At 40.5% G+C, this 54,857-nt stretch overlaps 1 protein-coding gene across 1 annotated transcript; it reads right to left on the reverse strand.

Annotated features, from left to right (window-relative positions):
- Positions 1-16,835: 16,835 nt before the first annotated feature.
- On the reverse strand, positions 16,836-29,544 carry LOC307263455 (uncharacterized protein; the record flags this gene model as incomplete). Its single annotated transcript, XM_080044602.1, has 17 exons — positions 16,836-16,844; positions 18,149-18,348; positions 18,447-18,584; positions 20,963-21,286; positions 21,615-21,908; positions 22,055-22,348; positions 22,495-22,788; positions 22,935-23,228; positions 23,375-23,668; positions 25,520-25,813; positions 25,960-26,253; positions 26,400-26,693; positions 26,840-27,133; positions 28,107-28,421; positions 28,822-29,136; positions 29,223-29,258; positions 29,502-29,544. The coding sequence occupies 17 exons, from the start codon at positions 29,542-29,544 to the stop codon at positions 16,836-16,838; spliced, it is 4,026 nt and encodes a 1,341-aa protein (XP_079900728.1).
- Positions 29,545-54,857: the final 25,313 nt, after the last annotated feature.

Consider the following 54,857-nt stretch of genomic DNA (forward strand, 5'->3'; position numbering starts at 1 on the left):
GGGGCCAGTGTGTGGTGATTGCCAGTGTGAAGGCTTCCTCCTGGGTATGGTGACCCTGCAAAAATGACCCCAATCAAGATCAAACTGAAGTGGGCGGAATTAAATGCTGCTACACACTAAGTAAAAATCCATCTTTAGAACATCGTATGGATGCTGAACCCAAAATATAAACTTATCTATGGTACTTTTATTTTTAACAATATTCTAACCTTTTGTTTAACAGTTGAAAGAAGGGGATGACGTGCAGTAAACAGCCATGGGTTGGATTCGAACCCAGATCTGCTGTGACAAGGACTGAGCCTATGTGGTACACGCTCTATCCACTATGCCACGCAGCACCCCATACACATCTACAGTATGTTCCTATACAGTGCTAGCTTTTTAGACATTCCAGTGAAGGATGCCTAGGGGGAATTGCCTTCTATATGGGACCTGGCACCTGGATCATTACACTGAATTGTTCTTGACGTATAGGTTGGTGCCAGGGGTAATCAGAATCTTTCTTTACATCGACCGAGACAACCCATCTGTTCACAAGTGAGGTAACCTAAAAGCGGGAAACATAAAATGACGCGTGTGATGCAGTTTAGATTGTGTTATGTGAGAAACGTCTTAAGGCTGCAGTGGGAAGGTCATCCAGTGGCAGGAGGAAGAAGAGTGGAGGCCTGGCAGAGCGATGAAGAGCGTCTGTAAGCGTCCCGCAGAGGCTGAGCCACTTGATAGAGACACACCATTAAAGTGACATACAGTCATTAGCCAGCTCAGCTCTTTCCTGCCAGCCCAATATGTGGCCGTAGCAGTAAGCATTCAGCTTGCGTTAATAGGGTAATTCCCATTCAGCTGGGATAGCGCCGGCATGAGCGATGTGTCACATCTATAGTCGGCTAGTGTAGCAGCCGTGCAATAATTTCTCCACTCACTCCCGCATTAAATGACACTCGATCTTTGCCAAGAACGTGCTCCCACTCCTCCATTTTCCTCCCGGGCCCTAAATCACACCTTCCTGTCTCCATTACATACCTAAACAGCTCTCTAAATCACTTCTCCCCTCAACATTCTTTTTATCCTCTACTTCTCTGATCCTCCTTTTCTGCATTTGTCATAAACACATTCCTAACTTTTCTCTCTTCATTGCAGGTTCAAAAACAGGTCCCGTGTTTGACAATGATGGCTCCATGACACTGTGAAGGATTTGATGGCAACGTATTGTAAGAGATCGGATCGGAGGCATCTTTCAAGTCTTTCAAGTGGCTTGATGCAGAAAATATCAATTCGATTGAATTTTTTATTTATCTTAAGGTGTAGGAGACTAGAAACCAGAAATAAATTCTTCTTTCTTTAGTTTATCAAAAAAGTTCAAATTCAATACAACCCAATCATAGGGACGCCAATTTAACTGGATGTGAAGGGTATAGGAAAAAATTGTAATCTGCTGAGTAGCTGTGAAATAAAAATCAAAAACGTATATTGGAAGGCAGGGTTTATGCCGGATGGCGATAGAAGAGCCCAGAACATGTGGGTCAGACGATCAAGCTGTTGAACGATCACAAACAAGTTCAGCACAGCAGTAACACAAATGTACGCAAGATGAGCAAGAATTTAAACATACGGTATAATCCAGGCTAAAAGAAACAAGAGCAGGAAGAAATGCCGACAACTAGGTGAAAAGGTTTATCAATATCACTACCTCTTAAGCAGATCTGACTACAATAACAAGTTGTGTATTCTATTCAATGAATGTATTGTGTATAGATGTATTATGGCATTTAAGACAATTTAGTATTTTTCCTTCAGCTGCAACCCCAGAAGTGTTTAAATAAAGAACAAATATAAAAACAGAATTCAACGTGTCAAGTATGCTTACCTTCAAATCATATAATATCTATAAGTACAAGTCCTTAGTGCTTTAATCGGTTTGGATTTGATGCAAGGGGGTAATATACTTATCACACAATGTGCAAATGATTGGTGGATCGGGAATCTCTGTTGTTAACGGGTGGAATATTCTATTGAAAGTGTTACTACTCCGCTAATTGAACATTGCCCTCCTATAATATTGTTGGACTCATGATGGACATTCTAAAATAAATATTCAGAAGTCCTCCTTATCAAAGATTTCAGTGTTGTATACTAGTCACGGCTGATGTAGCCTCAAGCCGCTATAGCCAAGTGAGGTGCACAAACGTTTAGTTAATGGACGCAGACTCTAGGAACTGGAGGACATTCATCACTACACAGAGCTCCCTCTGGAGACACACGTACCCTAACGTTATGGAATTGCAATGCTAAATTGTTTGAATTTCCTTTTAATTGTGTGTAAAACAAAGCCACTGTTGCAGCTGTTCCCTAAATGTCTAATTTCAATGAGCCAATTTGGGGTTGTCTCACTAGTATGAGCTGCTTTACGAAACTGTTCTTTTTCAACTGCTGCATTTGGATCTAGCTAAAAGCATTTGGATCTAGCTAAAGGCATTTGGATCTAGCTAAAGGCATGTGTTTTCTATAGTTCTGGAGGAGAGTGTCAGTAAATGAGGCGAGTGTACCTTGTTGACACATTCCTGCGTACCAACTGCCGGTCTAACAGCCTTGTTTAGCAATTTATAAATGTGTATAAAAGCGCCCATCCACCTTAGTTTGTGTGTGTGTCTGATCTCTGTGGGTTGGCATAAACTCGCCCTGATCATCCAATCTTTTAATACCCCCCTCCCAACTATTCATCCCCACCTTCTCGTCCTCCTCCACTTAATGTTTTGGGTTTTCAGCTGCTCTGGACAGAAAGCCCTTTTAGAATGTGTGTGTGTGTGTGTGTGTGTGTGTGTGTGTGTGTGTGTGTGTGTGTGTGTGTGTGTGTGTGTGTGTGTGTGTGTGTGTGTGTGTGTGTGTGTGTGTGTGTATGTGTATGCGTTTTTGTGTACGGGGGTTTGTGTGTATGTGCATGCGTGTGTAAAACGGTCCTTCTGCGTCCATTTTGGGAGGCGAGGTTCGTCAGAGCGTGAAGGCTAGCTGTCGGCCCGTATTACATTCGGTTGTTGGGCAATCTGTGTGTGTGTGTGTGTGTGTGTGTGCGTGTGTGTGTGTGTGTGTGTGTGTATGTTACAGCCCCAGTGCCGTAAAGCTAAATGAAGGAATCTCTGTCTTTTCCTACTTTATATCTTTCTTTCTTTATATAGCACCTTTAAAAACAGTGGTTTACAAAGTGCTTTACATACAATACATAGGAGCAAGTGCAAATCAAATAAATACATATCAATCAAAAAACACATATACAATTAGAAAGATACACATACTCATATATACACACAATAAACCAAACGAGATCAATAAGTGTAAAAAAGACATTGAGGAAGAGAACAAAAAGAGTAAAAGAATGGAAAGACTAAAAAGACAGCATCAAGTAAAAGCAAGTCTATAAAAAATGTGTTTTAAGAAGTGATTTTGCCATTGCTGCCTCTTAATCACCTTCAAAACATGCACATGCCCCGTCTCTGTCTCATGGGCTGTCTGTTTTGCACAAGATGCATGTTTTTCACACACACACGCACAAAACACACACACACACACACACACACACACACACACACACACGCACACACACACCCACACACCCACACACACAAAACACACACACACACACACACACACCCACACACACACACACACACACGCACACACGCACAAAACACACTTCGCTGCCATCCTTGCACCTCAAATTTCTTCCTGTGTTTCTTCCGCTGAACTGAAACACAATCGACATTTGGTAACCTTTATTGGCAGCCTCCTGCTCTGTACATGTCAAATAAAAGCACCACCATGTTACCAAAACCTAAATGTAGGCCTATACCTCAAATCCTCTCAGCACATGGCCGTGTATTTGGGTGTCTGCGTGTAATAGAGGTCCAGCAGCAGATATCGGTCAGTGAGCATTACGCTCCTTCACATGCCACTAGTGCACTCACAGTTCACGCAGGATGAACTCCAGGTCAATCTCCTCACAGCACAAATATAACGAAAAAGCATCAGTGGTGGAAGAGGTACTCAAATCTTTTACGTAAAGAATACTCTTTTACAACAAAAGGCCATGGAAAAGCATTAGCACTGAAACTTTATTGATTTGTTGTCATTGTAACAATTTACAATAAGGGTCACAAAAAGTAGGTACTGAGAGAATGTGATTCAAGCACCATTGATGAGTTGCTGTAAACAGACTGGGAGATACTGTATTACTGAAGCATTAGGTAACAGTAGGTTAATGAGTAGGTACTGATTCACTAACAGTACATTAATGGTCAAGTAAGCATTTGTACTTGAAGGTACACAAACTGCTTCAGTAATGGTAAGTTAATGGTCAAGTAAGCATTTGTTAATGAGTATGAGGCATTACTTTATTTGAAGGACATAAACTGCTTCAGTAACGCTAAAGAGATCCTATTATACTACTTTTCTGGTCTTCATTTATTGTTAAAAACTGCTATAGAGCAACCTGACACGAATCACATCACAAAAAACTATGTAGATTTTCGGGACACTCTTCCTCTTACCCTAGCGAGCACAGCAGTCTCTCTCTACACACTGCTTTGAGCTTCTCCACCCCTCCCCCCCCCCCTGCTGCAAACCCCACTCCGTTGTGATTGGTTACCTTCCTTCCAGCAGCGGGAAATTTTAAGGAAGGTGGGGGCATGCAGCCGGAGCTTGCCTGAGCGGCAGCATTACCATATATGGAAACATGACAGAAACGACCCCAGCGTGACAGACACAACCCGGAAATTTGAACAAGTTCGGCTCGACCGGCTGCCATAGTTTTTAGTGTTCTGCATAGCCACCCCATACGGTCAGCAGGGAATACGTCGAAATGCATGTACGTAATTACTTGATACTCTAGTATGGTTAAACATGACTATAAATCATTATAACAATGTTTATAGGTCATAAAAGTCGAAAAGTATCATAGGTCCTCTTTAAGTAATGGTTATCAACAATAATCATCAGTCAATGAGTAACATCTCAATAAAGATTGATCCAGTGTGCGACCCAAGCCAGGTTTAAACAGCGACTGAAACCAAGGATGTCAAACTTAAGGCATACCCTGCAGCAGCGGATAGATCTTCAGCATTACAGTGCTACAGAATATACCTTGAGTGTGAATGTATATGTTGTGAATATCATTAAAAAAATAATATGATCCTCCCATGTCCGGCCTGACATTGTATTAACTAATTGTGAAATCTAAGGAGAAAGAAGCTACCTTATCAACTCAACTCATAATTACCTAACCATTACCTAATGCTTCATTAATACAGTAACTCCTGGTCTGTTTACAGTAACTAATCAACAGTGCTTGAATCACATTATCTCAGTATTTAAAGACCTAATTCCCCGGTGGGAATAAGAAGGTGTATGGAACTCTGAGATCCTATGTAGTATAAATATGCAAACATTTTTGAAATCGGTTCATCCTAGCCTGAGAAAAAGCAGAAAGAGTGTTTTATGGTCACACTGTCTAACCCCTTCATTTTACTAGTGTGACATCACACTAGTAAAAATGAAGGGTTAAGATTGACAGGACAGCTGGGCCAAGGGAAGACTGAGGGAAGAAAAACCTCATTCATTATATTATAATAGCGATTTTATAATGATAGAACGCCGGTTCCGTATGGGTGAAGTATTCCTTTAACTAACCATTCTTTCCTCATTCATTCCCCAGTAACTACTCACTTTTTGTCACCCTTATTGTAAAGTGTTACTGTTGTCATTTCAATGTTATGGTCGGTAAAGATAGAGCAAATTGAACTGACTTGCCGTCTTGTAAGTCTTATCTTAACCTATAATAATAAAGCATTATTGCACATTTTGTTTTATTGATCTGCGTAATTTGCCAACTAGGAACTTCAAGATATCAAATTAATATAATGGATTCAAACTCAATACAATAATATATGATCATATTTGGGTCTGGAAAGGAGTGGAAGAATAGTCGCATACAATAGAAATACTTGAGTAGAGAGCATTATTACCCCAGCATTGTACTCCAGTACAGTACTCAGCTAAATGTAGTACTTACCAACACTGGCCAGCAAAACTCCCAAGAAAAGCGATTATGAATGCAGACACAGCTGCTGCATATTCATAGCATTACTTCCTGGTACAACTGTGTAAACTGCCTGTTCTGACCAAGTGGACTTCTCTAGAGCAGTTTATTTGTATGTTAAGTTCAGCCAAACCAAACCATGGCAAATAATAATTTAACCATTACCACAGTAAAAACATTTTGTATTTTTTTATAACTGATCCAGCCAAATGTGTGAGTCAGGGTCATTTTGTTTTTATTTGACAAAAGCAGCCATTTTTCAGTGAACAAACAAACAAAACCGAGGTTACATTTCAACATGTATTAATTATTACATTTAGGCCTATAGTAGAGAAACAGCTTGAGGCAACATGTTTTCCTATGATCTGTGCACTGTTTGCGTCACTTCTGTAGAAATGGAGAGGCATGAAAGCGTCTGAGCGCGATGACAAGTGCAGTGGAAGTTGAAAGCAGGTTGGATGTGTGGGGCTCAGAGGACGAGAGGGTGAATCGAGACAAACCGCAGGCTTCTGGCTGAGTTGCCACAGGGCTGCGGTGGCAGTGTTCTCACACCATTCACTTCCTCAGCCTTCTCACGCGATGAGCCTCAGCGAGTTGTCAGTGTCGCTTCAGTTACGCGCTTACCTCTTCCTTAAAAGGTTCGATTGTATTGTGTTTCTCCTTCCCGTACACAGGCAGATCATCATTTCTAGCTTGTTTGGGACAGGCAAGATTTGATCTGTGTATAGTAAGAGATCAAAAGCAGGAATACATTGACATTAAAGAAGCATGCTTTTACTTGAAGCTAATCTCTGGAAATCACAACAGCACTCAGGACTAAATATGCAGGTGAATTAAACACAATAAACACATATGGGGTTAATACAGCCACTGCAGCCAAAAACATCCTGTAATTGGAGGACTATGTGGCAGAGTGGAAGGGCTCTTTTATAAAAACCTGTTCTGCAATGGCATCTATTGGCTGCTAGTGGGTACTGCAACAGGTCTGCAGATTTGGAGTAAATATGTTCTTCCCAAAATATATCTATGAATTAACAATCTTAAATGTTTTGTAAACCAAAATTACATTGTGAACCACTCAAGACAAAATTATAAAATTTATTATACATTATATTATATCTAATTATATTATAATTAATTTAATTATAAATGGTTCAGGTTAAATAAAAAAGAAGAAGTAGGACTACTTAACTAAATGACAATGTAGTCCTCTATGTGTACTTAAACATTAAGCAATACACAGCTTATGGACTAACTGTTAAACACCTTGATTTCCGATTGGAGTGACAGCCGAAAGCCGTTTCTAAACAATTCTACACGTGGAACCTTAATTATATTTTCTTTATGGCAATCAGGGCAGCTGGCTACAGATCAATGGCTCACCAGTGCTTTCCCTTTCCAGACACATTCCCACACATTTGTTTAGCTTTCTTTATTTTACGCACACCTCACCACATCCACTCATCTACACCACTGACTGCCACTTATTGTATTTTTGTAGTTACAGTATGTGTTTCTAATGATTTTTTCTTCTTATTGTAACAGGGAGATATTCCATCAGAATAGCTAAAATAAAACCAAGCTCACCTGAAAAAGCGAAGCTGAAATGAGCGTCATCTCCCAATGAAGCCTCAAGTCATTCCACTAACACAGTTCAGCCAAGGATGACTAATTCAGGGACTGCATAGCCTCTCTTACGCCCTGTTCACACTATGGGCCGGTTTCACAGACAGGGCCTAGATTAAGCCAGGAGTAGGCCTTATTGTGGATTTGTTAAACTGGGACGTTTAAGTCACTTTCATGGATATGGCTTAAGTTTGGTTTAGTTAGGCCCAATCTAGATCCACCCCCTATCCCTATCCACTATCCCTCCGTTTGCGCGTTCGCGGGCCCGCCATCAGGGGCGGTTCTACAGGAGGGCAAGGGGGGGCAGCGGCCCCCCCACTGAAGAGCCTTGCCCCCCAGCTGCCCCCCTAACTTTTGCATTCTCAAAAATGTACTTGTAAGAAAAAACCGCCACTATGTCAACAAGCCACTCAAATAATTGAAACAAACAATAAATTGAACAAAAGTAGATAATTTTGAATCTAATCTTATGCCCTGCCCCTCAAATACTTAGCCACGGCCCTGCATCATATGCGCATATCGGCGATCACACAGTTTGTCACACACAGCGAGTCAGTGCGCTGCTGTGCCATGCAGCCCGGCGAAGAGTAACTGACCTGCGCCGAGCATCTGAAGGTGAAGTCAGTTTACCCTTGTGAATTTTAAACACACCCATTTAACTTAAAGTTAAATTGTAATGAAGGTAATGCAATGTAAAAGTAGCTAATTCATCAATAAGAGCACACCCATTAATCGTTGGCCAAAAGGGAAATCACTCGCTTGTGACTTGTAGGATCATATTGCCCTTTTATTAATAGGCCTATTGTAGTACAGGCAAGAGCTTGATACAAATATTTAAAAAATAAACTTGCATGTTCGGATCCATACAATTTAACAGTGGGTCGCCGTTTCGAGAGAGAGAGAGTTGCCGTTTCTGAGGCACAGTGCTAGCTAGGAGATCGATAATTTGTTTGAATAGCCAAACATAGCCTACTAAAAACTCTCACATATCACAGCAAACGAGCTGCACAAATTAAACCAGGTTACATAATCATATGTTAAAGACATGAATAAATAAGTGAAGGAAAAGAGGGAAAAGAAGAAATAAATGTGAGGGATGAAGAGGTGGTTTTATATTCAGACAGAGGGACAGAGGCAGGTAGTGATCAGCAGGCAGATGAAAGGTAGACAGAGGGTCTGACTGCAGTCCCAGCCTAAACTACTGTAGCCTATTGTTATTCTCCTTCCATATCAATTCCACTAGACTAGAATGATATGTCATGTCACTCAAAATAATATGTTTCAATGATTGCCTGTTTTCTGTTGTAGCAATGTGTTGTATAGGGTAAGCTATGTAGGCTTAAGATATAGGCTACAAATGTCTTATTTTATCAGAAATTATGATCAATATAATATATATGGGGATTCCCGCTACCGTCCTGCCATGCCCCCCTGCCAAGACCTGTTGCCCCCCCTTCGCCACCCCCCCAATTTTCCAGATCCTCCACTGCCCGCCATATTGAGTGTCGTCCCAAACCATCGAGCCTCGAGTGTGAGTGGGTTATTTGATTGTTACATAACCATGTACCTCTCAAAAGCTTATTTGCTGACCCTAACCCCGAGCCAAATAGTGTGGCCTATTTCAGTATAGGCTATATTAATATTTTGTTAGTTGGACTATTTAAATATTACTTAAGAATGTTACTAAAACCAGTAAACAAATGGTTATGTACAGTTCATACGGAAAGTATTCACAGCTCTTCACATTTTCAACATTTATTAATCATGCAGACAACAGTTCAGTGCTTTTTATTAACAGCCATAGGCACATGAATACGTGTCTCTTCTGAGTTTTCATTTATCAGTGCACTAAAGAGACGGAGGTTAGAGTTTTCAAAAGATAATTTTTTGGCATTTTTATGCTCTTTATTGATAGTGTAGAGACAAAGTTGAAATGGGGCAGAGAGGGGAGTGACATGCAGAGAACGACCGCGGGCTGGAATCGAACCCGGGTCCGCTGCTGGCCGAGGTCCATGGGGGGGACGCCCTACCAACTGAGCTAAGGACGCCCTCGGAGGTTAGAGTTTTGAATGTAATACCCAGTTGACAACTCGTGGTTTTGGGTCTAAATTAAAGGGACGAACGGTTTTATAAATAACGTTAGGCTTTAGGCTTTAGGTGGAGGTTTACAAAATCTAAAAATAATCATAAAAGCAGAAAAGGGGGGGGGGGGGGGGAAGAAAAATCAGAAACAATCTTTGTATATCTTGTTTGTTGTCTTATTAGGGGGAGGAACTGTTGCGGGCACATGTATTATCCATTCCCTGTGTTTATAATCTTTTGTTTACTAGAGCTGAATGTTGACATGTTGTAGCTAAGTTTATGAGTGCTATGTTAGTACCTACACTTCCCAGCACCTTAGCGTGAGGATGTGACGTCATGACGGAAATGCGAGGGACTGTTTGAAATTGGACAGCAGCCGTGCAGTTCGAGAGCCGAAATGTTTCACAGACTTGCCGACAAACACACTAAGAGGATCTGTGCTTGACAAGCTTACCCCACCTTTAAATATCTATCACTGGGGTTAATAAACTCATAGGCCTATTTTAATGTTTCCATCGAACTCCCATGAAAATTAAGCAGAAAAAAAGAGCTGCAGCTTAGCAACTGTTGCTAGGCTGCAGCTTTTTTTGTTTTTTGTGTCACTGATTTGAGGGGTGGAGCCTCTGGAACAGAATCCTGTGATCTCTGAGCTGGCTGGTTTGAGGGGCGGAGCTTCAGGTACATTATTCCTTTAATTTCTTTAATTTTCCTTTGATCTCAGGTTGTGATGATGTCACCTGTGTATTCGACTTTCAATTCTAGGGAATTCCTTTGGTCAAAACATTCTTGGTCTTCTTTGCAGCCGGTCGCATACTAACCAAACAGTTTGTGAAAACTAAAAAAAACAAGGAGTTTAGAAAAGAAAAACCAAAACGCATCAAACAAAATGGATCAAAATACGGAAGTTGTCCCCATAATTGGAGGAGGCGTACCAGTTCTGACAGAGGAGCTGCCACAGTTTACAGTGGAAGGGGTTCGTCCACTCATACAAAACTTTTTTGATCATATGACAGAGGTACAGTGGACCCTTTTAAGGTCAGGTACCCCTGAGGAGGCCACTAAGATATTGTTGGCCGACCTGCTGTTAGATGTTATAGCAGCAGTTGTAAAAGAACTTGTGATGGCTCTCAGGGGCATCAATGTTATTGTGTCTGAGGAGTTTGTAGTTACTAATCTGGGACACACACTCCCTCAGTGCTTCGCTGAGATTCTCGAAGTAACGGACCATGTCGTGAGTGACAGCTCAAAGCGGCTCACGGACATGATGGGTCAGGAGATAGCAGATAGTGTAAACTCTGCCATCTCCAGCAGTCTGGGCAGGGCAGAGCCTATTATTAGTCAGCGTGTCACTCCCCCACGCAAACTCAACGCCATGGTCAATAATGCCTGTAAAATGGTACAGGCATTCGGAGGGAAGCTGAAGGTGTTGTGCTCTCCGCGACCACTGAGACAGAGGAACAGTGAAGAGAAGCAGGAATTGGTATTCACTGATGACTGCTCTCAGTCAACAGTCGGAAGTGTAAGAACGCTGATCCCGGATAAGGTTTCCTCACACGAAAGCTTGGTGACAACAACAAAGGCTGTCCAGGAGCTGATTAGAAAGGAGGTCAATGACATGATGGAACCTCTTTTGGATGATGTTTCGGACTCTGACTATGAGCTGCTGCACAAAGAAACCTCCATGGAGATTGATTTTGCAGCAGATGACATTGCTCAGGTCATAATTGAAAAGAGTTCAAAAGATGCAAGTCCAGAATCAGAATCCACACTGAAGGGCAAACCAGCCATGAAAGGTGTTGGATGCAAGGTGAGGAACTTCCTTGCAAAGCGCTTTGCCAAAGCTACTATCTATCACATAGTGACAAAGCTTAAAACTAGATTCAACCTTGACCCAAAAGTTGAAAGTACAAAGTCAATGAAGTCACTAATAGATAGTGTTAACTCTCTGCTTATGACAGAGGAGGGTGAACAAGAGAGTGGAAAGGAGGTTCATGTCTTCCGTAAATTTAAGAATGTTTCCAGCGATAAAATGCTGGTATTTACTCAAGGACTCTCAGATCTCCTCTACAGTCACATTACGGATGGGATGACACCGGAGATCATCTCAGAAACAATTAGTAGAAGGGCAACCTGCAGGAGTGTGTCTGTTTCTCCATCACATGACGACATGTATGCGAAAATAAAGACCAAAGTGTGGGGTTTTGTGGCACTGATGGGGTGGTGGGTTAATACCCAGGTCCTCCGCCACAGTAGAAGGGTGACACTGGTCTTAATGGAGGCTGGGCCACCAGCACAGACGCTGGAGGTCACCGCCGTGGAGGTGAGTGACCCATTGCCAACGGAAGTTGTTATAGATGAAAAGGCGCAGATAGATGGAAACCTGCAGATAGATGGAAACGCACGGATAGATATAAACACACAGATAGATATAAACACACAGATAGATGTTAACGAACAGATAGATGTTAACGAACAGATAGATGTTAACGAACAGATAGATGTTAACGAACAGATAGATGTTAACGAACAGATAGATGGAAAACAACAGATAGATGGAAACCAACAGATAGATGGAAATGAACAGATAGATGTTAACCCGCAGGAAGAAAAACGTAAGATGTTTGTCAGGGTTTTTGTTGAGAAACTGGTTTCACGTACACTCAGCGAGGCTAAAATTAGCTGGACAATTGGTAACATAGAGGTCATCATCCAGCGTATCTTTGAAAACACATGGGCAGAAGTTGAGGGAACAGATTTTAACACCTCCATAAAAACATTTAAGAAACTAGACAAGGTAATTATGAAGGACCTGTGCAAAAAGTGGGGCTGTGCAGAGATGGTTCTGGTGTCAATGTATCTAGGGGAACCAGAACTTGAAAAATGCATTGCCTCATTTTTCGGGTATTACTTGATTGTACCACCAACAAAGCATGGCCTCATCCGCAGGTTCCTTTCAGCTACTCTCAGAGTCATGTCAAAGCCCTTTACTAGAAATAGGTATTAGGTGAAATGTAGCATTCATCTTGAAGGAAAATGTTTTATTTTTTTCTTTCAAAATGAATACAATACAGATGTCAAGTCCTGCCTCAAGTCCAAGTCATCTATCTTCTCCTCTGTTGTTACCATAATGTTTGGCAGGACTTGGGTTCATAAGGCCACCTCAGTGTGACATCATAGGGTTATCTCCGGGTGCTCCGGTTTCCCGAAAACCACACAGCAGTTTGACACTAGCTATTGGTTTCATTAATAAGAACTTGTAACATTTTTCATCTCATCTCATGTCATCTTCATCTGACTTGAGTTGCAGGGGGACACCATCAAAATAATGATTGTGCAATCTTTAGATTCTCCTCCTTTGTGGGCAAAATCATCTAAATGCCCTTTACTGCAGCTTTAAAATGTAGAATTAAGTATTAGGTGAAATGTAGCATTCATTTTGGGGGAAATGTTTTGATAATCAATTTTCCTTTTGTTCAGAATGAATACAATGCAGAGATCAAGTCCTGCCTCTATCTAATCTATTTTCTCATCTGCTGGCTTCTGCCATCATAGGGTTTTACTCCGGGTGCTCCGGTTTCCTAAAACCACACAGCAATTAGACACTAGCTATTGGTTTCATTAATAATAATTTGTAACATCTATCATCTCATTTCATTGTCAGGCAGGACTTGGGTTCGGGTGTGGGGCACGGGGTGACATATTATAGCAATAAGAACCGAACTATTAGGTATCATTAAAAAAAAAAGCTTCAATAACAACAACAGTTCAATAAAAATATTAAAATTCAAATTTCTGCCTATATCTCTTGTCTATATCTCACTTTCACTTGAATTTCACTTCTGTTTAAAACACAAAGAGTGTGTTATTTTGCAGCATATTATTTCTTGTGAAATCCAATTGCATCATCAACACAATCATTCTTCGTTACAATCATGAACCAAAATTCTTAGTACTTAATACTTAGTAGATGCAGTGTTATTTGAAGGATTGGGCACTGAGAACCAGTTCCAAATCAGAACTTGTAAAATAATTCCGATTCCAACTCGATCATTTTTGAGGAATGTTCATTTCAGTTTGCTTACTAGTTCCTACGCATGCGTGCAAGGACGTCCCTACAACATGCATCAACATTATGGCTTGTCTACAGTCTGTGTCCATATGTCTTGATATGAGCTAACGGTTTGCATGTTCATCCAACAGCAGTGTTGCCAACGACTAAGACCTAATTAGTCAAAGGCAACAAGTGATAAATCGAGCTACTCTTTTTATGGTCAGTTAGTGAATGATTGTGTTGACAAACATATCACGTGCAGCTTTCAATTGACGATAACCTGAAGTGAAACTAAAATTATAATAGATTGAATTTTATAATTGTGAGGAGGATGTGTAACACTGAGCCTTTCTAAACTGTGTATAACAGAGGCCATCACTTTTGCAGTTTCCAACTTTATTTGATTGGCAGTGAAGCAAACTCATGGACAAGCCTTCCATTGGTAGACAGACATTAACAAATCTCTGATTGGTTAAAATACTCTCCCAGAGCATGATGGGAAAACAAACATGACCTTTAGTATCGAAGCTAATAACATTATTTCATTGATAATGGATTAAATATGACAAAAACTATCAATATTTGATCTTTGAGTATGGACTTCTTCTACAAAGACACCGAAAAGTTGCAGACTGAATAGAAAAGCTTCAGTAAGGGCTACAATCCCAGCTTTCAATGGCGGTTTAAGGAGAAAATATTTTAATAACCAATAAAATCCCCAATAAACTACAGAGATTCCTCTGGTAGACCACACACTGGTTCTCAGCTGGAGCTACCATGGCCACATAGGCAGTAGCACAGCACGTTAGATTTTGAAAAAATTAATTAGGTGTTTTTGGCCCACATTTACAGTTCCCTAGAACTGTGGGGCTCATGTACCACAAAAAACAACACAGACAAATGTCTAGGCAAATATGAATAATATGCTTATTAGTGTCCTAGAAATCTTGCCAAACAGGATTTAGACAAGTTAAATACAATACACAAGGATTTTCATGGTGCTGGGGAATCCACCACTGACCTAAGCATGAAAATAGTTAAAGGTAGAATAGCAGGTGGAGTGGCCATCCTTTGGAACCGTAGATATGACCCAATGGTGAAAGTAATGAGATTAAATGTTGATTGGGCCATAGGGTTAGAAGTATACTTTAATGGCAAGAGGATTACCATTTTAAATATATATACACCCTGTGAATCATATAAGGCTGAAGATTAATTTTTTAACAGACTTTTATCCACTCCTTCATTGAGGACAATGATTATTCTTGTGTGTATGTCTATGGGGATTTTAATGCTGATTTATCAGATATCAATTCTCTTTTTGCAAAACATCTGGTACATTTTTGTAATGACAATAATCTTATCATATCTAGTAAAGTATTCTTACCTGATAATAGTTTTACCTATGTAAGTGAGGCATGGCACACAACCTCCTGGCTTGACCACTGTCTATGCACAGCAGATGCTCATGCCTCTCTAGAAAATATGGAGATTTGCTATGGTCTGGCTACCTCTGACCACATTCCTATAGCTATGTTGTTAAATGTTGACACTGTGCCCCTCCTGGTGAATACTGGGAATTCGGGCAACTCAGTGAAACTAAACTGGGCTAATCTATCTAAAGAGGACATTGATAGATATACTGGCTTAACTGACAGCTTACTAAATCATGTTGTATTGCAGAGGGATGCCATTATGTGTCTAAACATGAACTGTGCTGACACACAGCATGCTGCTGACATATGTGATTTATATGATAACATTACAAAAGTTTTAAATACCTCTGCTAGGTCTTTCTGCAGTCTTAAGAAGGTGGTTAACATCAAACCTGGGTGGAAGGAGTATGTGTCTGAACACCATGCTGCAGCAAGGGAAGCCTTTAAACTTTGGACTGATACAGGAAGGCCTAGACAGGGTGATGTGTTTGAGTGTAAAAAACAAGCTAATGCCAGATATAAATATGCTCTTCGTCATATTAAGACAAAAGAGAATACTATTAGAGCGGACTTGCTTGCTAGGAATCTACAAAAGAACAACTATGTTGACTTTTGGAAAGCAATCAAAGTGATGAATAACCATAAAACGTCTTTACCACATGACATTGAAGGTATCTGTGGTTCAGATAACATTGCAAAATTATGGCGTGAGCATTATATCAAGCTGTTCAACAGTGTCAAGAGTAATGTTGTTGCTGTGAACAATGTTGATATGGACACTAATGTTACAGTAAGCCCAGCAGAGGTGGCACATGCTATTGAGACGCTTGATAACAACAAAACATGTGGTATTGCTGCAGAGCATCTTAAGCATGCCAGCTATAAGCTCTCTCCACTGTTAGCGTGGTTTGTGTTTCACTGCTATCATGGTGCATGGTGTTCTCCCTGACTCCATCTTGTCTGTTTTGCTGGTTCCTGTGCTTAAGGAGAAGGCTGGCAAATTAAACAGCATGGACAATTATAGGCCAATTGCCCTTGTCAGTACCCTGTCTAAGGTGCTGGAAAAAATGTTTTAAATAGGATGGAAATGTATGTATTAACTACTGACAATCAATTTGGATTCAAGAGAAAACATAGTACTGATTTATGCATTTATGCTCTAAAGGAGATTGTCGCTAAATATCAACGCCAAAACACCTCTGTGTTTCTCTGTTTCATTGATGCCTCTAAGGCATTCGATAGAATCAACCATGCAAAACTATTTGGAAAACTACTTATAAGAGATGTTCCTAAATATATTGTTAGAATTCGAATGTATCGGTATGCTCAGGAAACATTCCAAGTCAAATGGGATAATGCTGTTTCTGATCCTTTTCATGTGGCGAATGGGGTCCGTCAAGGAGGAATCTTATCTCCTATTCTTTTTAATGTATATATTGATGACCTTTCAAGACAGCTAAATTAATGTACAACAGGATGTATTGTGGGAGATCAAGTTGTGAATCATCTCATGTATGCTGATGACCTGGTTTTACTTTGTCCATATTCTGCTGGGCTACAAGAGCTGTTGAGGATATGCACACAATATGGAAGATAATTTGACAATACAGCATCAACTATAATGCCAAAAAGAGTAAGGTCGTTGTTGTGAGATCTAGAGAGGACAAACAATCCTCTTTTCCTGCTTTCCACCTCTCAGATGGTCTCTTGGAAATATCCAGGGAATTAAAATATCTAGGACATGTCTTCTCAGATGATCTCATGGATGACAGTGACATACGTCGTCAATGGTGTAAAATCTATGCACAGGCCAACATGATGATGAGGAAATTTTCCAGGTGTTCCACAGATGTTAAGTGTGCTCTGTTTAGGGCTTATGTCACGCCGCTGTATACAGCTCATCTCTGGTCCTCTTACAGAGTGAGAAGTATGCATAGGCTTAGAGTGGCATATAATGATGCCATGAGGTTGTTGCTCTGTGTTCCTAGGTGGCACAGTGCTAGCCAGTTATTTGTGTCCTCTAATGTACCTACATGTCAGGCACTGTTACGAAAGTTAATGTTCAATTTCATGTGTCGATTGGATGTATTAGAAAATAGCATCATTATAGCCTTAACCAACCCTATGATGGGCTATAGGTTCACATCCAGGCTTCGAAAGCATTGGCATGATAGCTTGCACCTATTTTAGTACAGTGTTTTATTGAGTAATGTATTTTAATGTGTTTTATGTGTGTGTGTATGTTGAATGTGAGTGGACCATCTGAGTCCTTAATAAAGATTATTATTTATTGCAATATGCGACTACAATTACTCATCTAGAAATAATTTATTTACTGTCAATCACACATGGAAAAAACACACATATGCATATTTAATTACAGATTATTGTGTAGACATCCACAAGTGCATAAAAATAGTCTCTGCTGCTGCACAGACAGGCTTGGTGTAGCAGGGGGTTAAGCGCATGCACATGGAGGCAGCCCGCTTCAGTGAAAATACATTCCAGGGTGGCTGTTTCTATTACATTTATTTGAATGGGCAGTTGTCACTTAAAGATTTTGATTTTGATTTTCATTTACTTGGCAAAATTGATGGCAGTGGGTTCAAAGGTTCAGTTCTCTTTCCATTATAACCACTGTGATACTATTGACCAGAGGACACCTCAAAAGTTTTGATAAATATCCTCATGGTATCCACAATTGTTCGAAGTTTGTTCACCAGATGGCTGAGTTACATTTCCATAGTAATTTTCATCAACACTGGTTTCTTCTTCTTCTTCTTCTTCTTCTTCTTCTTCTTCTTCTTCTTCTTCTTCTTCTTCCATTTGTTGTTGTTCTTCTTTGCATTCCACTGTTCTAAAACAGACCTTGGCATTCATGAAACTAACATCAGGACCGAATTCCTCATAAACATGATCTCCATCACTCTCTGGCTCCTCATAATCATCACTCTCCTCTTCTTTCACTCTCCCTACTTCCTCTGTGAGTTTCTCCTTGGTGTCAACTGAATCGACATTCACATAGTCCTCCTCGTCATCTTCGTAATCGTTCCTGACCATGACAGCCACTGAAACACAAGCAGTGGAACAACATTTAAATACATATAGGAGCACATTTGATAAAAGTGTAAATGTAGAATGAGTGTGTGTCCTGGGGAGCACATACATTTGGTTTGGACGAGGGCCCGAGGCTGCTTGGCTGGTATTCTTCTCCTGCGGACCAGGCACGCCACCACCACCGAGACCAATAGGAGCAGCAGAAGGCTCCCAGCAGTTACTAAGGAGACCGCCAGTAACAAGGGAACTAGGAAAGAAAACGTTTGATTGGTTTATCCTTCAAAACATGACTTAATAATGCCTTACAGCTTGAGTGTGCAACTTTCACCTTTTTACTTTAAGACTCAGATCATCTATGAAAATAATCTACTTCATCCAAACAGGAGTGGTATTTCTACTATAACTAATACAAACTCATCAGTACTCATCATGCGGAACCTCCTGTATCCACCTTATACGAACTAAGCAACAGGAGTACAGCGCCTAATTGGTTTGAGGCCTACTTCAGAGGGCAATCATTCAAAGTGGCATTATAGCATCCTTTTTCTCAACTGGAGTACCAACAGGATGGGTGCTTGGTCCCCTTCTCAGTATTTTCAACCTCTATTGTTCCAGTTATCTACTCATATGATTTTTCCTGACAGTGCTATATGCTGATAACATTCAGCTCTATCTGTTGTTCCTAATAGGCAACCATACTGTTTGGATCTCAGCCTGCCTCACTGATATCTTAAAATAGATACCATATGATATCTAAGACTGAACTCCTGGTTATCCAAGCAAGTCCTTCTGCTCAACTCCTTGTACATGCAATTGATTGATTGATTGATTGATTGCATTTATTTGTGGTCTTGACTACTGTGTTGTCCTTCTGGCATTAACCGTACAACTTCTGCAAATGGTTCAAAACGCTGCCACATGTCTGATTGTAAACCAGACAAAAACAGCTCATGTCACTCTACTTTGCATTACTTCCTGTTGCGACTGACCAGGGCCCGGTTTCCCGATAACGTCCTCTCTTAGCGAGCTACGAAGACTCCTACGTTATGACTTACCAAAGTTGTTTACCTCTGTAGTCGTGGTTCCCGAACGGTGTCTTAGGAGAAACACTCCTTACGTCGTTCGTACACTGCTGAAATCGGTTGCTCCGAGTTCGATTATCCATTTCCTGCTCATTTCATGCGCAGCTGCATCTGTATGCTATCTAATCAAATCTACCCGTGCACTTCTAGTGTAATATAAAGTCATAAATTAGTTTGTTGAATCATCATCTGTGTTTTGGAACTCTTGTTTTATAATCTAAGTATCTTTAAGAACACTAATCACGTTACTTGGTGGGTCAGTAATGAAACTGAAAGTAAATATAATATCGCCAATATAGCCTATATAAATAAAAACAGACGGCCCAAACAGCGTCCAAATGAGCTAAAATCCTAAATACAATAAACAGTAACATGGCACACTTATTTTAAGGTAAGCTCTAATTGATTATTCATTCATTTTTTCGCACGTTTACATGTTTTGAGGCGGAGGATCCAGCTGTCAGCTGAGCCGGTGTGGAACACAGTGCGGAGGTTCTAGTGTTAACCATAGTCGAACATACTACCATAGCCTATACTGATTTTAAAAAAAGATATAGAAAATATAGAAACAGCGGAGGAGATGAAGATTGTTTACAGCAATTATTTTCATCATGAATGACTTGTGGCAGTTCCATGCGCAACAGGGATGTCACTCGTGTCCGTTTTACGCATGGTGCTTTACGGAAGGAAATGTGGGGTTTGTATCTCCGGCGATGCCACAGCGATCACAGGGACTTTCACTTGTGTCATTAAACTTATACCTCTGACTGTATTTCATATCACAGGGACACAGCGATGACTGTATTTAATAACAAACTGATAAAAACGATCCGACTGTAGGCTATAGTGTATCACGTCAAGTATTTTCATATTGACGGACATCGCATCCATTCAGTTAATGCTGATTGTCAAGTCAGTTAGATGACTAAAAAGTAGGCTACTTGTTCATATAGTTTGAACACTTTGTGAATCAGAGTTAATGGTATTCTGCTAAAATATATATTAGCCTAAGCATACTTTAAATATACGTGATATACACTATACAGTTGGATCGTTTTGAACAGTTTGTTATTAAATACAGTCATCGCTGTGTCCGTTTGATATGAAATACAGTCAGATTTATTAGTTAAATGACACAAGCGAGAGCTGAAACATCCCTACGGTAGAACTAAGAAGGCTCTGAGGGCGCTCCAGGCCAACCTTACCAACGTATGACGTACGAAAGAGATTCGTAGCAAAGAACGTTTCGGGAAACAGGCGAAACGTTAAGTGGGAACTCTACGTAGGGGCTACGAATTACGTAGCGTTAAGAAGGCTCTAAGAAGGCTTTGGGAAACCGGCCCCAGAACCTTCTCTATAAGATTTTGTATTCCTCTACCCCTTTTTCAGTGACTAAGACTGTGCTTTCACACATAAACAACTGTGTCATTCACACACTTAATTCTTTAAACAAGAAATAAAGTAAATTGTATTATCTGGGACAAAATAACCCACATCTGTATAGCTATCAGTAGAAAATTCCTAAATCCTACAGGGTACTTACATTTAACGATGACACTAATCGGTGTTGTCTCAACAGAACTGAATCTTTGCGTAGACAGTGTGACTTCATACACACAGCTGTAGTTGCCCTGGTGTTCATACTCTGCTACAGGGAAGTGAAAGGAGGCTGAGTGGTTGACTGCTGGTTTGGTGTCTGTGATGTTGGAGCCTGAGTAGATGAGTGAGACAACTCCTCCAGGATAGCTGGAGTTAATGGAGCAGGTGAAGACAAAGCTGTAACCCCTGGTGACCTCTACGCCTTCAAGAGTCCAGAACAGCCCTCCATCAGGAGAGGTTAGGGAGATGCTGGGCTGCTGCAGTGGCACTGTGTAAACAAAGGACGACCAGATTTTAACCTCCTGGATTATAAATGATAAATCCAGATTATTCGAGATGTATAATTATGGAATAATAATCTCAATGCAAAAATTAGGAAGTGAGGTGTCTTAATGGCATATTTATTTGAGTTACTAACAACCAATAATGAAAGTTTACTAATAATGGAATTAATTTTAATTTACAATGATTAACTATTGAATAATAATAATGACCAAATTGCATCATTCTTTATTACTGAATAATATTTAAATAGCTACATATAAATGAATATTTATTTTTATAACTAATTATGTTCATTCATTGTCTGTCCTTACCAATAATAGAGATTCTGACTGAGTCACTTAAGGGGGATCTGAAGTCTCGACCTGAAACCCTTTTCTCGTACTGACACTGGTACGATCCCTCGTTATCAAAGTTGACTTGCAAGATGTTGAAGGTAGCAGAGTTGGTACTTGATGTTTGGGTCTTTCTGAATGAGCCTGAGGTCTGCTGCAGGATGAATGTTCCACCTAAATGCTGAGTTGAGATCGAACATGTGATGCTGATGTCGTGACCCCAAGTAACCTCCCCAGCAGGATTCATGGAGATGCTGGGCTTTGGGAGGACCACTAAAAACAAAAACACAATGTTAAAATGTCAAGATACATATTTCCCTTGAACTGATGTGCGTATCTTTCTTTTTAATTTGTAATTTTTATTTCCTTTAATAACAATTAATACAAGTAGAAGATTGGGAAAATTATTATTTCCGTACCAGTTACAGACACTCTGACATATTCACTTAGAGGGGATCTGAAGTCTCGACCTGAAACCCTTTTCTCGTACTGACACTGGTATGATCCCTCGTTATCAAAGTTGACTTGCAAGATGTTGAAGGTAGCAGAGTTGGTACTTGATGTTTGGGTCTTTCTGAATGAGCCTGAGGTCTGCTGCAGGATGAATGTTCCACCTAAATGCTGAGTTGAGATCGAACATGTGATGCTGATGTCGTGACCCCAAGTAACCTCCCCAGCAGGATTCATGGAGATGCTGGGCTTTGGGAGGACCACTAAAAACAAAAACACAATGTTAAAATATCAAGATACATATTTCCCTTGAACTGATGTGCGTATCTTTCTTTTTAATTTGTAATTTTTATTTCCTTTAATAACAATTAATACAAGTAGAAGATTGGGAAAATTATTATTTCCGTACCAGTTACAGACACTTTGACATATTCACTTAGAGGGGATCTGAAGTCTCGACCTGAAACCCTTTTCTCGTACTGACACTGGTACGATCCCTCGTTATCAAAGTTGACTTGCAAGATCTTGAAGGTAGCAGAGTTGGTACTTGATGTTTGGGTCTTTCTGAATGAGCCTGAGGTCTGCTGCAGGATGAATGTTCCACCTAAATGCTGAGTTGAGATCGAACATGTGATGCTGATGTCGTGACCCCAAGTAACCTCCCCAGCAGGATTCATGGAGATGCTGGGCTTTGGGAGGACCACTAAAAACAAAAACACAATGTTAAAATATCAAGATACATATTTCCCTTGAACTGATGTGCGTATCTTTCTTTTTAATTTGTAATTTTTATTTCTTTTAATAACAATTAATACAAGTAGAAGATTGGGAAAATTATTATTTCCGTACCAGTTACAGACACTCTGACATATTCACTTAGAGGGGATCTGAAGTCTCGACCTGAAACCCTTTTCTCGTACTGACACTGGTACGATCCCTCGTTATCAAAGTTGACTTGCAAGATGTTGAAGGTAGCAGAGTTGGTACTTGATGTTTGGGTCTTTCTGAATGAGCCTGAGGTCTGCTGCAGGATGAATGTTCCACCTAAATGCTGAGTTGAGATCGAACATGTGATGCTGATGTCGTGACCCCAAGTAACCTCCCCAGCAGGATTCATGGAGATGCTGGGCTTTGGGAGGACCACTAAAAACAAAAACACAATGTTAAAATGTCAAGATACATATTTCCCTTGAACTGATGTGCGTATCTTTCTTTTTAATTTGTAATTTTTATTTCCTTTAATAACAATTAATACAAGTAGAAGATTGGGAATATTATTATTTCCGTACCAGTTACAGACACTCTGACATATTCACTTAGAGGGGATCTGAAGTCTCGACCTGAAACCCTTTTCTCGTACTGACACTGGTACGATCCCTCATTATCAAAGTTGACTTGCAAGATGTTGAAGGTAGCAGAGTTGGTACTTGATGTTTGGGTCTTTCTGAATGAGCCTGAGGTCTGCTGCAGGATGAATGTTCCACCTAAATGCTGAGTTGAGATCGAACATGTGATGCTGATGTCGTGACCCCAAGTAACCTCCCCAGCAGGATTCATGGAGATGCTGGGCTTTGGGAGGACCACTGAAAACAAAAACACAATGTTAAAATATCAAGATACATATTTCCCTTGAACTGATGTGCGTATCTTTGGGTCCTCAACTGAGGACCCGTAATTATTACTCTCCACCATACTTTTTCTTCTGACTTCTTACTTCTTATTCTGCCGCAAATTTCTAGCTGCTTCTCCTCCCACACCGTTACACGGAGACATGCAAAAATTTCACACAACGTGCGTCCCCACCCCGCGGGGTGTGCTATTATACAGTTTTTTGAATTTCCGCTAGGGGGCGCTGTTATGATGTCCCGACTGAAAGAACTTTGAGAGGCCACGCCCCGCACACCGTAACTCCGATTGACTTGAAATTTCTCACACAGGTGTATGTTAGGGTGCTCTACAAAAAAGCCTCTGGGACCATAAAAAGTCTTCAGGGAATATTTCCCGCTAATTAGCATAAACTGAAAAACAGGGTGTTATCCAAAACTTTCTGAAATTTGACTGTATCAACACCAAATTTCTCGTGAAGCCCCGGGCGACTACAATAAACATACCCGTAAAAAATTAGTAGGACAACTTGAAAAACATGGCCGCCATTGACCAAAAAGTTTAGGCAGAGGCGGGGCTTAATAACACGTTGGCCATAACTCCTTAACCATAGGTTCTATCATCATGAAACTTGCTGGGTATGTGCAGAAGTCATGTGGTAGCATGTCCCTCGAAGCTTATCGAGATTAACCCATAGGGGGCGCCACAAATGCCCCCTGACTCTGATTGACTTCAAATTTCTTACACATGTACAGCTCATGGTGCTCTACAATATAGCCTCTCGGACAATAGGGGTCAGCCATGATTTTTTTTCCCGCCGCCATTGCCCAAAACGTTTATGCAGGGGCGGGGCTTATTAACTAATTGGCCATAACTCCTTAACCATAGGTCCTATCATCATCAAACTTGCTGGGTATGTGCAGAAGTCATGTGGTAGCATGTCCCTCAGAGCTTATCGAGATTAACCCATAGGGGGCGCCACAAATGTCACCCGACTCCGATTGACTTGAAATTGATTACATTTGTACAGCTCATGGTGCTCTGCAATATAGCCTCTCGGACAGTTTTTTTTATTTCCGCTAGGGGGCGCTGCTATTAAGCCCCGACTGAAGAAAGTTTGAGAGGCCACGCCCCGCACACCGTAAGTCTGATTGACTTGAAATTTCTCACACAGGTGTATTTTAGGGTGCTCTACAAAAAAGCCTCTTGGACCATGAGAGTCAACCTGGAAATATTTTCGGCTAATTAGCATAAACTGAAAAACAGGGTTTTAACCACAACTTTTTAAAGTTTTACTCTATCAACACCAAATGTCTCACGAAGCCCCGGGGGACTATGACGCACGTCTCCGAAAAATATTAGTAGGATAGCTTGGAAAACATGGCCGCCATTGACTAAAACGTTTACGCAGGGGCGGGGCTTAATTACAAATTGGCCATAACTCATTGACCATAGGTCCTATCATCATGAAACCTGCAGGATATGTGCAGAAGACATGTGGTAGCATGGCCCTCTAAGCTTGTCGAGGTTAACCCATAGGGGGCGCCACAAATGCGAAAACCATCATTCAAAAATGCAATGTTTGACAGGCCACGCCCCTTTCCCCCTGACTTTCATTGACTTATTATTTGTCAGACATGTACAGCTCATGTTGCTCTACGATAAAGTCTCTCGGACCATAGGGGTCAGCCGTGATTTTTTTTCTTCCCCGATTTACATGGGCGGCCCGTACTTTCAAAATCTCCGCGGGATTTTCTAGTTTGTAATTTTTATTTCCTTTAATAACAATTAATACAAGTAGAAGATTGGGAAAATTATTATTTCCGTACCAGTTACAGACACTCTGACATATTCACTTAGAGGGGATCTGAAGTCTCGACCTGAAACCCTTTTCTCGTACTGACACTGGTACGATCCCTCGTTATCAAAGTTGACTTGCAAGATGTTGAAGGTAGCAGAGTTGGTACTTGATGTTTGGGTCTTTCTGAATGAGCCTGAGGTCTGCTGCAGGATAAATGTTCCACCTAAATGCTGAGTTGAGATCGAACATGTGATGCTGATGTTGTGACCCCAAGTAACCTCCCCAGCAGGATTCATGGAGATGCTGGGCTTTGGGAGGACCACTAAAAACAAAAACACAATGTTAAAATATCAAGATACATATTTCCCTTGAACTGATGTGCGTATCTTTCTTTTTAATTTGTAATTTTTATTTCCTTTAATAACAATTAATACAAGTAGAAGATTGGGAAAATTATTATTTCCGTACCAGTTACAGACACTCTGACATATTCACTTAGAGGGGATCTGAAGTCTCGACCTGAAACCCTTTTCTCGTACTGACACTGGTACGATCCCTCGTTATCAAAGTTGACATGCAAGATGTTGAAGGTAGCAGAGTTGGTACTTGATGTTTGGGTCTTTCTGAATGAGCCTGAGGTCTGCTGCAGGATGAATGTTCCACCTAAATGCTGAGTTGAGATCGAACATGTGATGCTGATGTCGTGACCCCAAGTAACCTCCCCAGCAGGATTCATGGAGATGCTGGGCTTTGGGAGGACCACTAAAAACAAAAACACAATGTTAAAATGTCAAGATACATATTTCCCTTGAACTGATGTGCGTATCTTTCTTTTTAATTTGTAATTTTTATTTCCTTTAATAACAATTAATACAAGTAGAAGATTGGGAAAATTATTATTTCCGTACCAGTTACAGACACTCTGACATATTCACTTAGAGGGGATCTGAAGTCTCGACCTGAAACCCTTTTCTCGTACTGACACTGGTACGATCCCTCGTTATCAAAGTTGACTTGCAAGATGTTGAAGGTAGCAGAGTTGGTACTTGATGTTTGGGTCTTTCTGAATGAGCCTGAGGTCTGCTGCAGGATGAATGTTCCACCTAAATGCTGAGTTGAGATCGAACATGTGATGCTGATGTCGTGACCCCAAGTAACCTCCCCAGCAGGATTCATGGAGATGCTGGGCTTTGGAAGGACCACTAAAAACAAAAACACAATGTTAAAATGTCAAGATACATATTTCCCTTGAACTGATGTGCGTATCTTTCTTTTTAATTTGTAATTTTTATTTCCTTTAATAACAATTAATACAAGTAGAAGATTGGGAAAATTATTATTTCCGTACCAGTTACAGACACTCTGACATATTCACTTAGAGGGGATCTGAAGTCTCGACCTGAAACCCTTTTCTCGTACTGACACTGGTACGATCCCTCGTTATCAAAGTTGACTTGCAAGATGTTGAAGGTAGCAGAGTTGGTACTTGATGTTTGGGTCTTTCTGAATGAGCCTGAGGTCTGCTGCAGGATGAATGTTCCACCTAAATGCTGAGTTGAGATCGAACATGTGATGCTGATGTCGTGACCCCAAGTAACCTTCCCAGCAGGATTCATGGAGATGCTGGGCTTTGGGAGGACCACTAAAAACAAAAACACAATGTTAAAATGTCAAGATACAGGTCTGCTGTAGGATGAATGTTCCATTAAAAAACTGAGGTGGCATCGAACATGTGGTGCCGATGTCCTGACCCCAAGTAACCTCACTAGCATGATCCATGTTGATACTAAGCTTTGGAAGGTTTCCTGAAAAATGTTCACAATAATCAGATTGAGTCACAGTTTTTAGTGCTAATTTATTTTTATTTTTTTATATATCTGAGTTGTATTTCCTTATGTTTTTTTCAGAGCTCAGTGAAAATGTAGTGGTGAGAAAACCACCTGAGGCCACGATTACAGACAGGACTATTGAATCATCATAATAGAGCAAATCTTGTTTTGTTGGATGTGTATTATGGAAGGAGTGACATAAATGCCAGCCTCATCTTTATTACAATGAAAATTAAAGTGTGTATATAAAATGAGCTGCTCACCGATAAACACAACTGACTTAGCCATTGTCAGAGCTGGAGTTTCTTTCTGCTTAGAAGCTATATTGCGTAACTTTTTCAAATGAATAAATGTTGGTTACATTGAAGCCATCGCCAGACAAAAAATATAAATGCAAACACAAACATATTTCAGAGCCAAAAGCCTAAAGGGATTAGTATTTGATGTTTCAAATATAGAGTTTTGAGTATTCTTTTAACAAAACTTTATATTAAAAAAGATTATCGAAACAAAACATATTTTTAGTATAAAAATAAACCCTTCTTATATTCGTCTAGTTTGGGGAACTGGTTGATTTTGCCCAGCGTCAGCTAAACATTTAGCCTTAACCATGAAAATTAGGTCAGTGTAGCTTTAAAGGGGCACATTAGAAATTTTCTAAGTATGTAAAAAGTGCTGCCTCCCGACATACAAGACTCAGCATTGCACATTTTTGCCCCTTAGGCTGTTATTATGATTAATAATATTACAACATTTAACAGGTAAGTCATTCAAAACTATTCTCACCTGAACATACCACACCAGCGTCCTCACTGTGTCCACAGTTATGTTTCCCAAATCCATTGTGCTGACACTCAGTTATAGACCTTTCACTTCCTGAACAGGTCACATCATCCAACCAGATTTGTCCAGTTCCTTGTCCAAAGTGGGCCGACCCATGGGCACTCACTGCTGTACCACAGCCCAACTCCCTGCACACCACCGCAGCATCATTTAAGTCCCAGTTGTCATCACAGACTGTTCCCCAGATGTTGTTGTGATAGATTTCAACTCTTCCAGAGCACAGAGTAGACCCAGACCCAACTAATCTGATCGGCACACCTAATTTCAGAACACAGAAGACAAACCATTGTTGGATAGCACGCTTTTTGTCTTCTTTTATCATTTAGTCAAGACACATTTGATGTAAGTCATGATTAATTTACATTTGTTGCATCACTTAGTAAGAGTGCAAATAAGATAACAATCTACTGTATATAGTAGATTGAAAAAACTAACTAAAAAATATCATATACAATACCGGTGAATAATGTTTCAAGCAACATTTGACACTTGTTATTCTGCCCTTCCATTCTAAAAGTGTGTTGCAGGATGTGGTTACCAGCTCTTTTTAAGTGCTGTATGTATCTGAATAGCCCTTACACATCCCACACACCACAATGACAAGGTGGCAGAGCAGCTAAAATATACATCAAAACACTTCACCCCAAAATGTTCTCACCTGAACAGACCACACCAGCGTCCTCACCGTGTCCACAGTCATGTGTCCCAAATACTCTGTGCTGACACTCAGTTATAGACCTTTCACTTCCTGAACAGGCCACATCATCCAACCAGATTTGTCCAGTTCCTTGTCCAAAGTGGGCCGACCCATGGGCACTCACTGCTGTACCACAGCCCAACTCCCTGCACACCACCGCAGCATCATTTAAGTCCCAGTTGTCATCACAGACTGTTCCCCAGATGTTGTTGTGATAGATTTCAACTCTTCCAGAACAACGAGTAGACCCAGACCCAACTAATCTGATCTGCACACCTAGGAGACACATGAGACATCATTCAACATCTTGATGTTTTCCACTGAAAAATGAAATGACTTCTTGTATCCCAGAAATGACTTACCTGCAGTCGGTGAAGAAGACATCAAGAGGAAAGAGACTTTAGGAGAGAGCAACAGAACATGTTTCATCAAATTAAGATTGAAATAGTAAAATGAAATTTGCAGAAAAAAAGTTGCTCTTGTACCTTTTTCATATTTCCTCGTTTTGTTTTTCACAATAAAGAATGTAAAGGATGACACATTTGTCTTAGACTTCTATTTTACACAATACTATAATACTGCTACACTGTACAAAAAATAAAACCTGCTTTCCAAATTCAATTTTGAAATATCGTTCTTACCAATGGCCAAAGAGCGAAGGTTTCTCTGTTGATTGCTCTCCATGGCCGATCCAACGGCTTCTCTGTCTCATTGATCAGTGACAGCATGAGACAGAAAACTTAACTTAAAATAGCTCTGCACAGACATGCTTCACCCTTCTTGCCCTTCCCGAAAAACTTCCTCTTTCTGGCATTTTTTAAAATGCTTGCTTGCTTGTTTGTTTCTTACACCTCTTTATGTGTTATTAATCCAATTGACGTGTTGGTATCAAAGTTAAGTTGTGGCCCATTCTACTTAGTGGTTCCAGAGGCTGTAAGGAAATCAGTAAATAATTCCTTCTATTATTTATTGGGGAACACCTTTATCTATAGAGCACTTTTCAAACAAAATGCAAGTGCTTTCTGTGCGAAATTGAGGTAAAACCAATTCTGAACAATACAAATTAAATAGAATCAGACCACTACAAATACCGATATATATATATATATATATATATATATAAGTTAACTTTGTACAGATAATTGTTACAGTCACTGTATTTTGACTTCTTTTCTCCTCATTGTATTTTGTCTTTATTCTGGACATTTCAACTTCATTATCAAAGCGCATAGTGAAACAATAAAAACTTTCTCCTCTCCTTTTTTCTCTGCTGACCCTAATACTCTTCTGTAAAGGTAATAAGTGAGAGGCTTTTCTGGCCTGATCTCTTTGAATTTGTTGAAAAGCCTAGCATCTTTACCACACAACCTTTTTTTTATAACCACAAAGCCACTTGCTCTTTGTCTCTTACAACTTAAGAGAAATGTATGAGGTGTGCAGGTAAACACACCACTTTACATTAGTGAGGCAGAAGTGAGAATTGAGTCGAATTTTTAATGAAACAAAATTTGAATGAGCAAAAGACACACAGGCCCGAAATCCTTGTCCCCTCCTGAGGGGATTCGTGTTCGATCCATAACTCTTTTGAAGTCAAAACTCAAAAAATTATCAACCTTTCATTTGCATCATATGTTATACAAAAAACACACTTTTCTCTCTTTTAAAACATAATTCAGGACAAGGATCTAAATGTTGATTTTGAAAATTACATTCAACAATTTATTGCTAATGAGGTTCCCGTGTTGTGCCAAAGTTACCCCCCCCCCCCCCCCCCATGTATGTGTGTGCGTGTGCATATTTGTCAAGGAAAGAAGAAACTTGTGTGTAGACTATATTTTTCAAGGTTATTATGAATGATCAGAATTTGGATATTTGTAAAATAAAGCACTAGATGGTAGGACAGACAGAGAGCATAGACGCAGCAGCGGGTACTCACTTCCTATTGTGGGTAAAGCTATCTTTTAAACCTGCCAAAATATTTATCCCCTCTCTATCATGGTATGGCTGGTGGTAAGAGGAAGATGCCATAGAGCAGATGGGTAAACTGCACCATAGAAGGTTATGCTGCATGAGCTATTTGCACTTCCTGTGTATACTGTTCACATGGATCTAGAACTATCAGATGATGACTAAGGTCTAACATGGTAAGTTACAGTTGAAGAAACACAGTGAGTAGAGTTTGCAGAAAGCAAGGAAAAATGCATTAAATCATGACAAACAGAGGGACCCGTACTTTTTACAGAAGGGTTTCAGAGAGGCAGTCGGCTTCCAAACAGCTACTCGACAACCATACATGGTAAAAGGAAGGGCTACATGAATTTCAAGAAACATGAAGTACACCGCAGCAGAAACCCTTTTAACAGAAAAGAGAACAACAAAAACAGTAGTCTGTAAAGGAAGTATTTTTTTTCTAAAGACTTCACACTTTCAAAAAGCATGTAAAGTTTGCATAATGAAAATAAGAGTTTGGTGACTACTGTACTTTCAGATGCCACACAGAGAATAAACTGCATTTATTATCTACTGTATGGACGGGACTCGTATCTTTCTGCCACTTTGCTGACATGAGGCACATTGTACCTCTACGTGTGTGTGGGAAGGGGGGCATTAAAGCTGGGGTGGATGATTTGGGGAGAAAATGCCTCAAATACCTCAACCGCTCCACAAAGTTGTGCCAAAGTGAATGGACAGTCCCAACAGCCAATAAGAACAGAGAATCGGAGCCTCGCTCTGATTGGTCAAAGTGTCAGCTCATGTTAACTTTGACCAATCAGAAATCACATACCCCAGCTTTAATGGACAGAATAACACCACCAGATTATTATTTTTTTCACAGCATAGAGATAAACTCACACTGCAATGGTCGTCCATGAACATGGAGGCATATCTGGGTGTCACGTGCCATTATCACAAAGGAAGACACTCTTAATACGGCCATGCTAGGAGTGGAATATTTTCCTTTGTGTCACACAGTTGACAATTTAGCCCTGGCACAGGCTAAGATTCTGGATGACTGGGGGATCAGGGGTAAGGTGAGCTGCTTGGTCACAGATGCTGCAGCAAACATGAAAGCCTCTGCAAGGATACTGCAGGTACAGCAGCATCTGTGTCGCTCATGCACTCAATTTGTGCGCAAGTCCTTTGACCAGGTCCCCATGCTTGCAGACTTACGTGAAAAGTCCAGGAAGATTGTGACCTACTTCCAGACCAGCACTGAAGCTAAAGAGCATTTATGCCAAATGCAAGCACCAATGGGCAGGTCAAAACACAAACTGGAATAGCACCTTTTTAATGTTAGAACGGCTGTTTGAACAGTGTGAAGCTGCGGGTGCAGCCCTGGCTTCGCTTCACACGGAGCTTCTCCCACTTACCATATTTGAAAATGAAGCAATTGAGGAAGTGACAAAGGTGTTAGGCCCATTTCAGCGGGCCACAGTGGAACTCTCTGAGGAGAAACGTGTCTCTGGGTCAAAGGTTATACCTCTGATGAAGATGATCCACCACACAATTCAGTGTGAGACTGCACATTTAAAAACTGACCCTGCAAAACACCTAGCTGACAACCTAATCCATCGCCTGAGAGAACATATGGCAAATTTGGAGTCTGTGAGTGCTATGACACTGGCAACATTGCTGTACCGGTTTCACAGCCCACTGAAAGCAAATGAGGGGGTGAAACGACTGAAAATGGAATGTGCATGTGAAATGCAAGTCGTTGCTCCACAGACGCCTCCAACTGCCACCTGTGATGCTGCTGCACCAGCGGCTCCAACATCATCCACATCCAGCTCAGGTACAGGAAGTGTTCCTATGAATACACCTATATTATAAATGTTTAATGACATACTGGTGTGTATTCTTTGTGTAGGTGGTAGTAACCTGTGGCAGCTGCTGGACACGACAGTGACTCAGAGGCGTGGAGTGTCCAATGCAGAGGCCGAGGCTAATTGTGGAAGTTCAGCGGTACCTGGGAGAACATAACCTTCCACGTCAAGAGGATCCACTGCTGTACTGGCACAATCACAAGCACCTTTATCCTAGTTTTTGTGTATCCCTGCCTCTTCAGTCCCCTGTGAACGGGTATTTTCAAAGGCTGTGGAAGTTGTGTCAAAAAGAAGGAATCGCCTGAGCCCCAACACTGTCGAAAAGATCTTGTTCCTGAATAAAAATCAATGAAAACACCTCCCCATCCCCCAGCCAACTTCCCCAATCCCAATTATAACCCAGTCACACAAGCACTTCATATGGTTATTTATCCATAAAAAACACCACTCATCCAACACTCTATATAAACAACACTCATCCAACACTCTATTTATTATATTATATGTTTCAATATATCACAACTGACCAATTTATATTTGTATATACAATCAATATTACTTTATCAACATACCAGGATCATGATAGATTAGGTTTTTCTTCTGGCTTTAAAATACCTCTAATAGAGATTTTGACATACTGGAAAAATAAGAGAGCCACTAATGTAACATACCAGCAGATGTCAGTATTCCTAAATGAGCTGTTAAATGGGGCTTTGTCGATCAGGCTTTTTGGTGAAGCATTTGGCCAGAAAGATTCACATTCACGGGGCCTCATCACACCATCACTACAGGGAACACACAGGACAAGCCCTCACCAACGACCACACGACAAACCATAAAGCAAAGACAAAGAGCAAAGGCCTGACAAGGGGTATATACAGTATACCAGACACAACGAGGAACAGATGAAACACATCAGGACGGGGCCAGTAATCAAACAGGAGGGAAACTTGACAGGACATACCAAACTAAAACAGGAAACACAGGGACACCACCAAAACAAGACAAGACACAGACAGACCATGACAAAGAGCAGGTAGCAGAGAAAAGGGATAGATAGGATATTGTTCCCAACAGAGTTCGAGAGCTAATGGCTGTACTTCTCCATAACAAATATCCTGATGGCTTGACTTACAAGCAGCGGTTTGTTATCAAAAAAAAAGAGCAGAGACCTTCAGGATTAACGTTAAGGATGCATGCCATTTGGCCTTAAGAAAATGAGCTTCTCTAATACAATTCAATGAATCGAATAGTATAACATTAGAATTCTAGATGGAGAGTTGCACTATATTTGCAGGCGCAGAAAAAGCCCTGAGCACCCGGCAAAGGTTGTTTGCAGAGGAGGTGAATGCACTCTTTATAGAGTTTCATTGCAGTCCCATAATGCTGCACATTATACGACTTCTCAAGCGATTTGACAGTTGCAGACTAATTGACAATGTCGGACTGAAATCACGAGAGTATTGCTGGAGTTGTGGAGCGTGCCCCTATTCTCAGTCGTTTGGTGTGAGGTGGCTATCCAACCCGATTTCAGTCAGTCTTCTTCCCGTCTTGACGTTCTGACATTATCAAATATTTTGATATTATCGTTAGTCTTGAGGGTTGGCTTGTGCAAATAGGTAAGTTAAATGACGTATACACTGTCAACAACCAACGGGTGCACTATCTCCATCACCAAACACGACGCAGGAGGAGCAGCATTAGTCGTGACCTGTGTCCGCCTATGAGGCACTTGGATGGAGAACCAGGCTGACAACTGCGTAACCTTAACACTTTACAGAGATCAGGAAATAAACACGGCCAAATAACTACAGGATGTCCCCCGCTTGGAATATGAAATTAGCTTTTTTAATCAAACAATCACAATCGCGTTTGCAGTTAACGTGATCAGCCATGACATTTAGCCTATGTGAAAAGGGAAAATAGTTGTTTATATTCGCTTGATATTAGAGTCCACCCAGTCCATTTTACCTGCTAAAAAATAACTTTCTTTTAACTGAAATCACTTGTAATCCCCAGCAGCAGGATTGGAAATATTATTCAAAAGAAATCTAGTTGTAGTTTTGCAATATGAGACCCCATGTCTTTGCAAAATCTTAGTCTGTGGCCGTGTCTGAACTGCCATACTAACGTCCTACTCATACTCATTTTGACTTCAATTTGAGTATGTGACGGTTGGGTATGCGAGTTTGGGTATGTGAGAAATTCCCGGATGAGTACTAACTTCCGGGAAGATTTTGGGTATGAATCGATTGTATACTTTTCCTACTCAACCGCCCCATAATGCACTGGGTCAATTCTACCCGCCCAGGAAAATGAAATATTTTCGAGCAAGTTGCTAGGCAACAACATTGTTTGGGGTTCCGCGATCTGACAACTGTACGTGCAGTCATTCATAAACTCTTACAATAGATAAGAGATGAAGATAAATACCTAACAACATTAGAGTCACTAAGTGAAATGAGTGTTGTGAGTCTGATAGTGGAGAGAGATTAGGACAGATCGCTGTTCCACACACCGCGGCTCGTCCAGCTCAACTCACAGACAGCTGAGTGCTGATGAGCCGGACAGAGAGCGTCGGAGGGATCCTCCGCCTCAAAACATCATTATTATAAAACAAGAGGTCTAAAACACAGATGATGAACACAGGACTGTAAAAATCTAGTTCAATATCTAACCTGTAGAGGGCGGTTATAAGCTTAACAGTGTCTAAACTGCCTGAATCTTATAAGAAGAAGAAGAAATTCTTCATTGCTTGAGTATACTTCAACTGAGAACGTTTAGACGCAGCTCGCATACACAATCGATCTTTGAGTAGAGAGTATGCATGAGTATGTAGGATGTAGGACGCTAGTATGGCAGTTCAGACACGGCCTGTGACAAAACACTCAGAATTAATGACTCATTGTCTTCAGGTGTGAGTTGATTGTGTTTAGATGTGAGAGGGTGTCAGCATGAGTTGACACTGTGGAAGGGAAAAGAGTAAAGACCCACAGGGATTATTAAGCAAATACTGAATAGGAGATGGCAAAAGCAGTGGGAGGAAGAGCGGAAAGGAAGATGGTTCTACAGAGTGCAAAGGAAAGTGGGAGAAATGAGATGTGGAGGTAAGAGCAGAAGAGAGGAGTCGCTTCTATCAAGACTGAGATTTGGGCACACAGGTCTGAACAGTACACTGTTTTTAATAGGAAAACACGAAACAGGCAGATGTGAATGTGGGCAAGAGGAGACCGTAGAACATGTTATAATGCAGTGTGAGAGATATGAGGAAGATAGAAGGCAGATGAGGGGAAAATTCAGAAAAGAAAAGGTAAGTTTTGATTTAAAGGTGCTTTAAGCGGAATGGTTCTTTTAGCTAACTTCCTGTCAGTTACTGCAGTTAGCAGTCCCCTCGCTCGTGCCTACGTCACCACATTAATGCACTGTGGTCTTCAAGCAGCAAGTTATCTAGCATCATCTCAGATCCATAAGTGTGATAAAACATGATTAAAAACCATCAACCATTTGTACCTGCTCCGCCATTGTAGGCGCACAAACATTCACCCGTGTGTCGCTCTGGCGTGCACCGGCAGTGAGACCATGAGTGAGACGGGTGCGGACGGGTGTCGGTTTGTAGCGTTCTCTCTTGTGATTGGATAAAATTTCGGGATATTACATACAGTTTAATTGCTTATTACATGCAGAGCAGCTGACTAAGAGATTGGCTTTATGAAACGCGCACATTGTGTAAGTGATGACTGTATGAATAAAGAGCGATTTAACACTTATATTAATATAAATAAACTGCTTACTTCAGCTTTTTAATAGACATTTTACAAAATAATTCCAATAAGTGTCATCAAATTATATTTCATTTTCTTAGGGTAACTAATTTGTTTTTGAAAATATAGGTTCTAAAGTATTTGAATTATTATAATTTTTTTTTTTTTTTTTTTTGAAGCGAGGTTGTTATTTATGCCACATGGTGGTAATGCATCTTTAAGTTGTTTGCCAACCGCCAAAAAACAATACACAAGAAGAAGAAGAAGAAGAAGAAGAAAAAAAGACCCAGGGCCAATCCGAATAGTCCAATCTCCTAACCTATAAGCCTCCTTTCCTATACCTTAACCCCTAAACGTCATCGGGGTTAAGGAGAGATGAAAGGTGCTTCCTATCAAACATAGGAAAAGACAGCACTGTTTCAAAAGAATTCGACTCCACTTTTCCTAACCGACGTCATTGCGCAACGGCGAGTATTGCTGACGTGAGTCACTAGCGTGAAACTACACTATGGCCTATTCGCCGAAAATTGACTACAACAAGCGCTCGTTTGATCCATGCGTTCTTTTCATATTGATTTTAATCAGGTTGTCGCCAACAGAGTGAGAATCACTCCCATATATCCCAATTTACATGTGGAATAAAAAGAGGCTACACTTATGTTGATGTTGAAATGAACTGCCCCCAGTAACTTCATTAAATGTGAAGTTGGTATTTTATTTTCTTATGGTGTAAATTATGTGCTACGAAAATAACTATTATGATGTTGGTCTTTTATGAGTTCTTTATTATTTATGGGGGAGGGGGGGGGGTATTTTGTTTTAGCCGAGTTAAATCTTCCTCTCTTCTCCTCTCCTCTCTTCTGTTTTATCTCTCATTCGTGTAGAGTCGGTAAACTCCGGCGGTGGCCTCTTGCTTTAAATCTTGCCGCCGTAAAGGATTATGGGATACGACTATCTCCTTTCCTTTCGCATAGGTTGGTCCGGAGTAACCTATGCTAAAGGAGGGTTAAAGGATGAATCGAGGCTCCTTTCCTATGCCTTTCCTAAGCATTTTGAGAATTCGGATCACCTATCTGCCGAGTACTTCCGGGTCATCTCGATAGGAAAGGAAATTTCCTATGCAAAAAAGACTATTCGGATTGGCCCCCACAGTGCCATCATCAGCCTCTTTTACTGGCCTGGCATGGAGGAAGACATTAGGAAGTGGGTGACTTGTTTTTAACTTTTTTAAATACAGCAACTATGATGTATGTTATCTGACACGGAATATTTTGGCTCTGTGAGAATAGTGACTGATTCACTCACTACAATCAGGTGTGTGTGTGGCACTGATTGGCTAATTGAGCCCAGCTGTGAAGAGGTTATATATGCCCTGAGACCCCAGTGCTCTGTGCTGCTCATTATCTCACCTTTAGAGGTAGTGAACATTTCTTTTAAACATTTGGTGCACCATAAACTGCAAACGGACCAAGGTTCTGAATTTCGGAACAAGGTAAAGTAATCCTGCATTATGAATCCCAATATGCAACTGTTGCTGTGCTGCCACCCCCCAGACCAATGGCCTTGTGGAAAAGCTAAATGCCACTATACAAAGGTAGGACTATATTTATTTTGAATGCATGCCAACACTTTGGTGCTAATAAGGTAATGGTGATGATTTCCACTTACTTTCAAAACAAGAAATTCAGAAATGTGTTCTTTATGGTGTCGGACAACCTGCATTATCCCGTCTGTTCTAAAATTCTGCATTTTTCAGATCCCTCAACAAACTGGGACACATTTCTCCAGGCCACCATGTTCGGCCTCCGGACAAAAAAAAAAGTGGACAACAAAGAACAGCCAGTATTTTCTGATGTTTGGGAGGGAGGCCAGGATTGTCAAATGTTCTCATCCGTTTTATTTATAAACTGTTAATTTGGCTCATATGGTACCTCTTTTATGTTCTATGTAAATGTGATGTATGACAGGTCAGCGACGACATTGTCTCTAACCTGGTCATCAATGAGGAGATCTCAGAGGATCTTAAACTGCAAGAAACAACTTGCAGTAGTCAAATATGATCAAAAGGGTGAGGAAGAGGAGAGGGGCCAGGAGGACAATTTCCGACTTGGGGATATGGTCCTGCGCCAAAATAAGAGGCAAGAGGCAGGGAAACCGCGCAAGATGGAGGCGGACATGCTAAGGCCCTACATTATAACGAACATTCAAGGAAAGAGTGTCGACCTTGTGTCAGAGAAAGGGGAGATGACGTTTAAGATAAATATTGACCAACTCACTCATTATTTCCAGCCAGAGGAAAGGATCCCTGCAAAACTAATAAAAATGCACGATCATTCTCCTCTGGATGGGCCATCAGACACAAATGCATGCACAACTGAACCACTGGAGCCACTTGCAAAAGAAGAGACATAAGTTAATTGACAGTAATACGCATTATGAAAAATTACTGACAAATAACATTGTTTCCTTTTACAGTAATACGAAACATATGGGTTGGAAGAAGAAAGTACTTTACATCAATTATTTGATTTATTTTTAATATTCAACTCATAGTTTGCCTTTACCTTGTCCAAGAAATTGAGTGAAAATTCAGCTTTAATTTGTGATGCACACTTCTTTATTTTGGACACCATCTATTGAGTAACATTTTCATTACTATATTCATTTGGCTGACATACGTTTGGTATTGATTGAACATCGCCTTAACTTTTCTTGGATTGAAAGCTCCAACATGGGCTAATGTTAACTCAAATGTTCAATCTCTACCCTGTTTTAGAGCACTGGTCAGACAGAAATGTCCAGCAATTCGGAGATGGGCCTGATCCACAGTCTCCCACCCCAAACAGCAGGACGCCACATCCTGTGGAGTTTTTGTGTGCAAGGTAACTATTTGATTTTCTCTGTGGCCATCATTCATTATGAACCCAATTTATAATAATACGTACAACAGAAATGTTGTAGCTTACAGAGCAAATATAACGGGACAGGCATTAACTATCCTGTGGACCAGGAGGGGGTGGCCAGGATGCGCCTTGACATGGCCATTTCCCCGATGAGGAAATCAGGTATGCAGTACTGTACCAGGTCAATTTAATTGTCCGTATTACCATTATACTATATTAATGTCTGTCTAATTTTAACAGATGACCTCTCCTAGCTTTGCCAGGCTTGTGCAAATGAGGCGTGCAATGTAAACACACACACACGCGAGACAGCATTTCCGCAAGGCGGTTGCCGTGCAGCAGTTTGTCGCCCATAGGGCCGGTTTCACAGACGAGGCTTAAAGGTCACATATTATGCTAAATGCACTTTTTAAATGTGTTCTAACATATCCATGCGTCCACGGTGTGCCTAGAGACTGCCAAAATATTTAAAAAAATAACAATCTCTCCTTTTCTCACTCTCCCCCTTTCTGAAACCCCCACCCCTCCCCCCCAATATACTCCAGTCAGAATTCTCCTCGTTTCTGACCTCACAAACTGGAAAGCCAGAAGCTTCCACTGTGCAGCCCACACCCCTATTTCTTATTGGTCCACGGCCCTGACAGACAGAGGGCGAGGCGTATCTGGCTTCGCTTCCGGACAGGGAGCGGGGGCAGCTCAAAGATTGTATATTTAGGGGAGCTGCAGCTCTTTTTTAAAAAATAGGCCATTGTGAGATTAGCTGAACATCAGCATAGTACAATAAATTACCTGAAAGTTTTTTTCAGCAAACAATTAAAGAAAAACGTATTAGGGACTAGAAATTAGAATATCGTGCAAAAGTTCATTTATTTCAGTAATTCAACTTTATAGGTGAAAATAATATCTTCTAGAGACTCATTACATACAAAGTGAGATATGTGAAGCCTTTATTTTTTATAATTGTGATTATTATGGCTTACAGTTTATAAAACCCCCAAATTCAAAATCTCAGAAAATTTGAATATTACATAAAATCAATAAAAAAAGGATTTTAAATACAGAAATGTCGGCCCTCTAGAAAGCATAGGCCGTTTCTCAATTCCAAGTACACAGAGTACGGACTTGCGGACTTCGAAGTTCGAACTTGCAAGTCCGGACTTCTAAGTACAAACTTCCGAGAACGGGAGCACGCACCTGCAATTGGAACGGCAGCGGACTCGATGGCGTCATCACCTCGGCTCGTTAACTGTGCTACAGAGCTGGGATGCGGTGGAGACGAGCCCTCCTCAGTTGTCTATCTCACGTCGTATGTGTTTTATTGTTATGGCTTGTTTTTAACCTTTCAATTTATCGTTTAATATTGATAAATACACTTGACTGTAATGAGTTAATTATCATTTTACCACAGGGTGGAAAGTTGAAGCCCCTTAAAGCTACACACAACATATATACCAGGCTAAAATGTTTAAAAAAAACCTAGGCATGTAATAATTCATAGGCCCTTTACTGATCAAACAAGTAAAATGTTTAATGGATTTTTTAATTCTGATAGACTTTAACACTTCTTAGCAGACAATACATATTAAATACATAATTGCAATTGATTGTACTTAAAATAAACAAATAAGCATGGCATATACTGGTATATCTATCTATCAATAGTAAATATATATAGCGCCGGAAAAAATTAAGAGACCACTCCGGATTTTTCTTAAAATTTCTTATCTCTAAATTACTTATTGAAAATGGTCTGAATGACAATACTTTAATTGTGAATTTGGAAGAAATGTCAGTACTTTATAGTATAAAATCAAAATGTTAATTTTAAGCCAAACATATGCCTCTTAAAAATAAAACAAGAGACACTGAACATTTGGAGTGGTCTCTTAATTATTTTCCAGGGCTATATATACACACACACAATAAACATAAATAATATAAATAGTAAATAACTGAATCAACGATGTTAAAAATATATTTATTATTATTTTTAGAAGCAGCTCACAGCTGTACACAAAGCTCAACACCCCAGTGCCTATCCTGGCTGTCTTCTTTTCTGGAGGGGGACCTGAAGCCAGCCTTCAGGCTCTCCAGGGATAGCTTCGACAGGCTACCCCCATCAGCACCTCGACCTCATGGCTCCATCCATGGGCTTTCTTCCGGCCGGGGCAGCAAGGCCAGCAGCGTCCCAAATTCAAGCTGGCCTGTGGTGCGTTGTGCAGGGTGACGGTCCATGGCGTGGTGGAGGCCATCCTCCATCGGGTCATCCATTTCCCCAAGCCAGAGGAGATGGAGGAGGTGGGGGCAGGCTTTGCTCGGCCTTCAGATCTGCTGCCGGGGCATTGATGGGTGCCATGTCAGAGTTCTGCCACCTGCAGAACAGAAGAAAAGCTACTTTAACAGGAAGCTCTTCACTTCCATCATCCTGCAGGGTATCTGTGATGCTAAGAGCAAATGTATAGACATTTACATCGGGAACCCGGGGTCGGTGCATGATGCTCTCGTGCTCCGGCGTTCCCCGTTCTACAATTAGGCCCTGTACCCACCTACTTCTTGCTGGGTGATGGAGGGTACTCCTGCCTGCAGCGTCCCGTGGCCATCATTAGGCTCTACCGCCACCCATCCATGTGAATTTTGATTACCAGGTCATATTGAAGCCCGGTACAAAAGGCCAGAGGGCGCAACATTGTGGAGAGGTTGTTTGGGATCATCAGAACATGCTGGTGGGCCATCTTCCTTAGGTCTCTGGAGATAATAATAAGAACATGGTTTGTAAATATTCCTAGCTTTGTAAATAAATGTACATATTTGTAATGACATGTTTTATTCTCCTCTGTGTACAGTTTTTAATATTTAAATTAGCTGATTTTAACTTGCTTGGCATGTTGAGTTTAACCATGTTTGAAGTCTATAAATGAGTCAACTTTCAGCAGACATCTTCTGTTTTTTATGCTAAATAAAGTAGCGATTTTCTTCTTGAAACTCTTGCCTCCTGAAGTCCATTTGTAACTGAATTTGCCAGTATACATGTGAATGTAAAATATAAAAAACACTGTTGCTATCAAAACAATTTGCTCAAAAAACATAGCTAGTATAATAAAGTATACATAAAAAACATAGGGTGAGGACAGTATTTGCAATTACAACTTATGTAATATATTAACATATCAAGCCAATACATTTGACCAATACATGATACCATTCAAATGTAGAGCCTTAGCATTGATTTGTGATTTCAATCACAGGGAACCCCTGCTTTGATTTGACAACAATATTATCTATTAACATGTGTCAGAAATAGGAGATAAATGCGATGGACCTTAGGTATCCCAGGTTAAGCAGTGTCCCACATTAGGGCAATTCACCATACGGTTATGAACCACAACTTTGCACCCCCAAACGGGACTAGCTGTCCCTGTCCCAGGGGGAAGCTAGAAGTCCCCCGGGGCAAGCTAGCTGTACCGCGGGGGAAGCTAGAAATCCCCCGGGGCAAGCTAGCTGTACCTCGGGGGAAGCTAGAAATCCCCCGGGGCAAGCTAGCTGTCCCGCGGGGGAAGCTAGAAATCCCGTGGGACAGCTGGGCAAGCTAGCAGTCGGACGTTTACGGAGCTAAGTAGGATTTGACAGGTTGGAGAATTAAATGATCATCTAATAAAAACTTCATAACAACATACCGGTATTCTGAAACAAAAGTAGTATTTATAAAACAGTAATAATTATGCTTACAGTTGTGGGTTTCTCCGCCTTGTCCGCCTCTGCCTCCTTGCTCTGCTACTACGCTGCGAAATGCATTCTGGGATATCTAACAGCCCCAAGTCCGCACAAGTCACCACCGATGCATCCTCGATAGAATGGCCAGTTGAAGAACACATCAGGAACACTTCCGGGTACTTGACTTGATGCGAACTTTGAATTGGAACAGTACTTGGGCTACGGTTGATGACGTTTTACGAGAACGCAAGCTCACAAGTACAGAAAAGAACGCGAATTGAGAAACGGCAATAATCATGCATATGTACTTGGTTTGGGCCCCTTTTGCATGAATTATTGCCTAAATGCGGCGTGGCATGGATGCTATCAGCCTGTGGCACTGCTGAGGGGTTATGGAAGCCCAGGTTGCTTTGATGTGGCCTTCAGCTCGTCTGTATTGTTGGGTCTGGTGTGTATCATCTTCCTCTTGACAATAGTCCATAGTTTCTCTATGGAGTTCAGGTCAGGAGAGTTGTCTGGCCATTCATGTAGAGTGATACCATGGTCAGTTACCAGTGGTTTATGGTACCGTGGGTAGGTGCCAAGTCTAGCTGGAAATGGAAATTGTCATCTCCATAAAGCTTGTCAACAGACAGAAGCATGAAGTGCTCTAAAATCTTCTGGTAGATGGCTGTGGTGACTTTGGACTTGATAACACAGTGGACCAACAGCAGCAGATGACATGATACCTCAAATCATCACTGATCCAAATTAAATGTTGCGTTTCATTTGGAAATCAAGGTTCCACACTCTAGAGGAAGAGTGGAGGGGCACAAAATCCAAGGGGCTTGAAGACCACTGTCAAGTTTCAACAGTCAGTGATGATTTGAGGCACCATGTCATCTGATGGTTAGAGGTATCTTAAAGCCAGAAGAAAAACCTAATCTATCCTGATCCAGGTATGTTGATGAAGTAATATTGATCGTATATAAAAATATAAATTGGTCAGTTGTGATATATTGACACATATAATATAATAAATAGTGTTGGATGAGTGGTGTTTTTTATGGATAAATAACCATATGAAGTGCTTGTGTGACTGGGTTATAATTGGGATTGGGGAAGTTGGCTGGGGATGGGGAGGTGTTTTCATTGATTTTTATTCAGGAACAAGATCTTTTCGACAGTGTTGGGGCTCAGGCGATTCCTTCTTTTTGACACAACTTCCACAGCCTTTGAAAATACCCGTTCACAGGGGACTGAAGAGGCAGGGATACACAAAAACTAGGATAAAGGTGCTTGTGATTGTGCCAGTACAGCAGTGGATCCTCTTGTCGTGGAAGGTTATGTTCTCCCAGGTACCGCTGAACTTCCACAATTAGCCTCGGCCTCTGCATTGGACACTCCACGCCTCTGAGTCACTGTCGTGTCCAGCAGATGCCACAGGTTACTACCACCTACACAAAGAATACACACCAGTATGTCATTAAACATTTATAATATAGGTGTATTCATAGGAACACTTCCTGTACCTGAGCTGGATGTGGATGATGTTGGAGCCACTGGTGCAGCAGCATCACAGGTGGCAGTTGGAGGCGTCTATGGAGCAACGACTTGCATTTCACATGCACATTCCATTTTCAGTCGTTTCACCCCCTCATTTGCTTTCAGTGGGCTGTGAAACCCCAGGTCTTTAAACCTGGTGTACAGCAATGTTGCCAGTGTCATAACACTCACAGACTCCAAATTTGCCATATGTTCTCTCAGGCGATGGATTAGGTTGTCAGCTAGGTGTTTTGCAGGGTCAGTTTTTAAATGTGCAGTCTCACACTGAATTGTGTGGTGGATCATCTTCATCAGAGGTATAACCTTTGACCCAGAGACACGTTTCTCCTCAGAGAGTTCCACTGTGGCCCGCTGAAATGGGCCTAACACCTTTGTCACTTCCTCAATTGCTTCATTTTCAAATATGGTAAGTGGGAGAAGCTCCGTGTGAAGCGAAGCCAGGGCTGCACCCACAGCTTCACGCTGTTCAAACAGCCGTTCTAACATTAAAAAGGTGCTATTCCAGTTTGTGTTTTGACCTGCCCATTGGTGCTTGCATTTGGCATAAATGCTCTTTAGCTTCAGTGCTGGTCTGGAAGTAGGTCACAATCTTCCTGGACTTTTCACGTAAGTCTGCAAGCATGGGGACCTGGTCAAAGGACTTGCGCACAAATTGAGTGCATGAGCAACACAGATGCTGTGCCTGACCTGCAGTATCCTTGTAATAAAACTATATTAATTCACGTATTCGTTTCTTAAGAGGAAGGAAAAGATGCAAAAATGCTTGAGGAGTCAGACGAAAAAGGTTCTATGGTATTTAATGAAAAAATGATGTTCAGCAGGTTACAGTTATGCAGGTCAAGCGAACCGCCAAAAAGAAGTGCAAGTGACAAAAAGTGAAGTTCTCCTCTTACAGCAGTATTATTTAAAGCATATCATAACAAGGCTGATCATTGGTTAGTGTCATGTGTTTCATAGTTCTTCCTCTTCTGGCTGACGTCATCTTCTTGATGAACCGGTGCGGAAGCAGAATGAACCCTGCCTAAGTCCTTGAAGCTTGAGATTGTTTTGCTCAGCTGTGTAACGAAATGACAGAAGGCCTTTGTATATAACAGACACCTCGTCTTGTCCCTAGCCTTATCTATGGAAAGCTATCAAGGAGTTTTTTGTAGCAAAACCTATCTGCCTCCTTTTCTTTCTCACGGGATAGTTTGAGAGAAAAATGAGAGAGTCTAGTCACAAGTGAAGAATATATCGATTATTCTATTTGATTATACATTAGTAAATGCAAATTAATGAGGGGGGTTTAAAATCATTAAAATTAGAACTATTATTTCTTACAAAACCCTCTTCAAATACGTTTCTAACGTATTTATAACTGAGAAAAATATAGTTCGGGACGAGGAGCACTAAAAGCTCAGTCCACCTTTTAATCGTCACGTTAATTTTGGGTAAATACTGAAATCACAAAAGCAATAAGCAACACACATTACTGAAAGGGAAATCGGTGATACATAGGAAAACTCAGAGTCAGTCATACATTTATCCAAGAATGTGTTGTAATACTGTATATGTAAGAATTTGTGTTTGTGCAGGGTCAGCCAAAGTTCCATCGTGTCACTTCTACTTTCATGTACTCTAATTTGCAGACAACCGAAATAAGATTGTCTGGGGATTCAAACCTTCTTTCCAGTGACTTCCATTCATCTAGGGCCTCTATGTAATATGTGTATATTCTAGTGCGTGCTGATTTAAGCTAATATATATAATATGAGTGGGCACCTCTAAAAGTTAATTTTCGCTACACACGGAAAGGCATAACAGTCATATATTTACACACGGAAAAAACAACACTAAACAGTTAAATTAAACAATTTAAACATTCACTATCAGTGGCATTTGTTAATCTAAAATGAGTCTAAAAAACAGAATACAAAATCCACACTAGGCATGAATCATTTTGTCAGTTTTATCCAGGTATAATTTGCTTACAAAAATCATAAAAAGCTACAAGTCTATGATGGGTGTTTACCAGTGTCTAATCTCAATCTGGAAGAAAGGGAAACACACGATTATATAACACATAGATTTTCAAAAGATTAACACAAAAACACATGGAATCAGAGATTCTAAGTCAAATACAAAGGGTTAACATTTCTAGATTCACATACTAAGTGTGAATTAACTTTACTAAGGGTGATTCATTTCATTAACTTCAAACAACCATATGCAATCAGAAGGTTATTGGCTCTGAGGGAACAGTCAGAGCATACATTTACTTTAAGATTGGGCCTATCAAAACAGGGCAGTTCACATAATTAGTGAACATATTTCTTAACAAAAAAATTTTTGTGATGGCTTTTTCTTCGTAGACAATCAGTTTTAACTTATCCATTTTAGAGCCACACTTGTTGCAATTTTTAAATCAAACCTCTTTCAAGAGAGGTCGTGGAGATGAGGTGCACATTGTCAGTGGTGTCTATAGCTCCAGACTTACATTTTACTTATAGTACGTTCAATTTACTGCGTACCTTTTTCACCACAGGGTCATAAGCTCACCTTCTCTGTGAATGTGAACTTTGGACCGCACACCCTCTCCTACTTGGAGCCTTGCTAGGAGTTGCCCCTGGCCCAGCCTGCAACTGCACCTGGACCTGGTCAACACAAAACTTGAGACAAACAATTAGTACAGACAGACAATTAACATATAACAAATAATTTGCCAGTCATCAGAAGAAGGTTCGCGACCTCCCTCTTCTCATGTCCTAGGCTATCAGCAATTCATGTGTTGGGAAGTGTTTGTGTGTATGAGTATGTGTGTGTGTACCTGTAGAGGTTGTCATTGGCAGCGGGGTGTCGGTTAGCTTTCATAACCTATATAATTTTAACCTATATAATTTCCCTCTTTTTACACCATTTAGTGTAAAACTTAATACTACAAAAACAAAAGGAAAATTTTACTGTGGGGAACACTTCACTGACTGAAGTTCCTTCTTAACTTGGAGCAATCAAGTCCCTCTTCTTTACCAGAAAAGAAAGACAATAAAACAACCTGTGGATTATCAGAACCTAAAACATAAAGAAAAAACAAAACAGTCTGCAAATATTATTAAAAGCATCCTAATGTGTTTTAATAAAGGGTCAATTAATTTTTAACCTACAGCATCTACTCGTTATCTATTTTGTAACTCAGTAAGGGTCCAGTGAACTAATCATCTGGTTTATATAGCTAAATTCAAAGGGGAACACAGCTGGCCAAATCATAAAATAAAAACAAAAATAAATCCAGGGGATGGACAATGGGACTGGCATGTTATTGTCTTTGGTATAGCTTTAGCAGGCTACTATTAGTTCTGCATGTTTGTGGGCAGAACAGGCCTGTTGGGGGCACAGGGGAGGTCAGTCGTCGTCGTCAGATGGTCCCACAAAGATGGCATCAGGGCAGAGAGTAGTCCATAGCACATGGAGACGGTGGCGGGGATCATGTGTCTCCTTCGTAAGAACTCCCCACCCAAAGGTATTGGCAGCTCTCCTTAGGTAGGCGAGAAAGCACTCGTTCTCTCTTATGTTGGAATCAAACACATAGTCTTGCCCCTCTGCGTGAGCACATAACATCTCCCACGAGTCAATGCGAAACACACAGCGTGAGGTGTTATCTGGTGTGCGGCATCTGACCCCCACAAGAGTGAGTAGTCTAGGGTTCCTGTAATTGTCAGTGTCTTCATCTGGTCTCAGATCCTTGGCGCAGATAGAGTCACTTGTGTCTGTAGTGTCTATTAGTCTCTGCACAGACCAACAGTATTCCAATATCCGGTTATGCACGTGTGCTTCAGTCGTGTCCACGTGGAGGGGGCCAGTCGGGTTATCCTCGGGACTTGGGCAGGCTGTATTTGCTGTGGCGGTAGTCATAGGAGGGGTGTCGACGAGCAGGCTCCCAGTCGCTTCTCCCTCTTTTTCTTGAAGACCCGCGCAGGGCAGCTCAGCATCATTTCCATCGGTGGAGGTCACAAGGTCATTAATCATGTGAGGGGAATCGTTCACACTTCCCTCTAGTCCAAAAGCATCATGGGACCCTGCCTCTTGTTGTAGGTTTTCATTCCAGCATTCAGCCCTGAATTGTTCAAGTCCTTTCTTGATGTGCTCAGGAATTTCAGCGTCTGTAAGCGGTTTTCTCTTCCTTTGAAGAGGAAGGCATGGAGGGGGCATTTCAGGTGGGCTTGGGTCCAGCGAGGGAATAATCGGGGGAGCTAAAGGACACAGAGAGTCCTGCTCCATAGGTGACTGTCTTTTTCTTAGGAGACGAAGGCATCTCGGGGTCATTGCAGGTGGGTATGAGGTAGTGTTAGGGGAAGCAACAGGGCATACCTGTTCCTCAATTTCGTAACTGTACATCTTTTGCCAGGGGGGGAAATAACAAAACCTAGAAATAAAAATAAAAAGTGTTCCCCTTGAATTTGAATTATAGAGATATCAGTCAAAACTAAGATATCTTGCCTTTTTTTTTTTTTTTTTTTTTTTGTCAGAGCGATCGCTGCCTTCAACTAGAGATAAGACCCACCAACTGTCCACTAAAACAAGCCTGGGGCCTAAAAAGGGATAAAAGAAAAGAAAGTTAACGACACTAATAATACACACTACACAGTATAATTACTAATGTTTGGTAATTACTAGTTCATCAACCATGCATTTCGAGAAGACACTATTTATCTCTCCCTCTTTTTTTCAAAAGAAACTCTTTTTAAAAACACAGCTGATCACATCTATATGTTTCTCACATCAAAATTAGTCTAACAATCAAGACACTATTGCGTCTGGAGTATCTTTAACTTGAGATATTAGAAGGATAGTCCACGCCTTAAAAAATAAATCAAAAAACAAACATCAAAAACGTGTGGCACCTTTAAATTGAGATATCTATCTCCACTGTCTATAATCACGGCCCTATATTAAATGAAATACCACAAAGCGTGTATTTAACCTTATGAAACAAAACTTTAAAGCTCACAGAGCTTGGGGCAGATCTTTTCAAAGAGAACCCTCTGAGTGAGAGTGAACTCAACTACATTATTGTCATATTCAAACGGGACCTATATAATACTATGCAGGATTATACAATACATTTAAACCTTTTAATCTGATAATAGTCAATAGTCCTGTAAAACAGTGCCACTTTTTCGCATTTCAATGAGAACTCTCCGCAGGCTTCGTGTGTGTGTGTGTGTGTGTGTTGTTTGAGGTAATACTCTGTTAGTATCTGATCTGAGGTAGTCAATAAATAACATGCAAACACTAGACAAATACATAAACATGCAGTTATATAACGTACAATTATTTCCATGCTGGTGTGAGACAAGTAGTAGTATTTTTAAGACGGGTTTCCCATAGTTAATCCACTTAACTAGAAGTATTCTTAACCATAAGAAACCAATACTCAGAATTTACAGAGCTCGCATTCAAACATTATTTTTTTCTTAACCCCACCGGGTCTTCTTCAAACTCCCAGCCGTCCCGTGGTAATTCAGTAAAGCAACCCCCTCCAAATTCTAACGCGGCCGTCGAAACCAAGGTGTGCTTTAACGTAACTTGTAAAGCAACCCCCCTCTAGTTAACGCGGACGTCGCGACTGAAGTGTACTTTAGCGTAATTCCAAACTATACTTTTTTAACACAAAGCCTATTTCTACCATGTCAAAACATGATCAGGGAGTCACTCTCTTATTTGACAAATTACTGGTTGCCCAGGATCTATTTAGGAAAGACAGATCAATAGACTTTGTCAAATAGAAAAGCTCTCCGTCGACATATGAAATCCGTTATCTTGCATCTGTGCAAGTTGTTAAACCTTATCCACATAAGGATACAATCCCTGCTGTATATTTTTTACTTAACAATTTTCAATTTTCCAATTTATATGAGGTGTCTTTTACAATCACCTATTTACTAAATCAGGTTCTGACAGTTTCCCGTACCTAGTGATACGCACAAATGCATTTTTCATACCATATTTAAAGCGGCTCTGCAAACTAGGGAAAAATAATTAAACCAGCATTTCAAAAGCACAGACTGGACAAACACAGCACATATATGCAAGAATTTTTTCTGCTTCTGCCGAACATCATTTCCTCATTCTCCAAAACAAATTAAAAAATTCAAACTAACTTAAATTTATACCACTCTGTTAGGACCCGGCTTCAGACTCACCACTCAACAAAATTTGGCATAGTCAAATATGAACTTTGGTTTTAAAAAACAACAGGTGTCCAATTACCTTTATTCTTTTTTGTCAGATCTGATGTGTTGAGTGGAGGCTCCGCTTCCAGGCCCGACCAGCTGGTCGAGACTCGTCCTCCTCTTTTCTCCCCTCTTTAGGACGTCGAGGGTCACCAATTTAATAAAACTATATTAATTCACGTATTCGTTTCTTAAGAGGAAGATGAGGATGCAAATATTGAGAGGAGTCGAGATGACAGTTCAATGGTAGATTTAATGAAAAAATGATGTTCAGCAGGTTACAGTTATGCAGGTCAAGCGAACAGCCAAAAAGTGAGCAAGTCAAAAAAGGTGAAGTTCTCCTCTTACAGCAGTATTATTTAAAGCATATCATAACAAGGCTGATCATTGGTTAGTGTCATGTGTTTCATAGTTCTTCCTCTTCTGGCTGACGTCATCTTCTTGATGAACCGGTGCGGAAGCAGAATGAACCCTGCCTAAGTCCTTGAAGCTTGAGATTGTTTTGCTCAGCTGTGTAACGAAATGACAGAAGGCCTTTGTATATAACAGACACCTCGTCTTGTCCCTAGCCTTATCTATGGAAAGCTATCAAGGAGTTTTTTGTAGCAAAACCTATCTGCCTCCTTTTCTTTCTCACGGGATAGTTTGAGAGAAAAATGAGAGAGTCTAGTCACAAGTGAAGAATATATCGATTATTCTATTTGATTATACATTAGTAAATGCAAATTAATGAGGGGGGTTTAAAATCATTAAAATTAGAACTATTATTTCTTACAGCACTGGCAAATTTAATTTGCTGCGCGTGTTGGTCTGGACACGCTCCGTTGAAGCTTTATCAAGAAAGCCAGAAATCTGGCTGGTGGTTTCAATTGGTTCTATCTAATATGGGCGCGCCAGAGCCCTTTATATGGTGCTCTGGGGAGGACGTAACCGGATGACGACAGTGACGTGCATGCGACGTCGAAGCCGTGATAGTAAACATCAAATATGGCTGCGGATATGTTGTGTGAGTTTGAGACTGCTTTGGCCTCGACCCTTAACGATTTGGAAGACGGCACTCAAATCTTTCATTAGCAAGTAAGTGGAATGTTCTATTTTGCCGACCGACAACGGCAAACGTTTAATTTAACAGTTTAACAGCTGTTCGCTAAACGAAAGGGGCTTACGTCGCCTTGTGCATCGCTCTGATTGGTTGTAGTGCTATCCAACTACGTGCAGTGGCATTTGAAATGCACGAGTAGGAGCCGCCCCTTGAGTTGGAAATTACTATTGATCGTGGCCAGACCCTCTATCGTTCAAGATATCAGGGTCTGGATTTCCAGGCTAGGTATTTGCGGCATTTTCTCCCCAAATCATCCACCCCAGCTTTAATAACCCCCTTCCCACACACACGTAGAGGTACAATGTGCCTCATGTCAGCAAAGTGGCAGAAAGATACGAGTCCCGTCCATACACTAGATAATAAATGCAGTTTATTCTCTGTGGCATCTGAAAGTACAGTAGTCACCAAACTCTTATTTTTATTATGCAAACTTTACATGCTTTGTGAAAGTGTGAAGTCTTTAGAAAAAAAATACTTCCTTTACAGACTACTGTTTTTGTTGTTCTCTTTTCTGTTAAAAGGGTTTCTGCTGCGGTGTACTTCATGTTTCTTGAAATTGATGTAGCCCTTCCTTTTACCATGTATGGTTGTCGAGTAGCTGTTTGGAAGCCGACTGCCTCTCTGAAACCCTTCTGTAAAAAGTACGGGTCCCTCTGTTTGTCGGTATGTAAAGGCCTTTCAGCAACATGTGCTGCTCTTCATCCATACAGGCCGACATTGGGGCGACTGTGGCTCAGTTGGTAGAGCGGGTCGGCTGATGATCAAAGGGTTGGAGGTTCGATCCCCGCCCTGCCACCTGTGTCATAGTTGTTGTGTCCTTGGGCAAGACACTTCACCCACCTTGCCTCGTGTGAATGTCGATAGTTAGCCTGCTATCGGTGTATGAATGTGTGTGTGAATGGTAACGTGTAAATGGGAACAGGTCTCCCTTGCAAAAGAGTCTCCGGTCTCAATGGGATTTACCTGTATAAATAAAGGTTAAGAAGGCCAGACAAGAACATTGCTCTTGGATAATTCTACAAAATTGCAGATTACATTCAATTACATCGTTCTTTCTTCATGACTTAATGCATTTTTCCTTGCTTTCTGCAAACTCTACTCACTGTGTTTCTTCAACTGTAACTTACCATGTTAGACCTTAGTCATCATCTGATAGTTCTAGATCCATGTGAACAGTATAAACAGGAAGTGCAAATAGCTCATGCAGCATAACCTTCTATGGTGCAGTTTACCCATCTGCTCTATGGCATCTTCCTCTTACCACCAGCCATATACCATGATAGAGAGGAGATACATATTTTGGCAGGTTTAAAAGATAGCTTTACCCACAATAGGAAGTGATTACCCGCTGCTGCGTCTATGGTCTCTGTCTGTCCTACCATCTAGTGCTTTATTTTACAAATATCCTAATTCTGATCATTCATAATAACCTTGAAAAATATAGTCTACACACAAGTTTCTTCTTTCCTTGACAAATATGCACACGCACACACATACATGGGGGGGGGGGTAACTTTGGCACAACACGGGAACCTCATTAGCAATAAATTGTTGAATGTAATTTTCAAAATCAACATTTAGATCCTTGTCCTGAATTATGTTTTAAAAGAGAGAAAAGTGTGTTTTTTGTATAACATATGATGTAAATGAAAGGTTGATAATTTTTTGAGTTTTGACTTCAAAAGAGTTATGGATCGAACACGAATCCCCTCAGGAGAAACAAGGATTTCGGGCCTGTGTATCTTTTGCTCATTCAAATTTTGTTTCATTAAAAATTCAACTCAATTCTCACTTCTGCCTCACTAATGTATAGTGGTGTGTTTACCTGCATATTTTTTCACTATGCGCTTTGATAATGAAGTTGAAATGTCCAGAATAAAGACAAAATACAATGAGGAGAAAATAAGTAAAAATACAGTGACTGTAACAATTATCAGTACAAAGTTAATATATATATATATATATATATATATATTAGAGGTGGGCATAGATAAATTTTTTTAATCTAGATTAATCTAGATTAATTTTGAAATTAATCTAGATTAATCTAGATTAAAATGGCTCATTTGAATTCATTCATAATATGTGTGTGCTCCTAAATAATGACTCAAAGTAAGTCTTTGAGAACGTGTTTCTCAAGCCAGGTGGCGCATCAGACCAGGGGCTCATCTCCTGTTTCCAACATGCATCACAAACTGCTTGAGGAAGCTGTTCTACTATGATAATTGGTGATGAAAATAAATAATGTTCAACAAGATGTACTTGTGTTTACAAACTGTTTATTCAGTTAAACATGAACTTTGAACTGTAGGCCATAAGAGGTAACGATGAATTGTTTAGGGCTGCAACTAACGATTATTTCAATAATCGATTAATCGGTCGATTATTTTTTCGATTAATCGATGAATTGGATAAAAAAAATAAACATTTGTAAATGCTGAACATTACTTCAAATTCACAGTGCACACTGAAGTGTCAAAACACCAGGTTATTGCTCCAACGTCCCGGAACTATTAAAAGTAATATTAAATGATAAAAAATTTATAATAAACTTAACTGGGATAACACAAAAAAAAACATACAATGTATGATATACATTTATACAGTATAAGGGATGTCCATGGTAAACCAGTCAACCGATAATATTTTTAACCGGTAAATACTAACGGTTAAAAAAATTAAATCATCTTAATTTCTCTCAGATGACAGGAGAGTTAATTTGTATTGATATTGATACCATTTTCAAGACTCCTTAACGATCCAAGTCTTTATTGATATCACAATTGATAATTTTCTATTATTTTGTTGAAATAGAACTTGTATTATTGCTTTAATTGCTGATATGATCATAGCTCTAGATAGGACATTAAACAGGTCATAATTCCATTCCATCTTTACTATCTATTTTATCTTGCTGGGAAAACAAGTTTCGCCAAAATCTC

The sequence above is a fragment of the Ammodytes marinus genome (assembly GCF_949987685.1).
Source record: "Ammodytes marinus genome assembly, chromosome: 16".
Classification (NCBI taxonomy): Eukaryota; Metazoa; Chordata; class Actinopteri; order Uranoscopiformes; family Ammodytidae; genus Ammodytes; species Ammodytes marinus.